General features: G+C 37.2%; 1 long non-coding RNA gene and 1 other non-coding gene across 3 annotated transcripts; one reads left to right on the forward strand and one right to left on the reverse strand.

Annotated features, from left to right (window-relative positions):
• Nucleotides 1–38,389: 38,389 nt before the first annotated feature.
• On the reverse strand, nucleotides 38,390–41,516 carry LOC121968460. Of its 2 annotated transcripts, XR_006108155.1 has the most exons (5): nucleotides 41,286–41,516; nucleotides 41,120–41,193; nucleotides 40,842–41,035; nucleotides 39,670–39,765; nucleotides 38,390–38,530 (listed from the first exon to the last, which is right to left on the reverse strand). It is a non-coding gene; the product is annotated as an uncharacterized LOC121968460 (long non-coding RNA). The 2 variants fall into 2 exon arrangements; XR_006108154.1 differs by lacking the exon at nucleotides 38,390–38,530 and having other exon boundaries at nucleotides 39,532–39,765.
• A 7,707-nt stretch (nucleotides 41,517–49,223) lies between these two features.
• LOC121968780 lies at nucleotides 49,224–49,329 on the forward strand. Its single transcript, XR_006108318.1, has one exon. It is a non-coding gene; the product is annotated as a small nucleolar RNA R71 (small nucleolar RNA).
• Nucleotides 49,330–63,190: the final 13,861 nt, after the last annotated feature.

Here is a 63,190-nt window from a genome sequence, read left to right on the forward strand (position 1 = left end):
AGAAATGGGTTCCGAGTTTGTAGAGTCCCTTACTTTGGCTTAGAGGTTAGTGTATTATAGCTGGACTGTTGATCATTAATTCAAATCTTGAACCATTTTTAGAAAATTTAAAATTTATTCTTGCTAACATGTGCTTTCTTGTAACTAGACTTCTATATCTTAGCAATGTAATTATTCAAGAAGAAATTGCAAATAGCACTATTAGTTATGTTCATTCAAGCACATATACCATAGATGATGGCTTACTTGATTTGCTTGGAGCAAAGCCTGATGTTCTTCATTTCCAAATCAAAATTAAAGAGCAGCTGTAAAAGATAGTATCAATGCTATAAAACACTCTAGGGAGTAGTGAAATTGCTCTGGATGATCCAGGAGAAACCTTGTAATCAATGAGAACATTGCTGGGAGTGCCAAGGAGAGGGTAAAAAAGTTATCACAGAAGCTGAAGAGCATTAGTTGCCATTCCATTTAAGCTTTGGGAGGTACTCTCTCTTGATTCAAAAATGACTTTTGGTTTATTTGGTGTTTTTGAGCTATGGTTCAATGTTTCATTTTGCCCAATTGGATGAACTAGGAGGAAGATATTTGAGTAACAGGGAATAACAATGACTTACTCTGACTTCTGAAATGCTATTAATTGGAAATAAAAATGACTCTTATCATAAAATAAATCTAATATTTGACATAATTGAAAAATCATCTTTTTAGATTATGTGTCTATTTGGTAATGTAAATTTGAAGCAGCATTTTTATCTAGAGTAACATTTCTGTATTTATTGATATCTTTTGTTGATTATGTCACGCCCCAGGTAGTCCCTGTCCGAAGAAATTTCGGCAGCATATCCCCTGTACGGGTGACAATATGAATCCAGAATACATATATCTATACCTCGGCCACACACGGCCGGAACAATACAATACAAATAAGAAACAAACCACGCAGTTTATATCAACATTCCACACAGTTCAACATATAATCAATCCACGCAGTTTAATAAGGAAAGACGATATAGAATCTCGAAGATATATGTAAACATCCTACTCCACTACAACGAGGAAAGACAAAATCCACGAAGTAATGAAAATATATCCGCAGCGGAAAACCAAAAGTAGTAAACCCAAGTGTTCGATATAAAGTCCACAACACAAACCCACAATACAAGTATATAAGATGCAAAAGCAAAATATAATCCAACAAAGAAAATCCTCGCGATAATGGGGCTAGCGACTGGAATATCTCCCGACGGCCTCAACCTGAAAAATAGTAACAACGGGGTGAGTTCAAGAACTCAGCAGGTAATCCAATAGATATGTACAGCAACATATAACTACTAGCAATATCCTAAGGTACAGTCTCCTAAACCATAGGATCTATAGTACAGTTTCCTAACAGTACAATCTAGGGTACAGTCTCCTAACGGTATAACAGATATGCATAACTGAAATAAACTGTAATAACCAACAATAGGCATAAAGTACAGTCTATAGCAAGAATAATAAGAAGATACATAACTGAAATAAACTGTACTCACCTGCGAGGCTTGGGCGAATGACTGTGGACATACACAGATAAAGATAGTCAGAGCAAATACATGTATCCTGTATGCATGTCAATCATATGCAATCACCAAAATGCATCAATCATAACGAATGCAATCCGTGCATATGATGCAATATGACATGGTCACCCCTGTCAACCAGTCAGCCATCTCACACACAATGGTGAGACCGAGTGGGTAGGGCTGTGACACCGTGCACTCTGCCATCACTGCCCCTGAAGAGTGACCGAGTGGACGGGATGCTGTCGGAGTACACCTATCCTCCTACCTCAAACATAGTGAGGGAGCGCAATGCTCTCAACTCCCGGTACGCGATGACGGGGAGGGATCCCGGTTGCAACCCCGCTGTATCGTGCTACCCATGAGCACCCCAGCGGTGCACCACCGAGCAACCTGCCATACACACCCCGAGTGCTGTGCCACTACCCATGCAGTGGTCACGCTGTGTGCAGGTCCTCATGTAGCCGTCCAACGAGCTCAACAATAATGGAGTCGTCAATCACCCAGCATGCAATCATGCAATATGGTGCGTGCGGCTACAGTATGTCATACCTGAACATATCCTCCTCCGTAGGTGCCAAAAAGGTAAACGCATATATAACAGAGATATAAGCAACATAAATCCAACAACATATAACAAGTACCTACAGCAACTAGTCCAGTGGAAAGTAACACTAAATGTACCTATCCATCTCCATAAGCATATATACACATGGCAAAAGATCAAAGCATCCAGTTCTAAGGTAAAGCAACTAACAGAAGAAGCATGTGATAGGTATCAACTAAGATAAGACCAGGTAAGAGATAAATCTACCATCTACCACTAGTAATTATATATAAACTATACATATCATAAGACAGTATCAAAAGATAAGTCAAAGGGTACCCGCCTCAAATAGAAGGTACAAGTAAATCCGAATCCGAATCCGAAGTCGAGACACCCGTCTCGAATCAGAGTCCTGTGTAAACAAATACATTTACTTTTATTTAGCTAGAATACAAACAAATAGCTAAATAAATCCTAAATAGAAATTTTAGGGATAAACCCTAAACCCATATAACCTAACTAATCTACACAACCTAATGATAAATAAATTATCAATAGGTATCAAGATCATACCTAATCATCTAACACGTGATCATCTAACAAATATCCAAATTCGAAACATGATCTACATCTAAGATCAAAACCTACATTCAACTAACTAATACATAAACCCTAATTCATCAACATGTAGCCAAAATCCCTACACCTTACCTCAATTAAACTGCTGGAAAACAAGGTGATCTGCTGGAACAGGAAGCCACAGAACCCAATTCCAGATCCACAAAACACTCAACCTCACTGGAATCAATCCTCTGTTCGGATCAAGCTGCTGTCAACCAAGATGTTGCTGGATGGAGGTTCTGCCAAGACGAAGGTGAGCTACTGGATCAAGAACAATCCACAGCACACAAATTGAAATCCACAGAACAGGTCCTCACTCAACCGATTGTCTCCAGGAGGTGTCGCCCGATTCGATTCTATGTTCTCGGAATTCCTCTGCCCTTCAATCAACAAGAAGGAAGGGATCTACGACCTAACCTGAGATCGCCAACAATCAATGAGGAAGCGAGCAAGAATCGGAAAAGAAGATTCGAACTAGGGCACAAATCATAGAGTCGAAGGATACCAAAGAATCGACTTAGCTTTAACCCCTTCAAAGCTCCAAGATCCACTCCTCGCCGGCAACACCAAGAAACGGAGAAGAATCGCCGATCGCCAAGAACTGGTGCGTCGGTGATCTAGGGCAAAGACATGAGAGGGGGAGAAAGGTCAGCAGTCGGCTAGAGGAGACGCGACGCCGTGCCTATGATCCAGAGAGGAATAGCGCCGCCTGGATTTGAGCTCACGGCCGCCGATGTCGGTAGAGGAGGATCGCCAGAGCTGGAAGCCCTAATCCCTTCGGCGTCGCTTGTCCGCGAGAGAGAACAGAGAAAGAGGGAAAGGGGGTTCGGCTTCGAGCAGGGGGAAGATCGGGGAAGGAGTTTGGGATCGGTGTTTTTGGGGAGAAAATAAAAAGAAAAGGAATTTATATAATAAAAATATTTCCTCACTTAAACGGGTATCCCAAACAGGCTTTATCCGAACTCACCGATCGATCCCCTCAAAACCCTCCGTATGAACTCTGAAAAATTTCCAGAAAATTTCTAAAAATTTCGGAAAAATTCTATAAGGCTATTTTCCAAATAACCCTTTTAATTAAATTTTCCGAGATCTCACAGATTAATTGGTCTCTTTGGTGAAATTTGTTAGAGCAATCAGGGTAATCCTATGTTTTAATATTTAGGTAAAGGTTTAAGTTAGATTATCATTGTATTTAATATGCGCTTATGAGTGTGCAGTTGATAAAGAAAAGTCCAAATGTGATCTTGGCAAAGGAGAAGTCCAAGTGTGATCTTAGCAAAGGTGAAAATCCAAGTGGCGTTTTAGAGGTGTAAGTCCAAGTATGTAGTCTTGGAAATGTAAGTCCAAGTATGATTTGACAAAGGTTGAAGTCCCAGAGATGAGGAGACTCTTGGCAAAGGAAGACCCGACAATAAAAGACAAGGCCGAAAGAAGCTCTTGAAGGCAAAGCGTGAAGGATGGGGAAGCATCTAAGGAACGCAAGGCTGATAGAGGAGGCTAGAAGGCAAGGTCAAAGTTGTACAGGCGAGGTCGAATGCTAAGAGATTGTACTATAGGTAAAGTCCTTGGTTTAGGATTTACTAGTCGACTGGTTTATATCCCAGTCGACTGGTAGTTGAGAAACAGCAAGTTCAACAGTCAAGCTTCTGTTTGCTTAGCCAAGGTGATCAGTCGACTGATGTCTTCATCAGTCGACTGGTTTCAATCGACTGGAAGAGAACAGAATGTTTCTATTCTCTCAACTGAAATGAACTAGTCGACTGGTCTTGGCACTAGTCGACTGGTATCGAGCCTTTGGGGTATAACGGTCAAATTACCACATAGCCCAATCGACTAGTGACTTTAGCAATCAACTGGTAGCGAGAAAATAGCTTGGATGCTTTCCTCCCAAGCTCTATATAATAGAGTTGTAACGACACGACCCCTCGGCCCCTTGGGAGGTCCAACTGGCGGCTCAACTTGTGACCCCTTATGTCGTCGAACGACGACCCTCGACCGTGCCGTTACTCACTAGATCTTCCCACCCCTGGCCAGTGGATTTTTGCCTTCCCTAGGATTCGAACTCTAGACCTCTAGGATAAGTACTAGAGTTTATGAATTCTGGTAGCCAAGCACTCGCTTGGCTACCAGGATTCATAAACTCTAGTACTTAGCCTGGAGGTCTAGAGTTCGAATCCTGGGGAAGGTAAAAATCCACTGGCCAGGGGTGGGAAGACCTAGTGAGTAACGGCATGGCTGAGGGTTGTCGATCGACGACATAAGGGGTCGCTAAATGGGCCGCTAGTTGGGCCACCCAAGGGACCCCAAGGGGCCGCCAGTAGGGCCGCCCAAGGGGCCGAGGGGTCGGGTCGTTACAAGAGCTTGGGATGGCCGACTTGGGTGATGAAATTAGATATGGTCAACCCCTAATTAGAGTCTCTAAGCTCTCGTGATCCAAGTACGCATGATCAGGTTTATGGCTAGATTTCTCTACCAAGAAGGAGTCATTCACTAGCCGAAGTTTGTAGGGGATTGATCCCCAGACGGATTGAGGGATTGTCCACCTTACAGGCAGTCATAGAGTAGGAACCCTAATCTCCAAACCGTGTTAAATCAACGTGTTAGGTTTGCTTTCTTGTTTTAGTTTAGCTTTTGTATTTGTATTTTCATTGTGTGCTAATGAGTGTAGGAAGTAAACGAACGATTTGGGATGGACCGTCTATTCAACCCCCCTCTAGTCGGTGATTAAGGTCCTAACAATTGGTATTAGAGGAAGGAGCACTCTGGAAGGACTAATCGTTGGAAGGAGGATGCGCTAGAGAAAGAAGATGGCGAAATAGAGTTGAAAGGTCTATTAGGATCAGACATCCGTATCTCGTCTCCATACTGTATGATCGAAAAGACACTAGAAGGGGGTGAATAACATTCTTCAAAAAATTATGAATTAAAAACAAGTATGCAGCGGAAAGGGAAACAAAAGACAATACTAACACAAGCTAAGTTTTATTTGGTTCGGAGCCTTCGACAACTCCTACTCCAAGGCTTGCGATCGTTGATCACTTTTGTTGGGCAATCACTATCAGTTCGAATAAGGTGTTACACATTTTGAGTACAAGAACTAAAATCGTTACCAACAAACAAAAAGGAAATAAGGATCTCTCGTTCTTCAACCTTAGGAGCAACCTTTCGGTGTCGTCGGAGCTTTTTCAGAGCAGCACACAAGAGAAAAAGTTATAGTAGTTGTTGTTCTAAAGCTCCTAGTCGAAGGACTTTATATAGGCCTATTCCAGGTGCTTAGAGCCCATTACAGGTGCTTAGAACCCCTCTAAGCATCTGGACCACGTGGGTTGGCCAGTCGATGCGCTCCACATAACCTTTTGGATTAATTTTTGGGTCCGAGGGCCTGGACCGACTCCGAGCACCCAAACCGCCCGGGCGAGCCTGGTCTGGGCGCCTAGACCAGCTCCGGGCGCCCGAGCTCTCCTTTTATTTAGTAGCTTCTTCCCTGCAAAAATGCTAGTCTGGGTCTCAACTTAGGTATCCCAAATGGACCTAAGTTAGACCAACGCCTACAATTCCCTCAACAAGGAACGCGTCCTCACTATATCTCTTCTTCATTTGCTTACCTCCACTTACCAATTATAGTCACTTGACTTACTTTTGACCCATCAGGTCTTCCCGCCAATTGTCAGGTCCGCAGACCCAACTGGACTTCGGTCTGTTGTTAGGTCCTGCAGACCCAACGAAACTTTCTGCAGATATCGGGTTCCACAGACCTATCTGGACTTCGCACTAGCTATCGAGTCTCGTGGACCTAGCTGGGTTTCAGCCTGGTGTTAGGTCTTTCAGACCAGTCAACTCTTGCACACTTGATAGAGGTTAGACAAACATCACATCTAACTTTAACATATTTGTCATACATCAAAATCATATTATTAGTGCAACATGCACCAACAATCTCCCCCTTATTGATGTAATGACAATATGATTAAAGTTAGAAAAAAATATAATAAAGTAATAGACAAGCATTAAACAATGAGTTTAACATGATTTAATTTTTCTAACCTAACACGCTATCCTCCCCCTTTGGCATACATCAAAAATTAAATCATGAAGTAGAAATAATTAAACAAAAGTCTATCAAAAAGGACTTTGTAAACTTAGTGTTTCAAGCAGTCTTGCAAGTAAGTTTTTGAAGAACTAACTACTTCAAATGGAAAGTGTTATCATTTCTTTAAAAAAAGTTTGCAAGTAGTGTTTTCAAAACAAAGGTAAAAACTCAAGTTTATTTTAGGGTAGAATAAAAATTTTGCAAGACTTCTTCAAAAATATAATGACTTTTCAAAAAAAAAAAATTATTGTGAAAGAAATTACCAAGTAAATTTAGCAAATATTTTTAAGTTGTTCAAAAACATTTTTCAAAGATAGCAAGAATTTTTGTAAGCAAGATAACTTTTAACAAGAATAATTTAAAAATATTTCTCAAAGAGATTTAAAATATTTTCAAAAATGTGTCTACAGGACATTTTCAATGAAACTTCCAAAGAAATTTTTAAGGCAAATTTCAAAGTAATTTCATAGAAACATTATCTGAAAGAGATTTTCAAGGTAATTGTAACGAAAAATTTTCTAAGAAGGATTTTTAAAATAATTTTAACAAAGTAATTTTCTAGGAAATATTTTTTGAGGTAAGATTAAAAAAATAGTTTTAGGGAGAAATTTTTCGAAGTAAGATTAAAAAAAACTTCTAAAAAAAATTTTCTACAAAAAAATTTCTAAATAAGAAATAAAATGTAAGAAAAAATTCTTTAAGTAAGATTTTCAAAAGATATTTTTAAAAGTCTCTAAGTAATATTTTCAAAGGATATTTAAAAAAAAATCTTCTAAGGAATTTTTTTTTAAAAAAATCCAAAAAAATTGATCCTCCTCCTGAAATTGATATTTTGATTAATCAATTTAAAGGAAAAGTAAGTGAAATCATAAGTATAATAAGATAAAAGAACTGAAACATCTAGTAACCACAGTGAGTAAAACTACTGAACTAGTCAACCTAATATGACAAAAGAAATATCTAAAGTGAACACTAAATAACATTAGTCAGGTAAACTAGACGTTGATCTACTGAGAAGATGAGGAAGAGGGGGCAGAGCCTAAGGATCATATCAAGTCCATCAACTCAGTATGATGAGTCCGCTCCTCTCGAAGACTGGAGATGTCCTGTCGAAGGCTGGAGACCTCCTGTCGATGACTCGTCATGGATCCCTTAAGTTCAGTAACTCTGTCATCTAACGTACGAGAGACTGGAGGTGCAGATACCCTAAAAAGATCATCAATGTACTCATCCATCTCTGCCTCCTCTCCTGGAGCTGGATCAGGCTGATCTTGGGTCGAAGGAACAGGTTGGGGTTAGGTTGCTGGATCAGGTGGAGGTAAAGCGGCTGGGTCAGGCTAGTGCTGGGCCTCTCTCCCCCAGGATAGGACACCCTCATCATCTATATGTACCCCAGCTAAAGAGAAGTTCCTAGCACCTACCATATCAAACACATTTAAGGCTCTGACATCACCTGCGGTGACATCAATGCCCAATGAGTCTATGTAGGTGGTCGAAATATGGCAATAGGGTATGTGGACCCGTCGACTAGTGGCAATACCAATTGAATAGAGGATGGTATGAAATATGTGCAAACTAATGTCTATATCTAGCCTATGACATAATGCATAAAGGAGAAATGAATGAAAAAGACGCATCATCGCTACGTCGCAAGTGATCAGAGGAAAAATGCATGTGACTAAGATCCTATAAAGGGCATAGTCCTAAACTCTAAGAGTGACTGATTGAAACAGGGTCACAGTCAGTACACGCTGATCCTAAAAAAAATATGAATAAATCGTATCAAACATAATATACGAGTAGGGATCACCAAATGGTGGATCCCGAGGAGTGTAGCACTGGAAGGGGCATGCGGATGGTGGTAATCCTAAAAAGTCCCAGATGATAGTAGGGGATAATGAAACATCTGTACTGGCGACCCTAATGGTGTAGGTAAGATCATCAACTCGAACTAAGTTGTTATACAGTTCAGCACACAGACCTATGTTGACTGAACTAGAGCAATACACTAAACACTGTAAGTTGTAATAGTCAATGATCTCTATAGCGGGAATGCATGATTGCATGAAGAAATATCTATCTAGATATCTAGAAAGTAAGGGAACATATATAGTGGAGGAAAATCTAATCCTAAGTTCATCAATAGGAAACCTAGGGTTCGTACTAGCAGTCGAGGGGTCAGCACCAGGATGTGATCATTTCCTAATTAACAAAAACATCCCACAAATAAAATAAATAAAATAAAGTTTAAAATTTAAAAAAAAAATACCGACGCATCGTGAATAGTTTTAACAAAATTAATGACCTCAGTTGATCAGCAACACTGACATAAGAATCAAAAAAAAAAAAAAATCTTCCCCCCCCCCTCTCTTTTTTTTGCTTTCACTATAAAGTCCGATGAGGAGCCTTTTGCAAAAGAGAAAAGGGAGAGATGCAAGAAAAGTGGTGCCCCTACTGCCCCTTTTATAGGGTATTCCGAGTGCCCGGACCAAGTTCGAGCCCCTGGAGCAGGACGACTAAGCAGGGCGCTCGGACCGTGTCCGAGAGCCCTGAGTTTGAAACAAAGGGTGCCCACCCCTGATTTTTGTCGTGGTGGTGAAGGGCGCCTATTTTTTTTTGTAATTGAAAGTTAATTCAGTTGTATAGAATTATTTTAAGTTAAGAAAAAAGTTAAAACTAATTAGGTTGTTTAGGAATTAACTTAGGTTGAGAAATTAATTAAGTTAAAAGTAAATCAAGTTAAAACTTACGGAAATTAATTAAGTTTAAGTTAAAGGATAATAAATTGTTTTTAAAAATTAATTAGGGTTAAAAGAATTTAAATTTAAGAATTAATTAGAGAAGATTTTAATTAATAGTTTTAATTAAGTTGAAAGATAGATTTAAGTTAAAAATTAATTAATTTGTTTAAGAATTTATTTAAAAAATTTAAGTTAAATAAATTATTTTAAGAACAAGTTAGTTTAAGTTTAAAATTTAATTTAATTTCAAGTCAAGAAATTAATTTTAGTTAAGAGATTAAAAAAATTAAGTTAAGAATTAATTTAAGATAAAGATTAATTTGTTTAATTGTTTAATTATTAAGTTATTTAAAAAAATTAATTTAAGTTGAGAGTTAATTTATCATATAGATTAATTAAGTTATTTTAATAAGTAATTAGTTTAATTGTTTAGTGATTAAGTTATTTTAAAAAATTAATTTAAGTTATGGATTTATTTATAATATTGACTACGTAAAAATTTAAGTAAGAATAATTTAACACACACACACACACACACACACACAAAAACCTAATTTAACAAAAAAACTTAGTTTAAAAGTACTTATCTAAGATTGACCTTTAAATATATAACCTTCAGCTACTTATTGACTATCAAAAGATAGTAATATTCACTTAGTTAGTCAAGTTAAGTATTAATGTCCAGTTAGAATTAGTTGAAAAATGACTGTGTAATTTGATTAATATACTATTGTATTTTTCGCCCAGGTTTATGTTGATACACTGATATAAGTATCTAAACTCCAAGCAAGAGACCTACGCATCTCACGCCATTCTATGTTTTTGAATACAAAATCAAGGTAAACCTAATGTGTTTGTGAGATGTTTGATTCCTAGATCTATAAGATCATGCTTTCAATGGGTACGATCTACACTAAGGCTAAAAAAATTTTGCAACACTAGAGAAATGAATTTTTTTTAAAAAAGTACATAGTTTTCCTAGAATTTAAAAATTAGTCGTATAAATGTCCTCCCTTTAATCTATGGTTCATGCAAAAAAATGATCATTGAATTTCAGATTAATTAATCAGAATTAAATTTTATTTACTTTAATTTGACCTTATTCATCTCACCAGTCTAAATTTTTAGACAAAACGGGATCCTATGATTTTGTGAAATGAGTTACATTATATTTCAGGATTTGGTTTAACTTATGTTAGATTCAAGTTTAGCTTTGGGTTCAACAAATAGACATTCTTTAGATAAAATTCTAAGCTGTGATGAGTTACTTGAACATTATTAAAGTAACCACGCCTTCGACGCTTTTCAAATAGTCATATTCACTGAACTTAATAACAAAACTTTAGTCAGACCAGCTAGGATTGGTAAGGGATAGCTTCAGTTAGTTTCACTAAGTCAAATACACCATGTCAAAGTCATATCTTCCTAGACATGCATAGAAAGAGCTTCCCTAACCTACTATCATCCAAAGTTTCTCCAGTGTTATTTTTCAAGTTAAACTTTTGTCCCTTTTTAACTTAATCCTAATTGCTCAGCCAAGTAAACTATTATTTTAGAGGTGCCAACTAATTTGGAGCCTCCCCTGAATTATTGAACTTTTAGGTTTAGATTTTATGTTTATATCGATTATTGTTGTAGTTATAATAAACTTGATGGTAATTTAAATTATCCTTGTAGTTATTTGATTTAAATTTATTTGAGTTTGAATTTTTTGACTTCATTTTATATTTTAGTTTTGATTTATTTGATTTGATTTTATTCTTTAGTTTGGAATTTAGCTTTGAAAGTTTGTTTGGATTTGGTTTTGAATTAATAGATTTAGTTGCATTTAGTTTTAGATAATGAATCCATTTTTAGGTGCATAAAATTGATTGAGCCATACTTGCGTAATTAGGCACACTTTCGGAACACAGGCTTCAGTTTGTTTCTTATTTTGGCTTATGAGTGATATAAAAGTTTTATTAGTTGAGCTGAACTTGTATCCAAGTCTAGAATTATTATACATAGCTCTTTATGTTTTAAGAATTAAATCTAAATTTTTTAATCTAGTGGTGAAAAATTCTAATAATCCGTTAAGTTTATTAATTTCACTTTTTAAATTTGTGTTTTCCTCCTCAAGTTTTATATCTTGATTTAGATTTCTATTTTCAATTTGTTCCTTGAGACTTTGATTTTCCTCAAGAAGTGATTCAATTTATTTTTCATGTTTAATTAATTTTTTATTCAAATATATAATTATTCTAAAAATTTTGGAGGTTAAGATAGAAGATACCTTGTTCGAACCTTCGGAAATGAGTGAGGACTCGTGGCTTGATTCGTTTTCGGACTCGTCATCTTGTTCCAACTCGCTTTCTGATTCTGGTCCGGTTCCTATCAGTGCGAGGTAGTTGTGATGCTTCTGATCTTTAACATTCGATTCTTTTGAAGATGATTTGTCTCACGTCGCCTTGAGTGCCTTCTTCCTTCTGGTTGTTTTGGGTTTGCCGTCTTTTATCTTTGGACACTTGTACTTATAATGTCCTTTCTTGTTACACTCGTAGCATGTGATCTTCGCCTTCGTGTCATTTGATTTGATTACCTTTTATAAGTCCTTATTCAAGAAATTGTTCTTTCTTCTTATGAACATTTTTTGACCATGTTCACAAGTTGTTCTTCTTCGTCTTCTGAGCTAGATTCAGATTTTGGTTCTGGTTTATTCTTGTGTTTGGTTTCTTTTGAGGGATCTACAAAAAGTACAATACCTTTCTCTTCCTGCTTTGAGTTAGTCTGTTCATGGAGTTTAAGTTCACAAAATAACTTATCTAGTTTTAATTTAGATAAATTCCTCGAGATTTTATAGGCATACACGATGGATGCCCACGGTGCATTTTGAGGAAACACGTTTAGAGCATACTTTATTAAATCTCGATTCTCCATTTGATGGTCGATTGTATAGAGCCTGTTAACGATGTCCTCACGTATAATTGATTGGCAGATTCTCCTTCCTGTATTTTTTGTTAAATAATTCATTTAAAAATAAGTTCCTTTTTGTTACATTTGCGTCGTTGCTTCACTCGTGTAGTTCTATGAGTTTGTCCCATAACTCCTTTGCGTTTTCATGTGGGCTGACACGATTTAGTTCTTCCTTCATTAGCTCACACTAGATTGTGTTGAGGGCCTTGAAATCAATATGGGCCTTTTTCTTCATCTCTGGATTCCAATTTTCTGGGTCCATTGGAATTCCGGTGCTATGGTCGACTGGAGCCTTGTATCCTTTGGTGATGTTAAACCATTGGTCAAAGTCAGTCTTCAAGTACACCTTTATCCACTTTTTCAGTATGGAAAATCGTCACCGTTAAAGAGGGAGGGTGAACAATGTTATATCCCTCGTTTTGAGCCATGAACATTACACAAAAAAGAAGGAAATGAAAAGAAGTCTCAAGACTAGGTCTTGGATTAGTAGTGTGAGAGAAAAATAAGGGTATTAAGACTCGATTAGTGTTGCACCAAATTAGAGTAGTTTGCAACAAAAAATTTATCCAAAGGGGTAATTATACCAGTTTGGATTTTATCGAGAAAGCTAAAAAAAATCGAAAGACAAGTATTAAAAGTAAAAAAAATCACCCCTTGTCTGATTGGTGGTTGCACCAAATCAAAGTGGAATATGCTCTGATACCACTTGTAGGATCGGAAAGACGCTAGAGGGGGGTGAATAGCGTTCTTCGAAAAATTATGTATTAAAAATAAGAACGCAACGGAAAGGGAAACAAAAGATAATGCTAACACAAGACAAGTTTACTTCGTTCTGAGTCTTCAACGACTCCTACTCTAAGACTCATGATCGTTAATCGCTTTTGTTTGGCAATCACTATTAGTTCGAATAAGGTGTTACATGTTTTGAGTACAAGAACTGAAATCGTTACCGACAAACAAAAAGGAAATAAGGATCTCTCATTCTTCAACCTTGGAGTAACCTTTCGGTGGCGTTAGAGCTTTTTGGAGCAGCACGCAAGAGAGAAACTTGTAGTAGTTGTTGTTCTGAAGCTCCTAGTTGAAGGCCTTTATATAGGCCCATTCCAGGCACCTAGAACTCCTCCGGGCGCTTGGACCACGTGGCTCGGCCAGTCGATGCGCTCTACATTAGCTTTTGGATGAATTTTTTGGTCCGAGCACCTGGACCGACTCCGGGCACTCGGACCACCTGGGTGCCCGCTGCACTCGCTGGGTGAGCCTGGTCCGAACGCCCAGACTAGCTCCGAGGGTTCGAACTCTGCTTTTCTTCAGCAGCTTCTTTCTTGCAAAAAGGTTAGTCCAAGAATAGAAAATATATTTACCCTGTAAAACAGAGTTAGCACAATATAATAAAATAATAGTAGTAATTAGATCCTGTCTCCTCAAGACCAGGATCTAGTTAGGGTCTCAACTTAGGTTTTCCAAATGGACATAAGCTAAACTAACACCTATAGTTCCCTCAATAAGGAACGCGTCCTCACTAGATCTCTCCTCCAGTTGCTTACCTCCACTTACCGATTGCAGTCGCTTGACTTGCCTTTGACCCATCGGGTCTTCCCGCCAATTGTCAGGTTCGTAGACCCAATTGAACTTCGGACGGTTATCAATTTCCATGAACCCAACTGGACTTCCCGCCAGATATTGGGTCCCACAAACCTATCTGGACTTCGCACCAGCTATCGGATCCCACGAACCTAGCTGGATTTCAGCCTGGTGTCAGGTCCTTCAGACCAATCAACTCCTGCACACTTGGTAGAAAGGTTAGACAAACATCACATCTAACTTTAACTTATTTGTTATACATCAAAATCAGATTATTAGTGCAACCTACACTAACACATACGAGCGCGAGGACTTTGACTATTAGAGGAAGTACTTGGAGATGTAGTTTCAAATGAATTAGAACCAATGGATTGCATTAGAGGAACTATTTGAAGCTCCAATGGATAAGAAGGGAAAGCATCTCCTACCTCGATATTGGACCGAGGAGCAAAGAGAGCAATCGGAGATGGATAAGGATGTAACAAGAATTTATTAAATCTTTTGCCTTTTAATATGTTGGTTAGTGTAGGTGATTACAAGAATGCAAGTGACCTTTGGAAAAAGGTAATTGCATTTCATGAAAGTACTACACAAGCACAAGAAGTGGAAGAGCCCAAGGAGAAGAGCTCATTAATCCAAGAAGAGGAGAAGGACCAATCGGATGTGGAGTTGAGTTCAACATCTGAAGAGGAGAAAGAAGTGGAACCGTCCACATCTTCAAGTGAGGAAGAAGAATCCAAGACGGGTGAAGAAGAAGTCTTGAAAGTTCAACCGTCAATCTCACCTACCGGGAAGAGTGGGAAGAACCACATCAAGTGTTTTGAGTGTGAGCAAATGGGACACTACAAGAGTAAGTGTCATTCACTCAAGAAAGTAAAGTAGGTAAACTCTAAACCCACTAAAGTTCATTTAGAATCTAATGTGGATTTTAGGAAGGATGGTGCCAAGAAGAAGAAGTGGCACATCATTTGTTTCACATGTGGTGAAAGAGGACATTACCATAAGAAGTGCCCAAGGAAGGGAGTGCTCATGAAGATGGAGCAATTGAAGCAATGGAGGAGAATGAAGTCATGTGGATGCTCATGTCAAGGGGGAGCTCTAATGGTAAGTAGGAAGGTAGTCCCTAACTTAATCTTTAATTCTAATATTAATTTCAGTTTTAGGGGCATGCATGCTAGAGATAATAATGTAGGTTATTTACCCATGCATAATTTTGGATTTAGGTATAATGATAGGAATATGATTAACAAGACGGATAACCCTAAGAAATTGTACTCTAAGGTTAGACCTAACAAAAAATAATCCACTTTTCCTAAGGAGAGGAAGGTGGTGGAAAACCTAGCTATTAATCCCAAGAAGGGAGACACATGTCTAGGAAGGATAGGTCTAAGAATATCCATGATGGACAAGTTAATTCTAGGATTAGGAACCTAGAAGTGGAGAATCAAGCTTTAAGGGAAAATCTTGATAGGTTAGAGAAATCCATTGAGAGATTTAATGTTAGATCTAAAGGATTAGGTATGATGTTGGATAGTCAAAGATTAAATAGTGATAGATCCAGTTTGAGATACCAGTTTTCATCAAACAAGGGTAAGGGGTGTTGGTTGCTACTCGAAATATCGTACCGGTTCCCCTGTACAAAAATTTTGTACAAGTCCTGAACCTTTCCTAACAACCTATTATGTTCTTTAGAAATTAAATTTGGAATCGCAAACAGAACTTAACATTATTGATTCCAAATTCAACTTATATGTTCTTAAAGGTTTAGACTTGGATCGCAAACGATGTTTAACATTATTAATCCAAATCCACCTATGTTACAAATTTGATTAAATATTTATTTTAGAGATCGGCTTCCAGGTTAAACATGGTGAGACACTAGGCCTTCTTGGGTATGGGATCATCCACCACTTACTAGACAAAGTCTTTCAACAAAATTCAATATTTAATCTCCTTATAGTAACCCTAGGTTTAACCATTAAGAACAATCGAATCACAAGATCAAAAAATAAAAGAAACACCAAATCGAAACATAAATTTGATAGCCTAGAATCATTAGCCTCTTGTGTTTGGTATTTCAAGATCTAAACAAAAGAATAAACTAGTTATGATGCGAAAACTAATAACTAGTTATACCTTTTATAGCTTATAGACCTCACGATCTTCTGTCGTATTCCTCTTCTTATCTCGGACGTCGTGTGGGTGATGATCTACCGAGATGAGAATCCACCCAAGCCTCCTTCTTCTCCTTGCAAGTTTCGGCCACCAACTCTTCTTCAAGGGAAGCTTTCTTTCTCTTCTTCTTCTCCACAAGCAACCGGCCACCAAGATAAAGTAAGACCTCCAAGTGCCGCCAACCTCAACAAAAGGAGAAGAGAGAAAAAAGAGAGGAGAGGGTCGGCCACCACCAAGGAAAGGAGAGGAGAGAAATAATAGATATATTGTAAAGGTAAGGCACCTCTACCCTCTCTTTTATATTCCTTGGTCTTGACAAATAATGAAAGTTTTAAACATAATTAAAACTTCCTTATTTTCCTTGCCAATAAAAGGAAAATTTAATCAAAAATTTCCTTTTATTCTTTTAATGGTCGGCCCCTACATGCCCTCCAAACAAGGAAAGTTTTAAACACAAAATTACACCTTCCTAATTTATTTCCGGAAATTTTTAAAATAAAAATTTCTCTTAAAAAATTCCCTTCATGGTTGGTTATAAAAGGAAACTTTTATAAATTAAAATCTCTCTATTAAAACATGTGGATGATTACAAAAAAGAAAGTTTTCTCCAAAATTAAAATCTTCCTTTTAACTACAAATAAGGAAAGATATCAAACCTTTTTCTTAATCCTTTGTAGAAACTATAAAAGGAAAAAATTTAATTTTAAAACTCTCTTTTAAATCATAACTTCCACATAAGGAAAGATTTTAAAATTAAAATCCCTTTTATTTTTATTGTGGCCGGCCACATACTTGGGCTCCAAGGTAGGGCCGACCACCTACTTGAACCCATCTCTCCTTGGTTTGGCCGACCCTAGTTTGGGCTCTAAGCTAGGCTTGGCCGGCCACCTTAAGGTGGGTAGGAAGTTGGGTTTAAGTGGATATAAGACTTTATAAATAAGAGGCTACGACAGGGACCGAGAGGAGAAATTAGTTTTGGTCTCCTGATGAACTTGAGCTTCCCGTGTTCGCTGCGAACACCCTCGAGTTCATCAATAATAACTCATACCACTAAAGAGATATTATTGAACTATCGTACCAATCCTATATTACTATATGGGCTCCTTCTTATCATGAGTGTGTTAGTCTCCCTGTATTTAAGATATAGAATGTCCACTAATTAAATGAGTTACTAACAACTCACTTAATTAATATCTAACTCCAAGAGTAGTACCACTCAACTTCATTGTCATATCGGACTAAGTCCACTTGCAGGGTTTACAAGACAATCCTTATGAACTCCCCTTGGGGACATCATCAACCTAAATTGTAGGACACAGTTTCCTTCTATAATCAACAACACACACTATAAATAATATTATTTCCCAACTTATCGGGTCTATTGATTTATCAAACTAAATCTCACCCACTGATAAATTAAAGAAATAAATACTAAATATATGTGATTGTTATTATATCAGGACCAATCTAGGTGCCCTAAGTTTTGATGTTTGGGCAAAGGTTTAAGTTGGGTTTATTATTGTATTTGATATGCATTATGAGTGTGAAGGATATAGGTACAACAAGGAAAATCCAAGTGTGATCTTGGCAAAGGAGGAAAGTCCAAGGATGAGTCTTGGCGGTGTAAGTCAAAGCATGTAGTCTTGGCAACGTAAGTCCAAGTGTGACTTGGCAATAGATGAAGTCCCGGAGATGAGGAGCCTCTTGGCAAAGGAAGACCCGACAATATGGGCAAGGCCGAAGGAAGCTCCAGAAGGCAAGACGTGAAGGATGGGAAGACATCCGAGGGACGCAAGGCTGATAGAGGAGGCTAGAAGGCTAGGTCTAGGTTGGTCGAGCAAGGACGAGTGCTGAGTGATTGTACTCAGGGCAAAATTATATGTGTTTAGGATTTACTGTAACAATACTGTTGTGACACTATAGCAGTACTGTAGCAATCGATTGGTTACTGTAGCAGTCGACTGGTACACTGTAGCAGTCGACTGATACACTGTAGCAGTCGATTGGTAGCTGACCGTTGGGTAACGGTCGGCTTCACTTAAAGGACCAGTCGACTGGTGCATACACCAGTCAACTGGTAGCGGGAAAACAACTTAGTGTTTTTCTCTCGAGCTCTATTTAATAGAGCTCAGGGTGCTTGGGCATGGTTGACGAAATAGAGATGGTTAACCCCTATTAGTAGTCTTCCAAAGCCTCCAAGCTCTTCTTGTGATCTAAGAGTGTTTGGATCAAGGTTGTGGTGAGGTTTCTCCACCGAGAAGAAGGTTTGAGCTAGCCGGAGGTTTTTGGAGAGTTATCCACCGACGGATTGGGATCATCCACCTTACGGACAGCCGTGAAGTAGGAGCCCTAATCTCTGAACCACGTAAATGCCTTGTGTTACGATTTATTTTGGCTTATTGTCTTTTCTTATTGTTTATAGTGTTTAGCTTTCTTCTTGTTAGTTTATATTTTGTTTTCCGCTGCGTACTAACAAGTGTAGGAAGTGACGATTTGGATGAGACGCTATTCACCCTCCTCTAGCGGACGTCAAGGTCCCAACAAGTTGCTGTTACGTTCCGTAAGTGTACAGAAATGAAGCAAGTAATATAAAAGATTATTGTATCCACAGGGACTGGAATAAGCACTAGAAATATCTCAAAGTGAATTAGCTAAACAACTAATCAATTGGTTTCAAATGCTAAAGATGAAAAATAAATCTAAAATGAAAGATTAACAAACAAGAGTTTGGGGTTTGAGTTATGATAAAGGGAGGTTCTAGGAGTTTTGGTTTCTTTGTAAGATCTCTTGAATGTATATGGTTTACCAATTCTTATTTCTCAATTGTCTAATATTTGTAGAAAGTTGTCGGTTCTCTATTACAATAGATAACCGGCTTAGGACTGAAAAATGTACCTAAATGTGATCAATTAGATATGAACCAACGTTGTCCTTACACAGGATTGCACCTATTACTATGCTTCCCTCGGATATCAACATAGAAGTTCATAGCTTCTTAACCCATAAAGATACAAGGATTGAATCATAAAATCTATCCTACCCTCTTGAATATTCTCATTTCCCCTTCAAGGTTATCCCTCAAACGTCCTTACACGGGCTTGCACCTGTCACGTGGATCCCTCGGAAAATCGAGTGAGAGTTAATTTCTACAAAGTCTATAAGATATACAAACAATCAATCAAGAATGAGAATTAAGCCCTAATCTCAATTAATCATTCAAGATCCAATCGATACAAACTAGGCAACATCATAGAAACAAAGAAATGACAAATCCACAAGAGTTTACATCAATTTATCTCACAAATACTCCCTCCATCCTAGAACAACAAGATCTACTCCATAAAACAAAGAAAGAAAACCAAAGATAAGAAGATTACAAGCATTTCTTCAATCCCAATCCAAGAAGAGGAGAGAAAGAAGACTTATCTATAATATAGCTCCATCTTCGGATCCAATCCTCGCTCCCGGAGTCGAATTCGCCAAGATCTCCCTTTAGATCGCCCAAAAATCCTCCCAAGAATGGGAGGAATCCACCAAATCTTGCTTTCTCCCAAAGGGGAGAAGATCCCCTTTCAAATCTTTAAAGAGGATTTAAATAGAGGGGGCTTTCGGGTGCCACACGGCCCCGAGGCATGGCCGTGTGAGGTTCACACGGCCAGGCTAAGTTCCTTGTCTGTTTCTCCTGGTTGACCACACGGCCAGAGCTCTCCACCCAGGTAGGGCCGTGTGTGGCACACGGCCAAGTGCTTTCTCCAATGCTTAGCTCATAAGTTTGTCCAAGAATGTAGAATCTTCACCAAATTCGACTCCTGTGTACAAAAAATGCACAAAAAGCAGATCTCTGAACAAAAAGAGTAAATATGCTAAAAGAAAAGCTGGAAGTATAAAAATGCATAGATCAAGCAAGATCAAAGTATGTAAATGTGCGTCAAAACATGCATATAAGTATATAAAATCTACGCACATCACACCCTCAGACTTAAACCTTTGCTTGTCCTCAAGCAAAATGCTACAATCTAAATTCATATGTTCTACAACGCATTCATAAACCCTAATGTACTTTCCTAACTCTATCAAAGAGTTCCAATAACAAGCATAATCATGGAAACAAATCAAGTATGGCTCAAGCTTAAGTATCCTGTGCACAGTGTAAAAGTAACTCAAAAACCTTTCAAGTTTCAATCTATGTCCTAGTCAAGTCGTCATCAAATTTGAATTCCTAATATTTCCAGTGAGAGATAAGTAACCAGTGATAGGCACTTACTTGCCACTCACTTGGTTCATATTTCTCAACCAACCCAAGGTCTCAAAGGTGTGCTCAATCTCAAGAGAAGCTAAGCAGTCATTTCTCCAGTAACCTAACTCGGTCTCAAAGGGGTGACTTGCTAGATTCCACTCACGACAACTATTTTTTATATCCCTTATTTTTTTTCATTGCTTTTCTTTTTCAATTTTTTTTCAAGTATTTGCATTGGGCAAATCTTATTTCACAAGTGTACTTTAAGCACAAATGTTGGGATATTTTGATTTTTCCAAATGAGTTTTCATGAGTTGAGCCTCATCCAGTAACCAAAATAAAGTTTGAAAAATCATCATGGAAACCAAGTACTAAGCAAACAAGATGAATCATGACTATTTCAATGATATCAACCATTCAAGCATCAAGTCAAAGTGTAGTGAAAATAAAATTCTTAAGGTCAAGCCAAGACTAAAACTCATCTCCATATGATTCTTAGCTCGTTTCATGCTACCCAAGATAGAGAAAAGAAGTACATAAAGCTTACTACTAGCATCATTTACAACATCATGAATCTAGATAATGAACGTGCTAACATTTTATCTTGAATCCAAGAAAGCATAAAAGTGAAGATTGATGTTCTCAAGATGTTTGCCAAAAAATTTCAAAAGATAATCAAATGACTATCAAAACAAACACTCAAGCAAGACAATCAAAATAGAATGCAAAACAAAAACTACATATGCAGAAAATAAGAAAACAATCAAAAACTGAAACGAAAAGAAATCAGGTTTGACACCCCCCCAGACTCAAACTTTTCATCATCCCGATGAAATCAATATGGTGGAGGTGGAGGGGGACGAGGAAAAGGGTGCCTACGATGTGGCTGACCAATGGGAAAACTCGGGAAACCAGGAGTTTCGCTTAGGATTACATGATACTCAAACAAAGCATCAACTTATTGGCTAGTGACACTCATGCTCTGCATAAAGTCTCTCATTCTAGCTTGATCAGTATCATAATCCTGGACAAATTCGTCCACTTGACCCTGAAAATTCCTTGTGAACTGAAAGTGCTCTTGTACTACTCTAAACTGATTATCTGATAAAGAGAAGCGGCCTTCCAAAATTCTTCGTTGGGCATCATGCTTCTCGTGGAGCGATTCTAGAGAAGTACGAAAATCAGAAAAATCAAATCTGGAGGAACCCGTACCATAAGAAAAAGAATGCCTAGCAGGATCCGGACGTCCGGAAGGCTGCGGGTATCCAGATGTCGAGGGTTCAATGTGTGGCTCTGTGTCTCCGGATATAGAGGGAACATATTCGGGATCGATATCAGTGATTACCCAATTAGCAGGGTTACGAATAGACGTTCGTCCAGGACAAGGAAGAGGTAGAGGAAAACCATTCCTCCTAGGAAATGTAAACTCATTCTCATCCCGAACAATCATTTTCATGGCAAGGCATGCATCAATGTCTATCATGTCATTGCCATGAATTATTTCTAGCCCATCTAAATCAAGATCTAAATTATAAGCTATTCGGGTAATCAAACCACCAAAGACAATTGATCCCGACGATGCCCTTGCGGCTCTTAACAAGGTTTGTACAAAATGAAAACCAGAATCGAAATTGACCTTATGAAGCATGACCCATAAAGCATAAAGCTCTATCTTTTTAACTACCCCATCACTCTCTCCCCTACCAAAAATAGTTTTGCTCATAATTCTATGTAGTTACCTAAAAATGGGGTTTTGCATATGAGAAGCCTTAGCTCTTGAAGGCTCATAAGGTTGATCCAATCCAGTTAATGCATTCCAAAAATGATTCCAATTAAACCTTGAATCAAACCTACGAGGGCTACCGGTAGACAATCCAAAACAATAATTAAAATCACTAAATGTCCATTGAAATTCTTGATTCATCAATCTAAATGAAAATTTTCCAATATAATCATCCTCGTTAACAAAATGGGCATCTAATGAACTTAAAAACTCCAAAACAAGACGAGGATATGTAGGAAAATGTGTGTACATAATATCACCCCACTCTAAAAACCCAATCAACAAATCTACATCTTCCCTAATTCCAAGCATATCAAGAACAGTTGGGTCCATGTATCTAGTACACACAATTTTTCTATTGACAAGAATTGCAAATCTAGTTATATGATCATCATTTCTAAATACTATATTGAATTCATTGTCATTACCTTCGTTGCGCGAAGTCCTCTTTCCTTTGCCCTTCATCGGTTGTTTTCCTTTATCCCTAGATGATTCCTTCTCTTTATCTCCACTAGATCTACCACCTCCTTTACAAAGTTTCTTCAAAATATTGGACATCTTGTTGAGTTTAGATGAGGGAAGGGACTATTTAGGGTTAGAGAAGTAAGATCTCAAAGAAACAAATTTTTGAAGAACAAGATCTGAGGTTAGGAGAACAAAGATCTTGAGTGTTGGAGAGGAAACGAATCTGGATCTAAGAGAGTTTGAGGAAAAGGTTGAACAAAAGAGAGATTTTAAAAAGATTGAGAGAAAAGAAGATGTTTTAAGAGAGGTGGGTGTGTGCGGGAGACGGCTAAAATCTGGCAATGTAAGGAAAACACCGCCTCTTAAGGGCTTCTCCACACGGGCCGTGTAGATCTACACGGCCCCTCCCTTTTCCTCCTCGGCTTCACTCACACGGCCATGTCTGGGACACGGCCTTCTAAGTTCTCTTCTCTGGATTTGGCACATGGCCGTGTTTGGTACACGGCCGATGCAAGCTTTTGCTCTGATTTCTCCACACGGTCGTGTCTGGAACACGGTCGAAGAACTCTCCTTCTCTGGATTCTTTGCACGGCCGTGTCTGGTACACGGCCATGCTCCCTTCCTTCTCTGCAGACTCCACACGGCCGTGTCTGGTAGACACGGCCAGATCCTTTTCCTTCACTGCTTCATTTGCTTGGTCGTGTACAGCACACGGTCATGCCCTGTTTTATTCCATTTGATGTTTATTCTCCTAATCCACTTCTCCAATACTTCCATGCCCATGAAGAAGTCACGGCCAGCTCATGGAAGTAGATTTTAACCTGAAAACAAAACTAAAACATAGTGAAAATAAAATAAAGATGAAAATACAAAATGTAACTAACTAAAAGAACCCTTGGGTTGCCTCCCAAGAAGCGCTTGTTTAGGGTCTTTAGCTCGACCAATCCAACTTATTCTTCTCTTTTCCTTGCCCTTGGAGGGCAGACATATTTTTCATTTTTGTTGGGAGGTCTCCTCCCAACATCCTCCACTAAATTATTCTTTTCATTATGTGGCTTTCCATGAGGATGGAAATTCCATTCCTCAAGTTTGTAAATGCTTGCCCTGCTACAAGCATTTAAAAGAGAAGAAACATGGTTAGAGACATTAGATAAATCATACTCCAACCGTTCCTTACTAATTACCAATGACAACTTATGATTTTTAACATCAATAATTGCTCCAGCTGTAGCAAGGAATGATCTTCCTAATATGATAAGAATTTTAGGATCCTCTTCCATGTCCAATACAACAAAATCTGTGGGAATAATACTCCCACCAACTTCTACTGGCACATCTTCAATAATACTCATAGGGTACCTGCAGGAATGATCAGCAAGTTGTACTGCCATAGTAGTAAGTTTAATATTTTTGAGACCTAACTTATTACAAATTGAATAGGGAATGAGGCTAACACTTGTCCCCAAATCACAAAAAACTTTTTCAATGAATTCTGTTCCTATATTGTAAGGAATATAAAAGCTCCCTGGATCCTTCAATTTCGGGGAAGTGTTCTTCACCAAAAGAGCGCTGCATTCCTCAGTTAGTGCAATGGTCTCTACATCTCCTCTCTTTCTTTTATTTGACATGATGTCCTTCAGGAATTTAGCAAACTTTGGCATTTGAAGAATAGCATCTATAAGAGGAACTTCAACGCATATCTCTTTAACCTTCTCCAAAAATTTGCCAAATTCTTCATCCTTTTTAAGCATATTGAGTCATTGGGGAAAAGGGATAGCTTTGCTCTGATGGTTCAGTGGAAGAGTCTCTTCAACCTCAATGGTATTCTCCTCATTATTAAAAATCTGACTAGGTGTAGGAGGAGAGAGCTCTTCTTCATTTTGCATCCCTTTTTGAGCAGTCACTTGGGGATTTCCCAAGGTCCGTCCGCTCCTAAGCTCAATTATATTGCAATGCTCCATAGGATTTACATCAGGTTTTCCAGGAAGTTGTCCTGGTGTTCTAGAAGATGAGGAAGCTAGCTGGGCAATTTGGCTATCCTGAATCTTTTGATGCTTTTCAGAATTATTCATTCTCTGAGTAAGCTTCAATAGATCCTGCTTCATTTCATTTTGATTGGAGATAATTTTTTCAAGCATCTTTTCAATTTTGGATGTAGGAAAGCCTTGAAAAGATTGTTGCTGAAATTTTTTTTGCCCAGATTGAAAATTTGGTCTTGCCCCCATAGATGGTCCTTGATCCTGATTATTTCTGTAAGAGAAATTTGGATGATTTTTCCATCCAGGGTTGTAAGTATTTGAGTATGGGTTGTTCTGTCTTTGATTGAAACCCATGATTGCATCGCATTGCTCCAATTGATTAATTTGTGCAGTGATAGCTCCCAATGGACATGAGTCATTCGAATGTTCTGAACTCCCACATACTTCACAAGATATAGCAATGGCATTTACCATATTTGAACTAGTCCCCATATTCTCAAATTTTTTTGTAAGAGCATCAAGTTTTGCAGCCAATAAAGTCACTGCATCAACATCAAACTTTCCTGATGCTTTTGTTATTGGGTTTGTTGAAGGATGACCACCACTTCTTTCATTTGCCCATTGATGATGATTTTGTGCTACACTTTCTATGATTTCCTCAACTTCATCCAAATTTTTATTCATGAGTGCCCCTCCAGCAGCTGAATCAAGGGACAATTTGGTATGATAATTAATACCATTATAGAAAGTATGCAACACTAACCATCTTTCCAAACCATGGTGAGGACATTGTCTGAGCATACTATTGTATCTATCCCAAGCTTCAAATAGAGATTCTGAGTCAGCTTGTTTGAAACTTGCAATCAAACTCCTCATATGAGCAGTTTTACTTGGGGGATAGAATTTATCAAGGAATTGTTGCTCACATTGTTCCCAGGTGGTGATACTGTTGGGAGCCAAAGAATTCAACCATTGCTTAGCCCTATCTCTCAAAGAAAACCCAAATAATAATAACCGCACTGCTTCTGAAGGAACAACATTCATTTTCATTGTCCCACATATTCATGTAGTCCTCCACCAAATTGATTTTGTTGCATCATGGAAATAATTGCAGGTTTGATCTCAAAATTATTTGCCTCCACTGAGGGTCTTGAAATACTAGATCGAAAACCCCTAGCATAAGGTGATGCATAATCCTTTAGTGGTCTATTAGCCATGTTCAAATGCTCTTGTTCTTCAATTTGTCTCTGCAGAATTCTTCTTCTATGAAATGTTCTATCAATTTCAAGGTCAAGAGGAAAAAATTCTCCTGCAAAGTTAGATCTTCGCATACACAAGAACAAGATTGCAATAGAAACTAAATCAAACAAAGAAATTAAAAACAGAGAAAGGTAAGAAAATTGCTACAAAAGAATTTCCAAGAAGTTAGAAAGTAAACAGGAAAATGAAAACAGAAAACTAGAGATTAGTTACAAATATGCAAATGAAAAGAAAAAGAAATGTTATGTTTAGTCTAACTCAATTGATAATCTCCAATGTTATAGCACAGTCCCCGGCAACGACGCCAAAAACTTGTTACGTTCCGCAAGTGTATGGAAATGTCGCAAGTAATATAAAAGATTATCGTATCCACAGGGACTGGAATAAGCACTAGAAATATCTCAAAGTGAATTAGCTAAACAACTAATCAATTGGTTTCAAATGCTAAAGATGAAAAACAAATCTAAAATGAAAGATTAACAAATAAGAGTTTGGGGTTTGAGTTATGATAAAGGGAGGTTCTAGGAGTTTTGGTTTCTTTGTAAGATCTCTTGAATGTATATGATTTACCAATTCTTATTTCTCAATTGTCTAATATTTGTAGAAGGTTGCCGGTTCTCTCTTGCAATAGATAATCGACTTAGGACTGAAAAATACACCTAAATATGATCAATTAGATATGAACCAACGTTGTCCTTACACAGGATTGCACCTATTACTATGCTTCCCTCGGATATCAACATAGAAGTTCATAGCTTCTTAACCCATAAAGATACAAGGATTGAATCATAAAATCTATCCTACCCTCTTGAATATTCTCATTTCCCCTTCAAGGTTATCCCTCAAACGTCCTTACACGGGTTTGCACCTGTCACGTGGATCCCTCGGAAAATCGAGTGAGAGTTAATCTCTACAAAGTCTATAAGATATTCAAACAATCAATCAAGAATGAGAATTAAGCTCTAATCACAATTAATCATTCAAGATCCAATCGATACAAACTAGGCAACATCATAGAAACAAAGAAATGCCAAATCCACAAGAGTTTACATCAATTTATCTCACAAATACTCCCTCCATCCTAGAACAACAAGATCTACTCCATAAAATGAAGAAAGAAAACCAAAGATAAGAAGATTACAAGCATTTCTTCAATCCCAATCCAAGAAGAGGAGAGAAAGAAAACTTATCTACAATATAGCTCCATCTTCGAATCCAATCCTCGCTCCCGGAGTCGAATTCTCCAAGATCTCCCTTTAGATCGCCCAAAAATCCTCCCAAGAATGGGAGGAATCCACCAAATCTTGCTTTCTCCCAAAGGGGAGAAGATCCCCTTTCAAATCTTCAAAGAGGCTTTAAATAGAGGGGGCTTTCGGGCGCCACACGGCCCCGAGGCATGGCCGTGTGAGGTTCACACGGCCAGAGCCTTTCCCCTCTCTGCCATCCATACACGGTCGTGTGGTGTACACGGCCGTGGGCAACTCCCATCAAGACCTCCAAGCACGGCCGTGTAGATCCACACGGCTTGGACTACCCCGGCTTCTGGAAACCTGGCACGACCGTGTGGTGCACACAGCCAGAACACTTTTAAGCACTGGGAATCCTGCACGGCCGTGTGATGCACACGGCCAGGGCCTTCTTGGTCTCTGGAAACCTTACACGGCCATGTAAGGATTAAACTCTGATTTGCTTCAAGACTTGGCACGGCCGTGTGAGGTTCACATGGCTAGGCCAAGTTCCTTGTCTGTTTCTCCTGGTTAACCACACGGCCAGAGCTCTCCACCCAGGCAAGGCAATGTGTGGCACATGGCCAAGTGCTTTCTCCAATGCTTAGCTCATAAGTTTGTCCAAGAATGTAGAATCTTCACCAAATTCGACTCCTGTGTACAAAAAATGCACAAAAAGTAGATCTCCGAACAAAAAGAGTAAATATGCTAAAAGAAAAGCTGGAAGTATAAAAATGCATAGATCAAGCAAGCCAAAGTATGTAAATGTGCATCAAAACATGCATAAAAGTATATAAAATCTACGCACATCAGTTACTCGTGGAGCACTTTGGCGGGTATGCCATAGTAGAGTTCCCTAAGGCCAAAATAAGATCACATACAATGATTGCAAGTGCAAATGGCATGAGGGAATCCTCCAAGGCTAGAGAAGAGTCATATGCTAGGGTGACATATGACTATAGCAAGGAGAGGTCAAGAAATGGCTAGGGAAAGTCAATTAAGGACAAGAAGAGATCAACCAAAGACAAGGAAAAGTCTAAGGTTGAGAAAAAAAAATGAAGGTTACATGGGTTGATCAATCGTCATCCGAGGTACATCATTGTGGCCTCGTATTTTTGGATGAGTCACCTAGGAAGGTGGCTAGGGTTAAGAACTTTAGAAGGAGCTCAAAGAATCAAGTTTAGACCCATGGTTAATGGATCTCAAGTGGACCTTGCTTGGGATTCTAGATGGGTCATGAAATGTGCCAAAGAGGTTAGAGATAGACTTGAGTCTCTAATCTAGTTAGTTGGCACATTTTGGGATGTGATTCATGCATGAAAATATGAAATGAGATTCATATTGTATGAAAATTGGTTTTAGATATATAGATGTCATATAAATTAATGCTAGGGATGCATTATGATTAATATGGGCAGCTACATCAAGAGGAAGTCAAAACTAGGACTTTAGGTTAAGTTTCAATTGAACCATTTAGATAGTTTTGGATTTTATGTCAATCTTGAAATCTGTAATAGATATATTTTTAAATATATTTTTTTCCAAGTAGACAATGGTAAAACAGACATCTCCATAAAATTTGAAAATTTTTAGAGGTTTGTAGAATTTTTGGTGTATTTCTAAAATTAGATTCAGAAATATATTTTGGGTTGAAATATGGTGGCTGTCGACCACATCATAGACCAGTCAACTAGTAACGATATTTGATGCGATAATGAAAAGGGGCCCCACAGAAGATGAGTCAAAGTAGGAGAGAATGGTTGATGTGGAGTTCAAAATAAAGACAGTTGAAGTACAGGTCCCCCGGTCGGGCAAAGTGAGCCGAATGGGATGGCTAAACGGTCGTCTGCAGAGAACCTGTGACTGGTAAGAAACAAGACTTAAATCCCCCGGACCATCGTCCCAACCGGACGCCATAGCCGGTCAGATGAAAGGAAGCCCTCTGACAACAAAAAAAAGTCGAATAAAGGAAGATGATCGAGAGGGGGTGTCCTTGCCAAGTGGCCCCCAGTTGGTGTCTAGTCGACCTACAATGGGGTCCACTTGCGTATCTCATCATACCCTTTTGGAGGTTTGTGCCCTGACAACGAAGCATGTCCAACAGCCAGACTGTACTTTAGAAGCTTTCAACCTGTCATATCAGAGATTTGTGTGCTCACTTAAGGAAAGGTGTCAAGGACACTTTTTGACTTATCTTTTCCTAGAATGATTTGGAAAATGTGTATGCACTTGGAAATACAGGCACAAACACTACAGTGACACTATAAAAGAGGATTTTACAAGCGAAGGTATGCGTTGGTTTACTGTTCAATATGCTCACTGCTACAACTTCGTACTATTCCCCTCTGAGAACTGATTTGAGCGTCGGAGAGTCGACGCTAGGAACTCCTTCCCGGCCCAGCACTAATGCCTTTTGTGTTGCAGAACCACGTGGAGTTTTCGTCCTGTTAACCTTCGAGCCACATCCCCAGCCTATCTTCTTCTCTACTTTCAGACAGGATCAGTGTTCATCGAATATAGAATGGTTCTGTGAGGTTATTTTGATGAGAGCAGTAAACTAGGGCATAGGGCAATCGAATGCTCCAATCTAAAACTATTTTTCAGCATTAGGAAATGACCAAAAGGATGGTATATATGTATGTAATCTTATGGGAGATTAATACATGATAATTATGGTCATTAGAAATTAAAGAGTCCAATAATTGGAATATTGTTGGAGCTTTTTTTAATATATGGCAAAGGAGAAGAAGTTTAGGTTTAAGTAGGAACCTAAATACCTTTGCAAGAAATCCCAGCTCAAGAGGGAGAAGTTTAGGTTTAAGTGGGAAACCTAAAAGAAGTCGAAGTTTAAATTTAAGTGGAAAATCTAAATACCTTTACAAGAAATCCTACCTTAAGGAGGAGCTTAGGTAAAGGGGGAGCCTAGGATTAGGTTCCATGATATATGCATGAGTAGATTGAATATTTATTTGCATGTTATTGTATTATATGTTTTCCTAACTTAAATGGATTGTCAAACATCAAAAAAGAAGATTATTGGAGCAATCAGTGTAACCTTAGATTTTGGTATTTGTGCAAAGGTTTAAGTTAGGTTATTGTTATATTTGATATGCGCTTATGAGTGTGTAACTGGCAAAGGAAAGTCCAAGTGTGATCTTAGCAAAGGAGAAGTCCAAGTGTGCTCTTGGCAAAGGTGAAAGTCTAAGTGGAGTCTTGGCGGTGTAAATACAAGTATGTAGTCTTAGCAACATAAATCTAAGTGTGACTTGGTAAATGTTGAAGTCCCGGAGATGAGGAACCTCTTGGCAATGGAAGACCCGACAACAAAGGATAAAGTCGTAGGAAGCTCTTAAAGACAAAGCGTGAATGATAGGAAAGTATTTAAGGGACGCAAGCCTGATGAAGGAGGCTAGAAGGCAAGGTCAAAGTTGTGCGGGCGAGGACAAGTGCTAAGAGATTGTACTCGGGATAAAACTCTAGGTTTAGAATTTAGCAGTCAACTAGTGGTTAAGAAATAGCAAGTTCAACAATCAAGCTTCTGTTTGTTTAACCAAGGTGATCAGTCGACTAATGTCTTCATCAGTCGACTGGAAGAAATAGAATATTTCTATTATCTCAATTAAAATGAACTAATCGATTAGTACTAGAATCAGTCGACTGATATTAAGACATTAAAATATAATCATCGAATTACCACATATATCAGATATTTCAGTAGCCCAAATGACCACAATCATCCTTCATCTAAATAAGCTCCCATTATATCTATTAAGTGGGTCCTCTGTTCTCCTAGATCACATTTAGGCGTTAAGAGCTAAATTTTATCCGTATCACGTCAACACTCATCTTGTTCTGACACTTATCAAGATCTCTGGTCACCTGAAGTCGCTTGTAATTTAAACTTTTCTTGTTATAAGAGTTAATCCGATAAGTATAGATATCACAAAATTGATATTAAGACCGTTAAAATTATTTATTGACCTTGACTTTGAAACTCTTATTGGTTTCTCAGTTGGGTCCATGATTAACGACAAGTCTACTCACATCACAAGTAAGATGTTCCTCACATTCTTATTTGTGAAAAGGTTCTCTCTTGAGCTTGCATGTTTAGTTACCTAGGACTTCTTATATTCGGTTCTACTAACTCATTTGAATTTCCTTGTTCAGTTCCGCTGACTCATCTAAACTTTTTGTCTAGTTCTCTCAAGTCTCAATTCATTTAGACTTTTCTTATCTAGTTCCTTATACCTCTTGACATATATGTTAGAACATCTTATATCTAAATTTAAATTCTTTGTCATATATTAAAATATAAATTTAATCATTTGATATTAACAGCACCAATAATCATTTCATTTTTTCTATATTTGACAACTTATTTAAATTTAGGAAAACAAATAATATAGCAAGAAATATGATACAAATTGTCTGTCTTGATACACGTTAAAACGGGGATGAAAAATAATCACACAAGAATAAAAGTCAAATCTCCTTTTGACACAAATGAAAACTTGTTTTACTCCAAATATATTTACAAAATAATTTTCACAAGATGTTTATGTAAAGCCAAGTTCAAACACAATTTTGGAAAATCTTGACAAAAATAAGTCCAAAAATCATTTTTAAAAATTCTCACAAAATAATTTCACAAAGTATTTATTGAAAATTATTTTGAAATAAATTTTCAAATCTATTTTCAAAAATTTCTAACAATATTTTAATAATTTTTAAAATTTTCTCAAAGTCTGACTGAAAATATTTTTTAAATTAATTTTTTAAACATTTTTTAAAGTCAGTTTGAAAATATTTTCAAATCAATTTTTAAGCATTTTAAAAATATTTTTCAAATTAATTTTATTAAAAATCAAAGTAAATTTAAAAATATTTTCCAAATTAGTTTATGAAAAATTTTCAAAGTCTTTTGCAAAAAGTTTCAAAGTCTTTTTTCAAAATACTTTTTTAAAAATTTTCAATGTTTTATTGTAAAACAATATTTCAAAAACCTTTTTCAAAAAATGTTCAATGTCTAAGGAATTTTAAACATATTTTGTAAAAGTAATTCTTAAAATATTTATAAAATAATTTTAAAAAAATTTTAAGTGATTTTTAAAACATTCTCAAATAAATTTTGCAAAACCTTTTTCATATAATTTTTAAAATATTATTTCAAAAGAATATCGAAAATATTATGACAAACTCTTAAATAGTGACAGATTTAACGATAATATTTTTTTCAATCATTAATTAGTGACCAACTTTATATCTGTCGCTAATTAGTGATCGGATTTAAATTTTATTATTAATTAGTGATGGAATTTAAATTTTGTTATTAATTAGTGATCGAATTTAAATTTTATTATTAATTAGTGATCAAATATTATTTCAGTTACTAAATTTGTGATGAAAAAAAAATCATTGTTAAATTTATCGCTATTTAAGAGTTTCCTTGTGGTGCGAGTTTTGATCAAAACGAGTTGATGGACTTAGAGAGTTCTGATCTGTCTAATTCCAAGTACAAGTTTTTGAATTATCTCAGAGTCTATATGTATCCAGAAATATCAGTTTGAATTCATTAACAATAGTGATCAGAATGTTTTCTAAAATTTATGGCAATTGACATATACACTATAAATACCTTTACTACACTACACTACACTCTTCCATTACAGGTCAACTTTTAAAAAATTCAAATCCCCTAGGTCCATCAATGGATTTTGGTCAAGACTTATTGATGGACCTAGAGAGCTTTGATTGGACTCACACTACAAGAAAAATTCTTTAAAATAATATTTTTTATGCATTATCTATGTGACTGAAAAAACCTTGTTAAAAGTACTGTTGTTAATGTAAGTACCTCGAGTAAATTTTGATATAATCGACCGAGTTAAATTAGGTCCTGTGGTGTTTTGACTCTTATGTCTAAGTGTACAGGAACTTACAAACACAAGAAGTCAAGCGAAAGACGTGGCAGACGAAAAGGATGGCACGGGAATCAAGCCCACGAGTTCGGTGCATCCGAGGGATGAGAAGTTGCGGAATAGTACGCCTGTGGATCGAGAAGGACGCGAATGGCGGTTCCGAGGGACGAGAAGCGGGAGCAGAAGACTACTCGAGGAGAGAAGGCCGGAGTTGGGTTCGAGTGAGCTCAAGTTTGGATGGTCGAAAAATCACCCAAGCGACCGGAGCAAAAGATCGGACAAAGTCAACTTGAGTTGACTTGTTCCAGCACTTGACCAAGTCCAGGCGCCCGGAGTCCGAGTGCCTACAGCTGGTCCGGGCGCTTGGACCACTTTGGTGTCGAAGAGGGGCTCATTGCTTAGATCCTCACTAGGTCCACGTTAGCAGCAATCCGGGCACCCGGAGTGTGTCCGGACAGCCAGGAGTGTATCAAGTACAGTCACTTGGAGCGCACCACATCATCAAATGGTTACTTCAACCAGTGAGTCTATAAAAAGAGGTCTGATGCTCAAGATTTAAAACAACATTTTCTGTACTTCGATTTTCTACTCTATTTTCAAGTTTTGTACTTTCAACGTTATGTATGAGGTTTCTCTGCCTCCGACCTATGTTGAAGAAGGAATCTACTGCTTGAGCTTCATTAGCCTTAGATTAGCAACCTCTCTAGTGGAAAACCAAGTAAATCCTTTTTGTCTCATACTCTTTTTATGCTATTTAATTTTGTTTTTTAAAGTGTTTTGTCTTATCTAAAGTTGAAAGCTTCGAGAAAGGATATTTTTGTTATTTCAGACAATTTACTCCCCTCTTATCTGTCACACTGGGACCAATAAGTCATATAAGAGCTAGGACACTTCAGAAGGACTAACCGTCAACCGAAGCATAATAAATGGCTGGACCAAGTATCTATCTGTCTAAGTTCGAGGGAGAGTTCACGACATGAAAAAAGAAGATGGAGGTATTTTTAAACCAGATTTCAATTTATTATTAATTATGAAATATGATTTTGTAGTACCTAAAGATTAGCAAGGAGTCGGCAAAGAAGAATATCTGTGAATAAAGAAAGAGCAACCTGACTTCGTGGCAAATGGCAAAGCAGAATTCCATCTGCTGAGCGCTTTACTACCACAAAATGTTTATCGGATCGGAGCATACAAGTCAGCCAACGAGTTATGTGAGAAGTTCCTGAAGCTACACGAATGGACCTCAAAGGCAAAACTTGCAAGACGGGATCTGCTCCGGAACCAAATTAGCAACCTCCAAATGGAAGAAGGTAAAACAGTCATACAACTACACTCAAGGATCAAGGAGCTATCATTGGACTCACAAAACTCAGTGAAATGGTAACAAACCCAGATTCATTAAGGTGCACTTTAAATGTATTTCTAAGAACACCCAAGTGGGTATCCATTGTTGATTCCTTTTTCATCTCTAAGGACCTCAAGGTTAGTACATTCACATTAGGAAACCTGTTTTCTACTTTTGAACTTCACGAATCGAGATGTGCAGGCTTAAGAAATAAAGAAGAAAAGACAACTCATAACCTAGCACTGAAAGCTAACCAGAAAGGCGAACTAGATTTAGACATATCACTCAACGAAGACGAAGCTGCGTTTATTGTAAGAAAGTTTGGTAAATTTCTTAAGTCTAACAAGTTGCAGGCTAAGAAACTTTCACTAAGCAAACGAAAGGTGTGGTGCTACAACTGTCAGCAAGAAGAGCACATCAAGGACAACTGTCCAAAATTAAAGGACAAGGACAAAAGAGCAACTCGGGCGAAGCACAAAGCCTAAAGGCAACGTAGAATGAAACGACATCATCAAAGTCGGAGATTAAGCCTACGTCGGACTTGCATTGATGGCAAGTCACCAAGAAAATGACAAAGCAAACCCATCTGGAATGAGCATTGAGAGCATTGACAAAAGTGGAGCATCAGATAACGAGATTGACAAGGTAAGTAAGGTACGATCTCAACCTCTTGATAAATTATTCAAATTTATTAAAATACTTTCTAAAATTTTTTGTTAATTAGAAACTAAAAATGAAAGATTAAAAAAGAAAACTTTAGAATTAAAAATAAGTTTAGCAAAATTTTATCAATTATAAGATTTCGACAAATTAAAAATTGAAAATAAAAAAATAAAAAATAAATAGAGTTATTGAAAAAGAATGATACATGTTTAAATTCAAATTCATTTCAAAATTTAAATTCGATAAATTATGATAGGCTTAATTGATATTTTAAAAACTATAAGGGTCAAATTACAAAGGTTTCATAAAAATTTATCCCTAAAAAATACAGTAGGGATCCTCTGGTCCGCAAATTGCAGACCAGGGGATGGTCCACTGATGTGGACCCTTGATTTGGATGAATCCCACCTATAAAAATCTAGTAGATAAGAATCTATTTTGGGTTCCAAAATCATACTAATTTAAATTCCTTTCAAATTTAATTGATTTACTAGATTGAAATTGTTTTACTTAGAAAAATATTTTTTGTTGTACAATCTTACTATTAGTATTTTTTGTTGTACAATCACACTATTAGTGTTTTTTTGTTTAAAATTTTTTCAATAATAAGACAACAAATCCTCTGTTATAATCAATAATTTTGAAAATTTCTGATCGAGAATTAATTTTTTTACAAATTTTTTATCAAAATATTAATTTTTAATATTAAAAATTCTAAAAAAGTCAATATTAAAAATTTATTTTTTTTATAGATATACTTTCTATATTACATACTAAAAAAAGTTGAAAAAAAAAAATTTAAGCTCAAAATCTATTTTTAAACATTTTTTTAAAATTACATCTCTATGTATAAAATAATTTATTATTGTTGATATTAATCTGGTTTATTCATGAAAGTTTTCTAACAACTCTAGATTATTATGTTTAATAATGACAAAAATTTTCAGAATTTTTTAAAAATTAAAAATTATTTTAAAATTATTTTTTCAAAAAATAGTTTTTAAATCATAAAAATTCATATTTTCAAAAAATAATTCCCATAATTTTTTAAAAGTGTTATTCACTATTTGGGTATCCCTTAGATTTTTTTTTTTCAATTTAAACCCTTATTTTTCCTGTGATCAAAGGGGAAGAAATTGGAGAGGTAAATTTAGGATTACTTAATTGCACTTAATTGCATTACTCATGTATTGACATGTCAAAATATTTTTTATTATGTCTATTTTACCCTAACTTTAACTTGGGTTGATGCACATAAAAAAGGAAGAGATTGTAAATACCCCAGATAAATTTTGATGGGATAAAGGTAGATAAGTTAAGTACTAGGGTGTTCTGACCCTTGTGTCTAACTGTGCAGAAACTTGAGAACACAAGAAATCGAACAGAAGATGTAGCAGACGAGAAGGATGGCACGGGAATCGAGTCAACAGGCTCGACCCATCTGAGAGACGAGAAGCTATGGAAGAGTACACCGATGGAGCGAGAAGACGCGCGCGACGCTTTCAAGGGACGAAAAGCAGAAGAGGAAAACTGCTCGAGGAGAGAATGTCGGAGTTAGATTTGAGTCAGCTCAACTCTGGATGACTAGAAAATCACTCAGGCGATCAGAGCGGAAGACCAAACAAAGTCAACCTAAGTTGACTTTTTTGAGCGCCCAAAGCTGGTCTGGGCACTCGAACCACTTTTGTGCCGAAGAGGCGCCCGTTGCTGTGGATCATTGTTAGGTCCATGTCAGCAGCGGTGTGAGCGCCCGAAGCATGTCTGAGCGGCGGGGAGTGGATAAATGCTTATCCCTTTACCGTTGCGAAGTAGATCGAGGTGACCAACTGGGGGCGCCCCGATCGGGTCCGGGCACCAAGAGCATGCCACATCATCAAACGATTACTTCGACCCGTGAGCCTATAAAAGGAGGCATAATGCTCGAGATTTAAAATAACACTTTATGTACTTCGATTTTCTACTCTGTTTTCAAGTTCTGTACATTCAACATTTTGTACGAGGCTTCTCTGCCTTCAACCTGTGTCGAAGAAGGAGTCTACTACTTGAGCTTCATTAGCCTTAAATTAACAACCTTCCTAATTACAAGCCAAGTAAACCCTTTTTGTCTTGTACTCTTTTTACGCTATTTAGTTTTGCTTTTTAAAGTGTTTGTCTTATCTAAAGTTAAAAGTTTCGAGAAAGATTATTTTTGTCATTTCAAGCAATTCACCCCTCTTACCGATCACATTGAGACCAATAGATAAAAGGTCGCTCAAAGGCAAAGCATAAAAAATGTTTTCATTTTAACAAAGACAACGTTTATACAACAGAATAAAAGCGTTATCTTTTTTAGCAAAGACAACGTCATTAAAAAAATGTTGTCTTTTTTAAAACACAACTTTTTAATAAAAACTAAAAATCATTATTTTTTCTATTTACAAAACTGTTGTCTATTATATTTACACCATAAATTATTTAATTAAAACCCTATAAATAAAATCAACTAAAATATCATGAAAGTACAACTGATCAATATTCTTACTATTAAACAAGAAATGTATCATACAATTCAAATAGAACATATGTAAACATAATCCATAAATTTTGGATCCATATTAAGTCTATATAAAAGAAAACCCCTATATACTAGATGTATATATTAATTCCAACATATCTTACTTCTTGGATTGAATCTTTCTAGTAATATTACATCTTCTACAAAATATATAAGTACCTTATGCGAGTTTGACAGCGAAATCTTTCGAAAGTCATAATTTTTGACTCGAGACTCAGAATCAGGCTCCATCAGTGACCACGTGTGCATAATTCAAAAATATGCATTTGTTACGAGGGTACTAATAACTGCCAAGTTTTGAGTCCAAAATCTACCGTTTAGGCCCTCAACCAAGCCTCCGAACATATTTTTATTATTTTTGATAATACCTATTTTTATGGTATTTTGAGTACTTTTGATATTTCTGGTATATATGGATTAGGATTTGTCTATGATAGCACCCTATTTTGCTAATTAGGATTTCTATTAAAAATATCTTTTTTTATAAGATTTCTTTTTTGTTCCTATAAAATATAGGAATTGAGGTCCATATACGATGATTTCTTTCCTTTCTTCGAGTTTTAGGATATAAGGTCTATATAATGTCATGTTTCATGTTTTGTAGACAATTTTGGATTAATTTTATTTTTAGCTAAGCCATTATTTTCCTACTTCCTGATATTCTTTTTCGAATTAACAGGTTTAGAAAATTGCTTAAGGTATTCGTACATGAATCATCAGATTCGATAGTCGATATCGGTATTCATGCATGAATCAACAAAATTGATAGTTATCCACTACATCAGTGTCATTCTTGGCAAAACAAAAACCCCACTTTCAGTTTTCCACCTTCATCTGCAAGAAAAAAATTATTACATTATAATTAAGATGAAACATCTCACATGATCAATATATTAAATTATTACATTATAATTATAAGATAAATCAGTTCACATAATCAATACATTAAACCACTGAACATATTTAACAAGGACAATAAGTTAACAATAGATGTAACTGTTGGGGTTGTAAAATTACAAAAAAAATCCTATATTGAAAACACACAGGAAAAACCATGAATGTATAAGAACAAAGATATTTTCATTGACATGCGACTTTTTGGGTAAATCCCAACAGTAAAATCATGAGGGATTAGGCCTAAAATGGACAATATCATATTATTATGAAGATATCTAAATTATGTTCGATCCTTCAATTGATATCAGAGCAAGATCGCTCTTCATTGGACGAACTATCAGAAAAAGCACGAGCCAGAGTCATGATCCAAGATCGAATCATGTGGATGAAACTTTGAACAAAGTAAGGGAGACCCTGAACAAGTCAATGTAACCCGATACTTGAGGGTCTCTGTAGTCCTTTATTTGAGGGGAGATTGTTGGGATTGTAAGGTTGCAACATAGTTCGACATTGAAAACACATGGAAAAGATCATGAGTTCATAAGAAAAAAGATATCTCCATTGACATGAGACATTTTAGGTAGAGCCCAAAAGCAAAACCATAAGAATTTAAGCCCAAAATAAACAATATTATACTATTATGAAGATATCTAAATTCTTTTCGATCCTTCAATAACATTTATATATTAAACTCAAGACACTAAAGAAACTCACATAATTAATACATTAAACTCAATGAATAGATTCTCCACTTTCTAATATAATCAATACATTAAACTTCTACCTAATATATATCTTGCACCCATGCATAATTCTTCACAAACTTCTCTATTACCACTGCATCAATCTCCAAAAAATTGTTCAAAAGGAAGAAGCACCCCACCATTTTCAGCTAACAAAACATAATTAATTTGCAAGCATTCTACTTCGCATCTTGGTTGTCTAATCTACACGCTTAATTTAGCATATATAATTCTTGAATTATTACAAAACTAGTTCAAATATCTGAGACAATAATACCAACCAAACAAGTAAACCAATACAATCAAATCACATATCCGCTACAAACATAATACCTTCTCATTCGCTACTTTAATTTCAAATTGTTCTCCACCATATTGTAAAGTTCCAAAACCTCTAGCCACCCGGGATGGTGAATCACCAGCATCAACCTAAGAAAAAAATGTGTAGAAAAAAATTAGCATACAACTCAAAACAGTGTAAACTGAAACTAAAATTGTCATGAAGATAAGATGCAAGCAAAAAAATTCCTAAGCAATCAGCTAAACTAACACAAACTCGAGCTACTTGACATAAGACAAAAAAATCAATCCCCAAATCTGGCCTCTACTCAATCCATCACAGCTCTAGCACAACCAGTTTCAAATATGAACATTGTTCCAGCAAGTTCAGATTCGGATTTGTTCCGGCAAGTTCAAATTCAGATTTATTCCAGCCAGTTCAGTTTCAGTTTCAAAAATGAACATTATTCCAGCAAGTTTAATTTTGGATTTGTTCCAGCAAGTTCCGTCCAAGCTGAATAGACTGGTTAGACCAAACTAGGTCATGCTCAACGGATTAAGCATAATATATCAATTTATTCCATTATCAGCGCATGCCTCTAGACAAATTAGTTTGATAGAAAAATAGATGATTTAATAAAAGTATCAACAGTGTAATTAATGAATATGCCTCAACATATAACAATTTCAATAATTCTATAAAAAACAACTCAGGTACAGAAGATGTCATGGATAACAGACGAAGCTGAGGAACAATTGCAGGAGGTGGTTGACCATAGAAAAGTGGCTGCCCTAATCCAGGTGCGCCAGGAGGATATAATGGAACATGTGGAGCCACTAAAGACTGCATTGCCGCAGGGCGAATTTGCTAAAACTGAACCTATACATAGTGGTTGGCTCATTGATGAGCAAACTATAGCTAAACTATGCCCACGTAAACAAGAAACAATGGGCATAGACAAAAAAAAAGAATCTAGGGACATGCATGATAGTAATACCATTACTTTAGAACACACTATTTAACAAAGAAAAATAAACTCAACTACAATAAGATTAATTATAATCTCAAAGAACTACTAAAATGTTTTTTAATATTTAAAAGTTTATATGCAACTGTTATTGATGATGACCCAAATATGGGTCATCATTCAGCTAATATTCAAAGCTACTACTAAATATCATATGTTTGACAATATATTCAAACAATAAAAATATCAATAAATCACCTGCAAATCTAGGTCTCCTATCTTCCTTGCATTGTATATGTACAGCCCGGTAGATGAAATAAATAAAAAGAACCGCCCAAAAGGGGGAAGATATATGATATGTTCTTATAGCCCGTGATGCATCTTCCGGAGACTAGAAAGCAACAAATCCAGATCCCTTGCAGCTTGCTGACACCATTTTTATCAAGCACAATCTGCAAATATTAAAAGACAATAGGACAATGGGCAAGAATAAACTAAATATGTCAGCAAATAAAAACTAACAGACAAAAAAGAACCTTGCAAGAAGTAATTGCCCCAAATCCAGAGAAAAACTCTCTAAGCTACCATCCCCGCTGCTATAATCCAAGTTCTGCAAGTATAAGTTAACCCATATATCAACACACTTCAGTTTGAACCACAATATGCACAGATTCATTAAGAGAAAGATGAAAAACATCAAACCTGAGAATGATGAAGTCAAGTCGGACCTAACAGATGTTTAGTCTGAAGATGATTCAGCAGAGAGGGGTTCGGCGAGGCTCTGTGGAGAGGTTCATGGAGAGGGAGTTTAGGGTTTGGCGGAGGAATGGCGGAGGAAGCTAGGTGCGGACGGCGTGGAGTAGGGTTTTGGGCGGAAGAGGTTTTTCGTGGAGTTTTGACGGAGATGAGTATGTTTTTGCGAAGGGGAGACTTTTGGTGGCGGAGGTTAGGTCACATAGGGTTATTGTAGGCTCTAAAAAAAATAGTAATAATGTTTTTTAAAAATTATTATCGTAAACATTAAAAATAGACGCTTATAAATAATATTTTTTAAAAATTATTATCTTTGATTGAAAATATTAATAGATAACGGTTATTTAAAAAAACATTGTTTTGATTAGAAAAAAAATATATAGATCATGATTTTCATTAAAAAAATTATAAAAAATAGATAATATTTTTTAAAAAAGATATTATATTTTAAGTGTTATGTATAAGCTTTTTTGTTATAGTGTCATATCAACTCCCGTGGATTTATGTAATACTCTAGAGTCTGAGTATATCATTCTTTATTATTTTTAAAAAATTAATAACAAGATAGTACCGATGTTTAAGTTGTGATATTAATTTTTAAACATTGGCATCACATGGATACTAGTATGTTAAGATAAAGTGTTGATTTTTAAAAATCAATAGCACAATAGTTGTTATATACATTCAAAGAAGAGAAAAGAGATGAAAGTGTTGGATCGTGAAAGAATGAGAGAGGAAGGGGGTGAATCTCGTAGCTTTAAGATCTTTTCTTATCTTTTGTAAACATTTAGAGTAAACAGCGGAATAAAGTAAAAAATAAAAATAAAGAGCACATCTCTTTTTTACTTAATTCGAAGCTCAGCTGACTCCTACTTCAAGTTCTGCGATCGTCGATCGCTTTCGTTAAGCAATCAACTAAATGATAAACTGATATTACAAATGAGAGCACAATATGTAAGTAAAAGTAAGTATACCAACAATGATAAATCTAAGTAGCGCATGTTGTCAGAAGTCTCTTAGCGTCATAGTAGTTACCGCTTGCACGAGCAGAGAATGAGCGCAGCAGTAAATTGAAAAGTAGGAGGTTGTCTCTAGCTTGGAGCTCAAGAGCTTCTTTTATAGGTCTCGTTCCGTCGACTGAACTAATCCATCGACTGATCACTCTATCCATCCACTAATCCTCTATTCCTTCCTTATTTGTGTTGATATGATCCGTTCGATCATGAAAATCTCGTTGTTCCATTGACGGATCAAGATCTTTCCATCGACTGAACATCTTTTTGCCATTTATACTCTAATTTGAATCTTGTTTAATTCTGGAAATAAATTGATCCATCGACTAATCACCTTTATCCGTCAGTTGAACCGAAAATTCCTTTTGTATTCTGTATCAAATCTCGCTATTCCGATATTCCATGGATCCATTAACTAAACACCTTTGTTCCGTCGACGGAATAACTTTTTCTGCAAAACAGTGTTAGTAAATAAAAATAATAGTTATCCTGTAAAACAGAGTTAGAACATAAAACTATAGAGGAAGATTAGTGTAAATATAGTATGCATGAATTAGACAGTAATTGTTGGTACAGGGTGCACCAGAATCAAACCTAAGTTTTGATGTTGTCAAAGGTTCAAGTTAAGTTTTGTTGTGATCTAACAAGTTGACTAAGTGTGCAGTCTGTTTACTCAACCGGAAAAGTCCTAGTTGGAGGCTAGGTAGGAAAGACTTAGCAGATCGTGGAAGTCAGGTGGAAAGTCTAAGTGGGTCGAAAGGACTCGACACTTGGCAGGGAAGCTCGATAGGTTTGGAGGACCGAATATCGAGGGAAAATCCTGGGTGGCCGATCCAATGCTAAGAGGCAAAGTTTAAACAAATCTGGAGAACCAAGGTTTGGCAGGTAGGTTGAGGTAAGTAACTAGAGGAGCGACAGTGAGGTCGTGTTCCGGAAGGAAACAAACCCTAGGTCGTTGATCCAACTGAAAAAACTAGGAAGGTTTCCAAGTTAAGATAAAGACAGTTCTATTGTCTAATACTATTCATGCATTATACATATTATGTTGGATTTTTCGGACCGCGAAAACTGCTTTTCCGTGTCGCGAAAACCCCGAAACCCCGCCACCGGATCCGTGCGAAGATAAAACTTTCGAAAAATTACGAGTACGAGTTTCTAAACCTCGATCTACAGTAGATCTACAAAGGATAAGGAATATACCCTTGATGTGAAGCCCTTCGCAATCCCGCTTGTCCTCGGTTCGCCGGATCTCGAAAGTGTCAAAGTAGACACTTCTCTATGTGTATCCACACAAGCAAGAGATGAAGAAAAACCTCTAAGGATGTGCTAGCAACCTTAGAGATCAATAACTATGGAAGAGAGGGAGAGAAGAGAACCAAGGAAGAAGAAGATGGAGTTACACACACAAAATGAAACTCCTCCACATGAATAAAAGTGGTCGGCCACTTTAGGATGGTTTGTAACCTCCATGGGATGCCAAGAGTCACAACTCTTGGTAACTCCCATGAGGTGGCATCCCACTTAAGCAACCATGATGATGTGGAGCATCATCATTGGCCCACTTAATGTCAACTCACCAATGAGGTGGCAAATGGTCAAGTCAAACTTGACCCTTCATCTTCCTCTCAAGTCAAGTCAAACTTGACCACTTCTCTCCCATGGTTGATCAAATCTAACCATTGGTTCAAGTCAATTTGAATTTAATGAATCTCTATTCATTGAATTAAATTAATTAAATGAGTTTAAGTCCAAATTAGACTCACTTAACACATGAACCAAATTGAGTCCAACTCAATTAGCTTACTTTGGATTACTTTTAATCCAATTTGGTTCATCATATGAACCTAATCATTTAGGTTCATCAAATGAACCTAATCTCCATCTAATTGCCCTTTGTGTGTGACCCTATAGGTTCTTGTAACGTTGGTAATTCTCCTAAACTCATTTAAAAACATAAGTAATGAGCGGTATCTAGCAACACATCATTACTACCCAAGTTACAAGAATGTTGAGATCCAATATCACCTTGTGACTACTAATTGTGACTCATCACAATATATGACAAGTGTCCTTCTATCCTAAACATCTAGATTGATCAATGTGAGGCATAGACCGTGTCATCCTCTGACCAATCTAAATCTTGAACTCCAAGTAGACTCACTAAATCAAATGAGCTCAATATCTCATATTGACTCATTTGGGTATGGCCATGCACTTCGCGGTCTCACTCTATCAAGAATATTGATGTCTCTCCCGTCATATAGGAGGGATAGATCCCATCTACATCACTCACATCCCTCTGCATAATTCGTTACATACCCAGTAATCGCCTTTATAGTCCACCCAGTTATGGGTGACGTTTGACGAAACCAAAGTACATAACTCCTTATGTAGGGTGTTACGCTCCGCAAGTGTACGAAAATGTCGCAAGTAATATAAAAGATTATCGTATCCACAGGGACTGGAATAAGCACTAGGAATGTCTCAATGCGAATTAGCTAAACAACTATCCAATCGTTTCAAATGCAAAGTGAAGGTAAACAAATCTAATATTATAGATCAACAAACAAGAATTTAGTGTTTTGGGTTATGATAAAGGGAGATTCTAGGAGTTTCGGTTTCTTTGTAAGATTTCTTGATGTGTAAATGGTTCACCACTTCTTATCCCTCAATTGCCTAACACTTGTAGAAAGTTGCCGGTTCTCTCTTGCAATAGATAACCGGCTAAGGACTGAGAAATGTATCTAAATATGATCAATTAGACGTGAACCTACGTTGTCCTTACACAGAAGCGCACCTATTACTATGCCTTCCTCGGATATCAACATAGAAGCCCACAACTTATTAATCTATCAAGATACAAGAAACTAATCACAAGATCCATCCTACTCTCTTGAAAATTCCTATTTCCTCTTCAAGATTATCTCTCAAACGTCCTTACACGGGCTTGCACCTGTCACGTGGATCCCTCGGATGATCGAGTGAGAGTTTATCTTTACAAAGTCCACAAGAAATCCAAACAATCAATCAAGAATGAGAATTAAGTACAAACCACCATTAATCATTCAAGATCTAATTGATACAAGCAAGACAATGTCATTGAAACAAGAAAATGGCAAATCCATAAGAGATTACATCAATCCATCATACAAATCCTCCCTTAATCCTAGAATACAAGATCTACTCCATGAATCGAGGAAGAATATCCGAAGAAATGAAGATTACAAGCATTTCTTAAATCCCCAATCCAAGAAACCAAGAAAAGGGAAAGAGAAACTTATCTATGAAGAAGCTTCGTCTTCGGATCCAATCCTCCCGAGTCGAAATCGTCAAGAACTCCCTTAGAATCGCAAATCCTCCCAAGAATGGGAGAAACCACCAAATCTTGCCTTCTCCCAAAGGGAGATCCCTTTCAATTCATGAAGGAGGGTTTAAATAGGCGGAAATCGGGCGCCACACGGCCATGGACGTGTGAGATTCACACGGCCATATCCAGTTCCTTCTCTGCCAAAGCTGTACGGCCGTAGCCAGGACCCTTCTGCTCTCTGGAAATACTACGGTAGTGGTGCACTGCCACCACCGCAGCCTCTGGAAACCTCACACGGCCGTGTAGATCTACACGGCCATGTAAGGCATCTGCTCTAATTTCTTCAAATCAAGACACGGCCGTGTGAGATTCACACGGTCATGTCCTCTTCCCTTCCTGTTAAAACAACACGACCGTGTGTGGTACACGACCTGATGCTCTCTCCCTTCAATTCCTTCCAAGCTTGCCCGAGGACGCATAATCTTCACTAATTTCGACTCCTGTGTACAGAAAATGCACAAAAAGCAGATCTCCGAACCAAAAGAGTAAATATGCTAAAAGGAAAGCTGGAAGTATAAAAATGTATAGATCAAGCATGCTCAAAGTATGTAAATGTGCGTAAAAAACATGCATAAAAGAGTATATAATCTACGCACATCACACCCCCAGACTTAAACCTTTGCTTGTCCTCAAGCAAAATGCTGCAGTCTAAAATCATATGTTCTACAAAACATTCATAAAACCTAGTGCACTTTCCTAATTCTATCAAAAAGTTTCATTAACAAGCATGATCATGGAAACAAGTAAAGTATGGTTCAAGCATAAGAATCTTGTGCACAGTGTAAAGGTAACTCAACACCCTTCAAGTTTCAATCCATGTCCTAGTCAAGTCGTCATCAAATTTGAATTCCTAGTGTTTCCAGTGAAAGACAAGTAACCAGTGATAGACACTTACTCACCATTCACTTGGTTCATATTTCTCAACTAACCCAAGGTCTCAAAGGTGTGCTCAATCTCAAGGGAAGCTAAGCAGTCATTTCCCCAGTAACCTAACTCGGTCTCAAAGGGGTGACTTGCTAGATTCCACTCATGACAACTGTTTTTTATATCCCTTATTATTATTTTTTTTAAGTGTTTGCATTGTGCAAAACTTATTCACAAATGTACTTTTAGCACACATGTTGGGATATTTTGATTTTTCCAAATGAGCTTTAATGATTTGAGCCTCATCTAGTAACCAAAATGAAAGTTGAGAAATCACCATGGAAACCAAGTACTAAGCAAACAAGATGAATCATGACTATTTCAATGACATCAACTATTCAAGCATCAAGCACAAGTGTAGTGAAGATAAAATCCTTAAGGTTGAACCAAAACTAAAACTCATCACCATAAGATTCTTAGCTTATTAATGCTTCCCAAGATAGAAAAAAAGAACTACACAAAGTTTACTACTAGCATCATTCGAACATCATGAATCAAGACAATAATCGTGCTAACATTTCACTTGAATCCAAGAAAGCATATAAGTGAAGATTTGATGTTCTCAAAAAAAAAAAAAAAATTTTTTTTGCCATGATTATTTCAAAAGCAAGCAAAATAAAGCAACAAGAACCAACATGAAAAACTAACAAAAACTAAAAACTGAAAATGAAAACCAAACTAAACAGTACATGACACCCCCCCAGACTTAAACTTTTCATCGTTCCGATGAAATCAATATGGTGGAGGAGATTTTAAGAGAAGTTACCAAGTGATGAGCTCCAAATGGTTGACATTCATGTTTTTAAAGATACTCCTTCATCCAATACTCACATTCCTCCACAACTTTGAATTCTACAACAATAAGATAGACAAGAAAAATTAAGTAGAGGATACATGTTTATTATAAAGAGAGAACTAAAGACATAAAAGAAAATAAGGAAAATGAACTTGGGTTGCCTCCCAAGAAGCGCTTGTTTAAAATCATTAGCTCGACCACCTCATTAAATTCATCTAAATCTTGCTCTTGGAGGGGTAAGATATTTTAGAACCCTCCTACCAAGGGCTCTTATTATGAAGAGAGCTTTCATCAAAGGAGCTACAAAGTAAAGTATAACTCTCTCCATCTTCATCTTCTTGGAAATTTTTTCAGGTGGTCGAAGACGGTTCAGATTGAGCTTCCAATTATTGGCCCATGTGAAATCTGCACATCCAAAAGAAAAACAAATCTCCCACAAGCATGTTATATAGTATAGAGCTAGAACCATATCAAGATAAGATGAATAAGTAAAAAAAATTGAATCACATCCAACAAAGTCAATTATAGGTACCTCCATAAAGTTTTCCAAAAGATCACAAGAAATACTAACCTTACTTTGCTGAGAAATACCTGAAATTTCTAAACATGTAGATGTGACTTCCTCTGAATCAAATGATGGTTCTGGCTCTAGCTCAGGTGTTGATGATATCAATGATGGTGATTCTTGAGACTCTGCTAGCTCTGCATAAGTCCCTACACATTGTTCCACAACATGATTAATTCTTAAAACCTCTAAGGGTTGTGTTGACAAAGGTGGTGATCCTTGAGATGCTGCTTCCACAACACAACTCCCTACATATTCTTCCATATCATCATCATCAACACATACATCAAAAAATAAACCAACATCTATGTCCTCAATAACAAGAGGATCAATAACTTCACTTGTAGTTTTAAGTTGATCTACCACATCACATTCATCATCTGAAAATTCAATGTCACTATAACACCTTATAAAATTTTGAGGTAGATCTAAAAACTTATTTACCACTGCATTATCAATAAAATCCTCATCTGAAAAATCTTCATCTTCATATATATTCAAAAATCTGCACTCAACCATATTAGTGTCACAGGATTTGTCGAAGTCTTTATTTTCATTGACCCCCACTAACCTTTGTGGAAAAGGAACCCTTAGTGAAGGTCCTGGGAAAGATTGAACTTCCTTTTTCCTAAATTTCCTTTGAGCTTTTGGAGGAGGTCCAACTTGCTTATCTAATGTTGGTGTGATTAATCATTGAGGGAAAGGTACTCGTGGCCTTTGGGAACTTCCTAGAGAAATGGAACTGAGTCCTTGCGATCTTCTATTATTCTTCTCCTCAATTCTAAACATGTCATTCTTCATAGGTTCTTCATGATTTTTGCCACTTCTCAACCCAAGATCATCACACTTTTCATTGGATCTTGACTGTGTAGGAGGGGGATCTTCTTTAAACCATTTTGAAACAATACTATCAAGCTTTGCCCCCAAATGTTTGAACTCCTCGCTCTGTGACTTGTGAATTTCAACATTTTTAGGTGGTTGAATTTCATTTTGTTTGATAGGCTCTCTTACATTTATGGCTTGTACTTCTTGAATATCTGAGGGAAATTCCATCCAACTTTTGTTCAACCATTCATGGAGGTTCAATGTCACTTGATCAATCAATGAATAAGCTTCATCTACACTTTTGTCCATAAAAGAACCTCCAGCTGATGAATCCAATAAACTCTTGTCTGAGAAAGAAATTCCCCCATAGAATATGTGCAAAATCAACCATTTTTCAAAACCATGATGAGGGCACTGTCTTTGAAGACTCTTGAATCTATCCCATGCTTCAACTAATGATTCTCCATATGCCTGAGCAAAATTTGTTATGCAATTCCTCATATACACTGTTCTTCTTAGAGGAAAAAAATGATCCAGAAATTGCTTCTCCAATTGTTCCCAACTTGTGATGCTTTGAGGGTAGAGAGAATATAACCAAGTCCTTGCTTTATCCTTAATACTGAAAGGAAATGCCATCAATCGAACTGCATTTGCTGACACTCCTTCACATTTCACCATATCACAAATCTCTAAAAATGTTTCAAGATGCAGATAAGGACTTTCTGATACTTCTCCTCCAAATTTGTGACCTTGTATCATAAAAATTAACTCTGGGTCTAGTTGGAAACTTTCTGCTTCAATTTGAGGTTGCACAATGGGAGACAAAAATCTTGCAGAAATTGGTGTAGAAAAATTTCTCATGGGCCTGCTTGACATGTTAGTGCTCATGGATATTCAAGAAAAAATTATAAAATGAAGAATCAAAGACAAGAAATAAAATGCAATATGAAAAGCAAGAAAGAAAATGCCGAATTTAAATTGCAAGAAAGAAAGTGCATAAGGAAAACAAAAAAAAAAAGATAAATTCATACGCTACAGATTGCAAGATATGTTTACAAAAGAAAAGAAGAAAGAACCTAGATCAAAAGAGAAAACAGAGAAAAGTTAGATTAGAGTGCTAGAAATCAAGAATGCAAAGTTAGAATTAGAATTAGAATTGCAACAAAAAGAATTGTCAAGAATGTTATTCAAGAAAAGAAAAGATTATAGAAACAGAATTCTAAAAAAAAATTAGTTACAACTATGGAAATGTAAAGAAAAAAAGAAAAGTTATGTTTAGTCTAACTCAATTGATAATTCCTAATGTTATAGCGCAGTCCCCGGCAACGGCGCCAAAAACTTGTTACGCTCCGCAAGTGTACGAAAATGTCGCAAGTAATATAAAAGATTATCGTATCCACAGGGACTGGAATAAGCACTAGGAATGTCTCAATGCGAATTAGCTAAACAACTATCCAATCGTTTCAAATGCAAAGTGAAGGTAAACAAATCTAATATTATAGATCAACAAACAAGAATTTAGTGTTTTGTGTTATGATAAAGGGAGATTCTAGGAGTTTCGGTTTCTTTGTAAGATTTCTTGAAAGTAAATGGTTCACCACTTCTTATTCCTCAATTGCTTAACACTTGTAGAAAGTTGCCGGTTCTCTCTTGCAATAAATAACCGGCTAAGGACTGAGAAATGTATCTAAATATGATCAATTAGACGTGAACCTACGTTGTCCTTACACAGAAGCGCACCTATTACTATGCCTTCCTCGGATATCAACATAGAAGCCCACGACTTATTAATCTATCAAGATACAAGAAACTAATCACAAAATCCATCCTACTCTCTTGAATATTCCTATTTCCTCTTCAAGATTATCTCTCAAATGTCCTTACATGGGCTTGCACCTGTCACGTGGATCCCTCGGATGATCGAGTGAGAGTTTATCTTACAAAGTCCATAAGAAATCCAAACAATTAATCAAGAATGAGAATTAAGCACGAATCACCATTAATCATTCAAGATCTAATCGATACAAGCAAGATAATGTCATTGAAACAAGAAAATGGCAAATCCATAAGAGATTACATCAATCCATCATACAAATACTCCCTTCATCCTAGAATACAAGATCTACTCCATGAATCGAGGAAGAAAACCCGAAGAAATAAAGAATACAAGCATTTCTTAAATCCCCAATCCAAGAAACCAAGAAAAGGGGGAAAGAGAAAACTTCGTCTTCGGATCCAATCCTCGCTCCGGAGCCGAAATCGTCAAGAGCTCCCCTTGAATCGCCCAGAAATCCTCCCAAGAATGGGAGGAAACCACCAAATCTTGCCTTCTCCCAAAGGGGGGAGAGATCCCCTTTCAATTCATGAAGGAGGGTTTAAATAGAGCAGGAAATTGGGCGCCACACGGCCCATGACACGGCCGTGTGAGATTCACACGGCCATGTCCAGTTCCTTCTCTGCCAAAGCCCAGTTCCTTCTCTGGAAATACTACACGGCCGTGTGGTGCACACGGCCAGGACCCTTCTGCTCTCTGGAAATGATACACGGTCGTGTGGTGCACACGACCACCACCTGCTTGGCCTCTGGAAACCTCACACGGCCGTGTAGATCTACACGGCCATGTAAGGCATCTGCTCTAATTTCTTCAAATCAAGACACGACCGTGTGAGATTCACACGGCCATGTCCTCTTCCCTTCCTGTTAAAATAACACGGTCATGTGTGGTACACGGCTTGATGCTCTCTCCCTTCAATTCCTTCCAAGCTTGCTCGAGGACGCATAATCTTCACCAATTTCGACTCCTGTGTACAGAAAATACACAAAAAGCATATCTCCGAACCAAAAGAGTAAATATGCTAAAAGGAAAGCTGGAAGTATAAAAATGCATAGATCAAGCATGCTCAAAGTATGTAAATGTGCGTAAAAACATGCATAAAAGAGTATATAATCTACGCACATCATAGGGATCCATGGTGACTTCAGGTCTAAGAACTAGTAGTCATACTAATAGCCACATGAGAAAGTATATGACACTCATATAACGATCCATGATACTTTCTCATGGCGGGTCATTCAGTATACATTCTCCAATGCATACTCATGTATCAACTTGATATCTCTATATCCATGACTTGTGAGATCAAGTCATCGAGTTGACCTACATGCTAGTCTTATTGCATTAACATTGTCCCTGAATGTTAATACTCGACTAACTAGGAATGATTAAGAGTCGTGTTCCCTATATCATCTCACTATCGGTTCAACTAACCGATTGATATAGGTAAGAACCTTCTACTCAAGGACGCTATTATACTTAGTTTATTTGGCACCAATACAAGTAAGTATAATAACCAAAACAAATACCTTGATTTATATAATAATATGATACAACAAGTCCATAATACAATCATCAAATGATTGGCTCTAGGGCTCTAACTAACAATCTCCCACTAGCACTAGTGCCAATCAGTGTAGGCTCTAAGCCCCAATAACCTAGTGTGACCATCATGCTTTCTCTGTGCCAAAGCCTTGGTCAAGGGATCTGCGATGTTAGCCTCTGTAGGTACTCTGCATATCTTCACATCTTCACATCTCCTCTCTCGATAATCTCTCGAATGAGATGGAAGCGCCGTAGTATGTGTTTGGTCCGCTGGTGTGAGCGAGGTGTTAGAGTGTATACTGAAAGCCTAAGCTTTTGTAAACATTTATTTTGAATAAAAAAATCACATTTGGTCAAATTATCTACATTTATTTGTAGTTGTTCAATTAATTTATATTGTAGATAACATAATATGTGGTGTCACATACAGAAGATGATGTTATCAATACCTTATAAATTATAAACAGTAGCTCACGACCAAAATGGAAAGGAACAAGCCATTGGAAGGTTGTAGTGTAATTAGGTATTAGTTTATCTTAACTATATAATTACAGTAGTACACTTAGAGTGTATTGAGTAGGACCATCAGAGGTCATTTTCTTTTATACTGACTTTATAAAGGAACAAAGACCTCAGTTATTATGGAAGTGTGTGCTCTTAATCCTAATATAATAACAAGTATATATATTTGATATTTATTTCTTTAATTTATCAAAGGGTGAGATTTAGTTCGTTGAATCAATAAGCCCGATAAGTTGGAAATGGTATCACTTATAGTGTGTGTTGTTGATTATAGAAAGAAACTGTGTCCTAATAATCTAGGTTGATAATGCCCCCAAGATGAGCTCATAAAGATTGTCATGTTAAACCCTGCAGGTGGACTTAGTCCGACATGACGATAAGGTTGAGTGGTACTATTCTTGGATTAAGATATTGATTAAATGAGTTGTCAGTAACTCACTTAATTAATGGACATTCGACATCTTAAACACAAGGAGACTAACACACTCATAATAAGAAGGAGCCCAAAAATGTAATTTGGGATTGGTGCGGTAGTTCAATAATAGTTCTCTAGTGGAATGAATTATTATTGATAAAATTAAGTTGTGTGTTCGGGGCGAACACGGGATGCTTAATTTTATCGGGAGACCAAAACCAATTCCTCCACTCGGTCCCTATCGTAGCCTCTTATTTATAGAGTACTATACCCACTTATACCCACCTTCTATACCCACCTAAAGGGGACCGGCCAAGCTAGCTTGGGAATCAAGCTAGGGCCGGCCTAAGCTTGGTTTATGGGTGGTCGGCCCTAGCTTGAACCCAAGCTAGAGGGGGCCGGCCATAATAAAATTAAAAAGATTTTTAATTTTAATTTTTATTATGTGGAAGATATAATTTATTACAGATAATTAAAATTAAAATATCTCTCTTTAAAGGATCTACAAAAGATTAAAAGAAAGAGATTAGATCTCTTTCCTTATTTGTAGATTGGAAAGATATTTTATTTTTTTCTCTTTGAAAATTATTCACATGTTGAAAATTAAAATTATAGAAATTTCTTTTTATCAACCATGAAGGGATTTTAAAGGGAAATTTTATTTTTTAAAATTTCCAAAGACAAATAAGGAAGTTTTTATTGTTGATTGAAACTCTCCTAATTTGTCTATTTGAGGTGGCCGACCATGATTAATTGATTAAGAAATTTTATTTATTTTTTCTTAATTAATTGTTGTCAAGGAAAGTTAAGGAAATTTTATTATAAATAAATTTCCTTATTTGCCAAAGCCAAGGAATATAAAAGAAGGGGTAGGGGTGCCTTCATGGGTTACAACTTCTAATGTTCTCTCCCTCTTTTCCTTGGTGTTGTGGCCGGCCATCCTCTCTTTCTCTCTTCCTCTTTGTGGTGGCCGAATTCTTCATCTCCCTTGGAGCTCTTGTGGTGCCTGGATACTACTTGGAGAAGAAGAAGAAGAAGGAGAGAAAGCTTGCATCCCTTGGAGCTTGGTTGGTGGTTTTCTTCATCCTTGGTGAAGCTCTTGTTTTGGCCGAATCTAGCAAGGAGGAGAAGAAGGTGTGTTGGTGATTTCTCATCTCGGAAGATCGTTGCCCACACAACGTCCGAGGTTAGAAGAGGAATACGGTAGAAGATCAAGAGGTCTTTCTAAAAGGTATAACTAGTAATTTTTCCTTTCCGTATCATACTAGTTATTTTTGGAAATAAATACCAAATACAAGAGGCTTATGATTCTAGTATTTCGAATATGTTTTTCGATGTTGTGTTCTTTTGTTTTTTACTTTTCCTTGTGATTTGATTGTTCCTTTCGGTTAACCTAAAGTTATTTTAGGAAATTAAATATTAGCTTTCCTTAAAAGGTTTTGTCTAGTCGGTGGTGATTGCTCCCATATCCAAGAAGGTCATGTGCCTCGCCACGTCAGTACTGGGAACCAATTATGGAAATTAATATTTAATGGAATTAATAACTTAGGTGATTTGGATCGAACGTGTTAAGTTCCGCAGGAGATCCAAGTCTAAACCTAAAAGAACAAATAAATTAAGTTTTGGATCAAACGTGTTAAGTTCCGCAGGAGATCCATAATTTTAATTTAAAAGAACACATGGTAGCTAGGAAAAGGTTTAGACCTTTGTACAAAATTTTTGTACAGTGGAACCTCTAGGTTTTCCGAGTAGCAACCAACAATTGGTATCAGAGCTAGGGTTTTGCCTCTGTGTATTTGGTATTAGTGTAATTATGCACATGTCATACATAATTTAGGCAGGTTAATAGTAGGATGTGCTAACTTTGTGGATGCAGGATCCAACTATTATGGCTTATAGTTTTCTTTATGTGTGTGATTGGACCCTTGGACATGTCAAGGGCAATTATATGTGTGTGCATGATTGTATTATAAAATACAGCAGGAGCTGTATTTAGTTTTTAATTAGGATTTTATTTTTGATCTAGTTACATGTACATTCCTTTTATGGAATATAGGATTGATGGATATAAATTTTTAGTTTATGTTCGATCTAGTTCACTTGTACATTCCTTAGAGGAATATAGGATCGAAAAATGTAAAATTCTATTTATGTCGCGGATCGAATCTTGCAAGGCGTGGAACCTTTTGAGGACCAGAGGCGCAGCGGAACAAAGAGCAAGATGGATGTGACAACTAGACCCTGTGGCGGTGGCCAAAGATGGCAGCAGCTAGGGTTGGCAACACACGGAGGACAACAATAGATAAAAGCCATAATAGTTGAAAAATAGTTTTCCATTTATTGCTCTTATATTGTGCTGTGTGTGCATGTTAGTATACAAGTTCAGTAGGCTAGCATAGTTAAAATTCCTCATTCATAAATAACTAAGTGGGAGAGGAATTTTAAATAAATTCCACGGTCTCCATTACTGGTTTGTAAGTGATGCAAACAAGCTTGCGCGTTGGCTCTGAGTGTCTTCCTCCATATCGGATGAGCTTGTTTGTGGATCACTAGAACAAACTTCCATTTAGGATGACTATAGGAAATTAATTAAGAGCGTGTGATCTTCCCCATCGGAAGGGGCACAATCTTATTAATGGACTTAGTGTCAAGTAATGGTATACACTTAGGCACATCTAATAGTATCCTCCCCATCGGAGTCACTACTATTATTTGTGTGACCAAAGAATACCAACTATTAATTTTATTTGTCAAAAAGTTAGGTTGACAAGATAATAAAATTAATGGGTTAAAACCCTCCTTTTACAAATGCTGAATTTGTATACATCCACACTATCGTGACATACAATATTCGCGGTGTTTTGAGGTGTTGGTTAATTTAAAATAGTATTGTTTGAGGAATCAATATTATTCTAAATTTAGAGTTCTGACCAAAAGTTATTTGTAATTCTTAGGATGACTTTCAACCCACTGTCCATCATACTACAATAGAATAGACTTACTGGTCCTAACTACATAGATTGGAAAAGGAACCTAGACATTGTTCTTACTGCTGAAAGTTATAAGTTTGTACTGACTGAGCCTTGTCCTAATGCACTCACTGGTGAATCTACTCAAGAGGAGATTGAATATCATAGGAAATGGGTAAAAGCAGATGAGATGGCGCGGTGTTACATTTTGGCTTCAATGTCAAATGTATTGCAACATCAGCATCAAGATTTACCAACATCCTATGATATTTTGAACAATCTCAAGGAACTCTTTGGTCATCAGGATCGGGCTTCTAGGCAAGAAGCCATGAGAAAGATAATGACAGCCACCATGCAAGAGGGTACTCCTGTAAGGGATCATATCCTAAAGATGATGACTTATCTGAACGAAATACAGATCCTTGGAGGAGAAATTGATGGGGAAACCCAGATCGATATGATCCTCCAAACACTACCTAGAAGTTTTGAGCAATTTCGTCTGAATTACAATATGAACAAAAGGGTATATTCATTGGCGGAACTACTGACAGAACTTCAGGTAGCAGAAGGTTTGTTTCGTCACAATTCTCATATTCACTATGTTGAAAATGGTTCTACTTCTAAACCGAAAGGAAAGAAGAAGAAGAAACAAGTTGGTTCAGCAAAGAAAGTGAATAAATCTCATAGTACAGGACCTAAAGCTGGAGTGAAGAAGCCGAAGGGCAAGTGCTTCATCTGCAAGGCGGACTGTCCTCGTAGGAATCAGAATAACAAAGGTATATCTCATGCTCTAGTTGTTGAAACATGTTTAGCGGTGTTATCTACCAGCACCTGGTGTGTAGATACGGGAGCCACTGATCATGTCTGCAATTCCTTGCAAGGGTTCCAAGAAACCCGACGACTATCTGAATGAGAGATTACCGTCTACATGGGCAATGCTACTAAGGTGGCGGCTGTTGCAGTGGGAGACGTCTACTTATTTTTTAATAGAAATAGAAATTTGGTTTTAAGAAATTGTCTTTATGTACCCAGTTTTAGAAAGAATTTAATTTCAGTTTCTAAACTATTTTTGGATGGATATTCAGTTTCTTTTAGTAATGATGTAATTATTAAGAGAAATAAAGTGATTATCTATTCTGGTGCATTAGTTGGCAATTTGTATACTTTAAATCCAATTTCTCCCACAAAGCAAAACATGGAAATTTATAACTCATTTTCTAACTCAAATAAGAAAAAAGAACCTTCGGAAATGAACCAAGCATATCTTTGGCATCTAAGGCTTGGTCATATTAACTTAAGTAGGATTCAGAGGCTTATAGCTGATGGACTTTTGAGTTCATTAGAGTTGGAAAATTTTCCAACTTGTGAATCTTGCTTGGAAGGTAAAATGACCAAAAGGCCTTTCAAGGTCAAGGGGTATAGAGCCAAAGAAGTGTTAGAATTGGTTCATTCTAATTTGTGTGGTCTTATGTCTGTCCAGGAAAGAGGTGGTTTTGAATATTTTGTCTCTTTCATAGATGATTATTTAAGATACAGATACATTTACCTAATGCGCCGCAAGTCCGAGTGCTTTGATAAGTTCAAAGAATACAAGGCTGATGTGGAGAAACGACTAGGTAAAAGTATCAAGACACTACGGTCTGATCGTGGTGGCGAATACCTCTTAGGAGAGTTTAGGAATTACTTATCAGAGGCTGGGATTCAATCCCAACTGTCTGCACCTGGTACACCCCAACAGAATGGTGTGGCAGAACGAAGGAATAAGACTCTTATGGAGATGGTTAGATCGATGATGAGTTACTCAGAATTACCAAATTCGTTTTGGGGATACGCTCTGGAAACAGCAGTGTACATTCTGAACTTAGTACCTTCTAAATCAGTTTCTTCTACTCCCACAGAATTGTGGAATGGGCGAAAACCCAGTCTAAGACATATTCGGATTTGGGGTAGTCCAACACATGTGCTAAAACCAGATGCTGATAAGTTAGAATCTCGTACAGAAGTTCGCGTGTTTGTGGGGTATCCCAAAGGAACAAAAGGTGGTTTATTTTATAGTCCTAAAGACCAGAAGGTCATTGTTAGCACCAATGCCCAGTTTTTAGAAGAAGACTATATAATGGATCACAAGTCCAGCAACAAAGTTATTTTAGAAGAACTTAGAGAGGACATGTCTACTTCAGTACCAACAGTACAAGATGAAGTACCACAAGAGACTGCAATACGTGTCACACATGATACACAACCACAGACTGTGCCCCGTCGTAGTGGGAGGGTTGTAAGGTAGCCTGAAAGATTCATGTTTTTGGGAGAGTCTTCGGACTTGATCCCGGGTAAACATGAACCTGATCCCCGAACATATGACGAAGCACTCCAAGATATAGATGCAGCATCTTGGCAAAAGGCAATGAATTCTGAAATAGAGTCTATGTACTCTAATAAGGTCTGGGAGCTCGTAGAACCACCTGATGGTGTAAAAGCCGTTGGATGCAAGGGGATATACAAAAGGAAAAGAGGGACAGACGGGAAGGTAGAAACTTTCAAAGCTAGGCTTGTTGCGAAAGGGTACACTCAGAAAGAGGGAATCGATTATGAGGAGACCTTTTCACCGGTAGCCATGCTTAAGTCTATCCGGATACTCTTATCCATTGCTGCTTATATGGATTATGAGATTTGGAAAATGGATGTCAAGACAGCTTTCCTTAATGGAAGTCTTGAAGAGAACATCCATATGAAGCAACCAGAAGGATACATTGAAAAAGGCAAAGAGCATCTAGTGTGCAAGCTCAATCGGTCCATTTATGGACTGAAGCAAGCTTCAAGGTCTTGGAACATCCGGTTTAATGAAGTAATCTAGTCATATGGATTTATTCAGTGTCCGGATGAGTCTTGTGTATACAAGAAGTGTAACGGAAACGTGGTGGTATTTCTTGTACTATACGTAGATGATATTTTGTTAATTGGCAAAAATGTCAAGGTATTATCAGACGTAAGGGTATGGTTGTCCAAACAATTTGATATGAAGGACTTAGGAGATTGTACACACATTCTTGGGATCAAAGTTATAAGGGATCGTAAGAAAAGAATGTTGTGTCTGTCCCAAGCTTTATATATAGATACTATCCTTGCTCGTTTTAGCATGCAGGATTCCAAGAAAGGTTTCTTACCTTTTAGGCATGGAGTAGCTCTATCTAAAGAGATGCTTCCGAAGACATCAAAGGAGATAGAGGACATGAAAGCAGTTCCTTATGCCTCGGCTGTAGGAAGCTTAATGTATGCAATGCTATGTACGAGACCTGATATCTGTTTTGCCGTGAATGGATTTTAAAGGAAAATTTTAAAGGGAAATTAAAATTATAGAAATTTCTTTTTATCAACCATGAAGGGATTTTAAAGGGAAATTTTATTTTTTAAAATTTCCAAAGACAAATAAGGAAGTTTTTATTGTTGATTGAAACTCTCCTAATTTGTCTATTTGAGGTGGCCGACCATGATTAATTGATTAAGAAATTTTATTTATTTTTTCTTAATTAATTGTTGTCAAGGAAAGTTAAGGAAATTTTATTATAAATAAATTTCCTTATTTGCCAAAGCCAAGGAATATAAAAGAAGGGGTAGGGGTGCCTTCATGGGTTACAACTTCTAATGTTCTCTCCCTCTTTTCCTTGGTGTTGTGGCCGGCCATCCTCTCTTTCTCTCTTCCTCTTTGTGGTGGCCGAATTCTTCATCTCCCTTGGAGCTCTTGTGGTGCCTGGATACTACTTGGAGAAGAAGAAGGAGAGAAAGCTTGCATCCCTTGGAGCTTGGTTGGTGGTTTTCTTCATCCTTGGTGAAGCTCTTGTTTTGGCCGAATCTAGCAAGGAGGAGAAGAAGGTGTGTTGGTGATTTCTCATCTCGGAAGATCGTTGCCCACACAACGTCCGAGGTTAGAAGAGGAATACGGTAGAAGATCAAGAGGTCTTTCTAAAAGGTATAACTAGTAATTTTTCCTTTCCGTATCATACTAGTTATTTTTGGAAATAAATACCAAATACAAGAGGCTTATGATTCTAGTATTTCGAATATGTTTTTCGATGTTGTGTTCTTTTGTTTTTACTTTTCCTTGTGATTTGATTGTTCCTTTCGGTTAACCTAAAGTTATTTTAGGAAATTAAATATTAGCTTTCCTTAAAAGGTTTTGTCTAGTCGGTGGTGGTTGCTCCCATATCCAAGAAGGTCATGTGCCTCGCCACGTCAGTACTGGGAACCAATTATGGAAATTAATATTTAATGGAATTAATAACTTAGGTGATTTGGATTGAACGTGTTAAGTTCCGCAGGAGATCCAAGTCTAAACCTAAAAGAACAAATAAATTAAGTTTTGGATCAAACGTGTTAAGTTCCGCAGGCGATCCAAAAATTTAATTTAAAAGAACACATGGTAGCTAGGAAAAGGTTCAGACCTTTGTACAAAATTTTTGTACAGTGGAACCTCTAGGTTTTCCGAGTAGCAACCAACACGAGGTTCCTTCGCCTGTGCTATGACTCCATTATTGTCATAATAGAGCTCAATAGGGTCAGCGATACTGGGAACCACCCCAAGTTCAGTGATGAACTTACGGATCCAAACTGCCTCCTTTGCTGCCTCTGATGCAGCAATGTACTCGGCCTCTGTCATAGAATCAGCTACTGTGTCCTGCTTCAAACTCTTCCAGCTCACAGCACCACCATTAATGCAAAATACGAACCCTGACTGCGATCGATAATCATCCTGATCGGTCTGGAAGCTGGCATCACTGTAACCCTTTACAGCTAGCTCATCATTGCCTCCATATATCAAGCAATATTCTTTAGTCCTTCTTAAGTACTTAAGAATATTCTTGACCGCTATCCAGTGACTTTCACCTGGATCTGACTGGTATCTGCTCGTCATGCTCAAAGCATACGAGACATCAGGTCGAGTATATAGCTTGGCGTACATGATAGATCCTATGGCTGAGGCATAAGGGATCTGATCCATGCGGTCTCTCTCCTCTCTAGAAGAGGGACCTTGAGTCTTCGAAAAACTCACGTCATGTAACATCAGCAGAAATCCCTTCTTGGAGTTCTGCATGGCAAACCGAAGGAGTACCTTGTCAATATATGTACTCTGACTTAGGCCAAGCAATCTCTTAGATCTATCTCTATAGATCTGTATCCCTAGGATGCGGGATGCCTCACCTAAGTCCTTCATTGAGAAGCAGCTCCCTAGCCAGGTCTTGACAGATTGAAGCAAAGGGATGTCCTTCCCAATGAGTAGTATGTCATCCACATACAATATGAGGAAGACAACTATATCCCCTACAACCTTCTTGTAGACACAAGGCTCATCTTCGTTCTTGATGAAACCAAACTGTTTGATTACATCATCGAATCGAAGATTCCAGCTCCGAGAAGCTTGCTTTAGTCCATAAATGTACCTATGCAGCTTGCATACTCTGCTAGTATGTTGTGGATCTACAAAACCCTCAGGTTGTGTCATGTACACATCCTCGAGCAGGTTTCCATTCAGAAACGCAATTTTGACATACATCTTCCATATCTCATAGTCATGGTAAGCTGCAATAGCAAGCATGATCCGAATGGACTTAAACATCACTACTGGAGAAAAGGTTTCATCATAGTCAATACCATAAATCTGCTTGAAACCTTTAGCTACCAAGCGACCCTTATAGATAAGTCCATCCATGTCAGTCTTTCTCTTAAAGACCCACTTACACCCAATGGGTTTTACCCCTTCAGGTGGATCAACCAAAGTCCATACTTGGTTGGTGTACATGGATTCCATCTCGGATCTCATGGCCTCTAGCCATTTCTCATAATATGGTCTCATCACAGCTTCCTGATAGGTGGTAGGCTCATCCTCTATGAACACAATGTCATCATGGTCAGACAAGAGAAATGAGTATCTCTCAGGCTGACGATGTACCCTATCAGACCTGCGAAGAGGTATGTCTACTTGAACTGGTTGTTGTTCCTCAACTCCTTGTGGAACAACATCATCCACAACACTTTGTGGTTCCAGTTCAACTTCCATCGAGGCTTCAGTGCTATTATTCGCATCTTGAACTTCTTCAAGATCGAACGTGCTCCCACTAGTCTTTCTAGAAACAAAGTCCCTTTCTAGAAAGACCACAGTATTTGCCACAACTACCTTTTGCTGACTGGGAATATAGAAATAATATCCCTTAGTTTCCTTGGGATATCCAATAAAGTAGCACTTGTCAGATTTGGGCCCTAACTTGTCTGAGACTTGACATCGAACGTAAGCCTCACAACCCCAAATCCTCATGAAAGACACCTGAGCATCTCTCCCAGTCCATATCCTATATGGTGTCTTTATCACGTCCTTGGATGGAACTCGGTTGAGTATAAAAGCTGTCGTGTCTAGAGCATAGCCCCAAAGGTATGTCAGAAGATCTGTGTGACTCATCATAGATCGTACCATATCTAATAAGGTACGATTCCTCTTTTCGAATACACCATTCCACTGTGGTGTTCCAGGAGAAGTGAGTTGGGATAGAATCCCGCACTCAGCTAGGTAGTCACGAAACTCATGGCTAAGGTATTCTCCACCTCGATCTGATCGAAGTATCTTAATACTCTTGCCAAGCTGGTTCTGTACTTCATTCTTGAATTCTTTGAACTTTTCAAAGAATTCTGACTTATGTGTCATCAAGTACACATAACCATATCTACTGAAGTCATCAGTAAATGTGATGAAGTACCTATAACCGCCTCTAGCAGCGACATTGAAAGGGTCACATACATCACTATATATAAGACCTAACAAGTCAGTCGCTCTCTTACTGTGCCCACTAAAGGGAGTCTTGGTCATCTTGCCTAGTAGGCATGACTCGCACGTCTCATAAGATTCAAAATCAAATGAGTCCAGCAAACCATTCTTATGGAGCTGGGATAAGCGCTTGTCATTTATATGACCTAAGCGACAATGCCAGAGATAGGTTTGGTTCATGTCATTTGACTTGAACCTCTTGGTACTTATGTTATAGATAGGGCTTTCAAATTCTAGAATATAGTGTCCGTTCATCAGAGGTGCACTG

Source organism: Zingiber officinale, chromosome 3B, assembly GCF_018446385.1.
Source record: "Zingiber officinale cultivar Zhangliang chromosome 3B, Zo_v1.1, whole genome shotgun sequence".
NCBI lineage: Eukaryota > Viridiplantae > Streptophyta > Magnoliopsida > Zingiberales > Zingiberaceae > Zingiber > Zingiber officinale.